At 42.1% G+C, this 62,382-nt stretch overlaps 1 protein-coding gene across 1 annotated transcript; it reads left to right on the forward strand.

Moving 5' to 3' along the window:
* Positions 1-7,295: 7,295 nt before the first annotated feature.
* On the forward strand, positions 7,296-54,645 carry fgd5b (FYVE, RhoGEF and PH domain containing 5b). The gene is made up of 22 exons (XM_085775718.1): positions 7,296-7,527; positions 8,420-10,112; positions 10,914-11,705; positions 20,977-21,121; positions 22,240-22,298; positions 22,386-22,416; positions 24,532-24,683; positions 25,343-25,499; positions 29,729-29,819; positions 29,948-29,998; positions 30,425-30,483; positions 33,413-33,484; positions 34,399-34,467; positions 37,339-37,422; positions 38,351-38,430; positions 40,428-40,524; positions 41,770-41,907; positions 42,064-42,166; positions 43,890-44,026; positions 45,719-45,844; positions 49,730-49,884; positions 54,585-54,645. Exons 1-22 carry the CDS (start codon positions 7,518-7,520, stop codon positions 54,619-54,621), a joined length of 4,338 nt encoding a protein of 1,445 aa, XP_085631844.1. The 5' UTR covers positions 7,296-7,517; the 3' UTR covers positions 54,622-54,645.
* Positions 54,646-62,382: the final 7,737 nt, after the last annotated feature.

Here is a 62,382-nt window from a genome sequence, read left to right on the forward strand (position 1 = left end):
CTCATAAATCCTGCGTCTGAACCTGCAGCTACAACACTGACTTCATCTCAGACTGAAGCTTCACCTCAGTGAATTAAACCTCCTGTACAGGTTTAATCTAACAGTAATAAAATATACATGTAGAATATACATATATATAGTATATAATGTATAAAAGGCTACATGTTTATATAATGTCCTACAGGATGTTGGTGTAGATTAATGGAGTCGTCCTCAGTGATTGAATCATGAATCATGTGTCAGTGGATCCTTCATCATCTGACAGCAAGAGACATGTGACTCAATTTGAAATGTACTATAATGTAATATAGTATCATGTAATGTACTATAATGTAATATAGTATCATGTAATGTAATAGTATCATGTAATGTAATATAATGTAATGTAGCCAATAAATGTAAAGTATCATAGTCGTCCACCGTGTTGAAGTGCTGGTTCCACGGTGCTGAAGTTGATGCCACATGTTTGATTCATCTTCATCTAGTTTTACCATCCAACCTGTTACTCCTCCTTTTCCTCCTCCTCCTCCTCCTCACTGACCTCTCTGCTCTTCCTCCTCTTCCTCCTTCTCCTCTTCTTCCTCCTCCTCTTTGCCTCCTCCTCCTCCTTCTCCTCCTCTTCCTCCTTCTCCTTTTCTTCCTCCTCCTCCTCTTTTCCTCCTCCTCCCCCTCCTCCTCCTCTTCCTCCTTCTCCTTTTCTTCCTCCTCCTCCTCTTTTCCTCCTTCTCCTCCTCTTCTTCCTTCTCCTCCTCCTTCCTGACCTTTCTGCTCCTCCTCCTCTTTTCCTCCTCCTCCTCCTCTTCCCCCTTCTCCTTTTGGCTCCTCATCTTTTCTTCCTCCTCCTCTTTTCCTCCTTCTCCTCCTTCTCCTCCTCTTTTCTTCCTCCTCCTCCTTCTCCTTTTCTTCCTTCTCCTCCTCTTCTCTGCTTCATAAATGTCACCTGCTCCTGTTTCACCTCCTTCCTTTCTTCTTTTCTTCCTCCTTCTGTTCTTCTCCGCCAGTTTCTCCCTCTCTGGACCTGGTTCCCCTTCACAATAAAAGCCCTCAGACTGCACATGAGCAGCTGAATGATGAGAGTTTCTGTCAGTGAGGAAGAGTAGATGTTTGTAGATGTTTGTAAAAGGAGGCGTCCATGTTTGTCTGTGTGTTTGTTTGTGTGTGTGTGTGTGTGTGTGTGTGTGTGTGTGTGTGTTGCTGCAGCAGCGTCACACGGCCTCTGGACCGCGGTCGGTCGGTCGTATTTATTGATCGTTGAACGGCTTCTTGCATCTCAATGCGTCGTCGTCCAGTAGAAGATTAATGAGCCTCTAGGAGAACAGACTCTGTCCCACCTGCTCTCTCTTCATTATTAATGAAACGTTCCCTGAAGTAAAACACGTTTCAGCAAATTATAGGTTTATTCACAGATTTATCAAACTATATTATTATATATACTATATTATTTTCATATTTTTGAATGATCGAATATATAAAATAATCAAAATATATAAGAATATTTCTTCTTATTGACATAATGAGGTTGTAAAATGTGACTGTGTTGAGTTTTCAAAGTCTGTGACAGGATTTCCTTTTGTATTGTTTTGCATTATTGTACATTAAACCCACACACACACACACACACACACACACACACACACACACACACACACACACAGAGGGTCAGTTGAGGTTAATCCGTTGTGGTAACACGGTCATTAGACGTATTGCCTCAGTGACAAGGAGCTGATGGAGGCGTCACTTCAACCAACAGAGATAAATAAATCAATCAATAAATAAATCTCCTTTAATGTGAATCACGTAGGAAATAACACAGAGTGTGTGAGTCAATAAGAGAATATAAAGTTACACTGAACACACACCTGGTTTATTGAGTCGAGGTTTGTTCCTGTGAACAAACTATAATAAAATATAATTATAGGCTAATTATAACGTAACAGTTAAACTAAGTCTGATTTATTGATACGGAACATTTAACAACAACCAGCTGATCAGTTATTGATCAGGTCTGATCAGAGTTCAAACACATTCATGATCCTCACACACATAGAAATGCTCAGATTCCTCCTCTTCATTCTTTTCCTCCTCCTTATTCCTGCTCCTCCTCCTCATCTTCTTTCTCCTCTTCTTCCTCCCTCTCCCCCCTCTTTGTCATCCTCCTCCTCCTTACCTTCCTACTCCTCTTCCTCCTCCTGCTCCTCCTCTTCCTCCCTCTCCCCCTTCTATGGCTTTTTCCCTTCCTCCTCCTCCTCCACCTCCTCCTTTCCCCCTCCTCCTTCTCCTCCTCCTTCTACTTGTTCTCCTCCCCTTCCTCTTCCTTTTTTCCCTCCTCCTCCTTTTTTCCTCCTCCTCTTCCTCATTTTCCCCTCTTCCTCCTCTTCCTCCTTCTACTTGTTCTCCTCCTCTTCCTCCTCCTCCTTTTTTCCTCCTCCTCTTCCCCATCTTCCTCCTTCCCTCCTCCTCCTCCTCCTCCTTTTTTCCCTCTTCCTCCTCCTCCTTTTTTCCTCCTCCTCTTCCCCATCTTCCTCCTTCCCTCCTCCTCCTCTTCCCCATCTTCCTCCTTCCCTCCTCCTCCTCTTCCTCCTCCTCCTTTTTTCCCTCCTCCTCCTCCTTTTTTCCTCCTCCTCTTCCTTCTCCTCCTCTTCTTCCTCTTCCTCCTCCTCCTCTTCCTCCTTTTTTCCTCCTCCTCCTCCTCTGCTGTACAGGTCTGATCAGAAACTGCAGTTAAATCAGAATTAAATACACACACACACACACACACACACACTGTAAATGCTCAGTGCTGCGTCTTTAACAAAAACTTAAATTGTCGGACGTTTTCAGTTTTTACAAACGAAGGAAGTTTGTTCCAGACGCAAACGGCTCCGTTACCTTTTACTTTTACGTCTTTGATCTTTGATTTTCCATAATAATAATAATAATATGAAGAAGAAGAAGAAGAAACTGGTTTTCTGATCTTGTGACTTGAAGGGTTAAAAGGTTAAAGGTCACATAACATAAACATGACGGTGTTCGTCCATTTAAAATCTGTCATTCCTAACAGGGACAGGAAGCCGGCGGAGACCAAACAATAACATCTTCATCATGTGTCAGAATGAAACAGGATTAAGACACATCTGACCAACATGGTGTTTTATTATTGTATTTTATCTCATTTTATTGTATTTTATTCTTGACAGAAACTCTCTCTGCGTCACTGCAGCTCCTCCGAACGACTCCCATTGTGAAGCCGTCGTCACAAAGTTCTCACAGAAGAACAAAAACAAGCGTCCAGCTGTGTTTCCCTCCTCGTCACCACGTGACGCGAAGGAGAAACTAAAATTAGACCGAGCGTCGTCGTCGTCGCGAGTGACACACCACAGTTTGTTCCTATTGGTTCAGAAACTATAGACAGTTTACAGGAAGAGAAACAACAGGTGAACAATACACACGCTCTCCAGGGAAACACTGAGTTTGTGTAATTGAGTGTGGAAAGAGAAGCAGAGAAATAATGTGTCTAATAAAAATTTAACTTTTTAAGAAATTTAATCGAATGTTTTCCATCGATACAATGATAAAAAACACAAATTAGACTTATTATACGTATATAAAAGCTTGACAGGAGTTTTTTCTTGTCATTAAAGACTTAATGTGAGACTTCTAAAGCAGCAGTGAGTTGTTGTGTTCCACTGTGTTGGAAAATTAAAAAGAAAAAAGTGGAATTTTCCTTTAAGCTTCATAGCCGACGCCCTTCGTGCTCCAGTTTTTTTACTGAAAGACTTGAAAACAGTGACAGGAAGGAGTAGATCAAGATGGAGTTCCTTTTTTAAGCCCCAGTCTTATTGTTTCACCTCAGAGCAGGAGAGAGGAGGAGACGCACTCTTTCCTCACACACACAGACACACACACACACACACACACACTGACACACACACACACACACACACTCACACTCAACATTTGTTTTTATAATCTGTGACCAAAAACACTGTGACTGTTCACAGCCGGTTCGTCGAGCTTCATAGATGTAAAAGGGTAAGGGTCACCAATAATAAACACATCAGATAATGTTAATGTTACATCCATATTTTTACTTTTTAGTATAAATCTACGGTGGCTCTGAAGGGTCAAATCACTGCAGCTGTAGAAAACACACAATGACACAAACCTGTAATAAACGCAGAAAACAACTTCAACACTCGAGCTGCAAGAAAGGAGATTAAAGAGACTTTTTTTTCCAGAGTAAAACTACAAAAACAAAGAAAACTGTAAAAACTAAAACTCAACTAGAGATAAAACCAGTGTAATGAACTAAATAATTACTTAATTTACAGTAAATGAGCTGTTAAGTTGTAGAGCTCTTGTTTGTATCCCCTAAGGCAGGGATTCCCAAACTGCATGTGGTGCGTTACATGAAAAGGGTAAAGGCAGTATTTCTATAATTAGAGGGTTTTCTTTTTTCTTTTTTTTAATTGACTTTTAAACATATTAAACACATGCAAACACACAATAACATAACACTGCCCTGACGGGAACGTGCAGTTTTGCATGAATTTGCCTCGAAATCAACTACTGACTTGTACCATCAGAACAGACGTGTCCTGTCATCCCCACCACCAACAGGCCTTTGCCCTTATTGGGGGTGTGTCAGCTCAGTCAGGAATTTGAAGGGAGTGTGCGGCCAAAAAAGTTTGGGAACCGCTGCCCTAAGGTATTTGTGTTAAGTGAAAACTTTGCCGCATTAAGAAAAACCTAAACACACACAAATAAAACAACTTATAATGTTTATATCCACCTGTTCTTTTCAAAATAAAAGCATATTCAAAACCATCGTCAAAGGTAGCTACAACATTGTAACCCCTGGTAACCAAAGCCCGGACATTAAATCAAGAAATAACTGAGTTGATTAGTGCAAAGTGAATTATTTAAATGATGAATAAATACATTTAATTTTAAACTGTATTAATGTGATAACAGCCACCCAGAAGCTGCAGACACATCATGTTAACAACAACTCAGTGTCTCCAGAAAGTGGCTGTTTCTGTACATTTTCCCTGTTTTTTAAGCGTTGAACCTTTTTATTATTAAAGTGTCTCAGTCAGAGCCGACCAGACGTGTGAAATCAAATACCACATGGATTTTGGACCGAGTGTCTGAGATTTTCCGTCGTGTAGCCATGGATTGATTTTTGACCTTCAAGTGTGAAGCAGCAGAATATAAAGATCCTCGTCGGTCAGTCAGTCAGTCAGTCAGTCAGTCAGTCAGTCAGTCTGTCTGTCAGTCAGTCAGTCAGTGTCTGCTGCTGTTTGACCTGGATTAACTCCTAACAACAGGATTTTTTTGTCCCATCACATGTTTTATGGTCCGAACATGGACATTTTTTAGGTGTGAGGTCAGAGCGACACAAATAGAGATGGAACAGCAAATAGAAAATAGACTTGGTGTGTTGCTATGTGTTGGGTGTGGTGTCAAAACAGCCTGGACCGGACCAGACTGGACTGGACTGGACTGGACTGGACTCTCTGCCTGTCTGTCATGCTGCTGTTCTCTGCCATGACATATGACAGATTATTAGTTCAGAGTAATAAATCCTCGATCAGGAGCCTCGCTTCGCTCCACAGTGGATTCAGCGATGGGGGTAAATGTCCATAAAGCTGCTGAGGATGTGAAGTTTGGGCCGAGCAGGAAACAGGGAGAGCAGCTTCCTGTTATGTAGAAAGGAGCTTGTTGTTCACCAATCACACACAGAGAGAGAGACGGAGAGAGACGGAGAGAGACATGGAGGCAAACGAAGCTGGTTCATCAATACACAGAGTCGATGTCAGATAGAAATGTCAACGAGAACTTATTGTTATTAATCCACTCTGATGTGAATGTGATCGCAGACTCTGACTGAAGTGACTGTGCACAGGTTTAATGAGGTCAAACAACATTTATTATTAACATGGGTTCACTTTTTTATTGTATATTATGACTTATTATGATTTATGAATTAGTGTTTATAATAAATTACACTAGAACTTTCTGCTGTGGTCAGTGACAGATGATCAGAATCTGTTAGTCTGAGGTTTATATATATAACACGTGATGAGATAATAACACAACGTTACCAGACAGAGTTGTTTTAGAGGTAAATTCATGCAAAACTACTGATACACGTTCAATCAGTCTCTGCATTTCCCTCTAAAACAACTCTGTCTGGTAATGTTCTGTTATTATCTCATAGCGTGGTGAATGTGCAGCTCACAACTTGTCCACCAGAGCGTTGTGGAGTTGTTGGATTGTGTATTTGATGAGTTTGATGAGGGAAACCAAGAAATCCCATTAGCCTCCGTAGCGTAGCTCTGAGCAGCTCGCCACTCTGCTCCGCCGTTCTAAAAACAGCTTGCACCAACAATTAAAGGTAACGAACCTACTGCTATGACTATAGGGGTTATGGAAATGGGCCAGTTTGCCAAAATGTTGAACCAACCCTTTAACGTTTACTCACCTCAGTATAGACATCGCTCCACGGATCCACTCCCAAACTGCAGGGGGAGCTCCTCCGAGGAAAAAGAAACCAAAACAGAGAAAAAGAGACCAGACCTGTATAGTTACACCTTTAATAACTGTTAATAATGCAGGTGGAGCTTTAATACATCTGAGTGCAATTTAGATGTTGGTTCTCAAACTATAATAAAGCAGAGTATGAAACAGGATTGAATTATAGTGTTTTTGCTGCATTGGTGGTCAATACTCGTGGTTAATAGGGAACATCTGCTGATTGATTTCTTTATGGGTTAATATGTAAATTAATGTATTATATATGCTTTGTGTTTGATATGCTATTTTTGGCAACAATAGAAATTATAAATAGCTTGAAGAAGTAAATTAGTCGGCTTTTATAAGCTTCTAATAGCATCAACCTATAGCCTCTTTTTTTTTATCATTGAAGTAATATAAAATCCTATATTATGTCTATTTCCTATGTGCACATGATCAAATAACCTACACTAAAAACAAACAAACAAATAACAAATAAAGTAAAAAAATAAATAAAATTAATTGTTAATAATTGTTGATAAATGAAGCATTACACCTTTAAAGTGTTTTTTATTTGCATTATTTTACATTTACATGGAGCTTTAACTCACCTCTGCAGCTTTAATTGTTCACAACACTGGAGTCACTGCAGCTGCTGCTACATGTTCACATGCAGCCTGTGGTGTGTGTGTGTTGTAGTGTGTGTGTGTGTGTGTGTGTGTGTGAGACCGGGAGCGGCTCGAGCTTCTTCTTCTCCAATTGGTTTCCAGTCGCGTCCTGCGCGCGGTCGGACGCACAGACGATCAGCTGAGCAGCGGCTCGCGCTCAGAGGAGGAGAGAGAGACAGATAGAGAGACATACAGACTATCTGTGTGTCCACTCTCTCTCCCTCTCTCCCTCTCTCTCTCTCCGTGTGTGTGTGTGTGTGTGTGTTTGGACACTTGAACGGAGTTTGTTGCCGCGCTCCGCTTGTGTTGGAGCAGAAAACAGCAGCAGCTTCAGATGGTGACGGCGCCACGATGAACATAGGTGAGAGGATCAATACTGTTATTATTATTATTATATAAGAGGATTAATATGATTATCATTAGAGGATTAACAATGTCGATCAGAGGATTATTGATTAGATTTGAAGGCTGTGATTGGGTTTCATTCTAATAGATCATTTGGACAAAATGAATCATGGTGGAATCAGAGAGTTTTAGATTTCTTTTCTTTTTTTTATGTTGTGAAAGCATCAGAGAGAACAGGAGTTGGATTAAAGCCTGTCCTTTAACACAGAGTTCAGAGATGAGAGGAAGCAGAACATCAGACTTCCAGGTGGTTTAACATCAAATTAAGTGTTTTAAGTTTTAAGTTTTAAAACTTCGACTCCTCAGTTTCTGCATCATCTTTAATGTCTTTATTAGTTTCGTTGAATCAGAGTTTATTGTCTTGTTTTCAGCCCATGTAGAGAATCAGAGCTCGGCCCTGACAGGGGTTTCTCTCTCTCTCCCTCTCGCTCTCCTGAATGGCAGGAAGTGAGTCAGGGAAATCCCTTAGATTTTTTTTTTTTTGTATTCTTTCTCAAAGGGTGTAAAAGCTTTCATGATTTATTTTAAGGACATTATCCTGTCCTTTAAGGTCCATATTTGAACATTTTGAGCAGGTTTTAGGCTACATGTTAATTTAATTTAAGAGAAAAGCTCCCAGCAGGTTTACATGATGATACATGTATTTGTAATAACTAATAGTCTGTTAGTTGATCGGTTGTAGATATGTAAATGTGACAATAAGAAGCAGAATCGCAGAATCACAGTTCTGTCCGATGTGCGGCCTGTAGCGGTGAGCGGTTGTAGGTCACAGGGACACAATACGAATGACCTGAAAGCTATTTTAAAGCTCATAATCTTACAGTTTCCTCTTCCTGTTGTTCTTTCAGACTGCACCAAGCCTCCGTCTGTTGCTCCCAAGCCAAGGTTTGTTTGTCACGCCAGCCTGAAGAAGCTTCCCCCCCACTCCTCCTCCTCCTCCTCCTCCTCCTCCTCCCCTCTCATGTCTGCAGCCGCCCGAGGGCCCAAACCCTCCATCGCCCCCAAACCCAGAGGAGTCGTCGTCGTCACAACAACAACGGAGCTCAATGGGAACCAGGGAGGAGGAAGCAGCAGCAGCAACGGCAGCTCGACGGTCTCGGGCGACGATGACGAAGACGACCACGAGGACGAGGAGGAACAACTCAACGCCTTCGTCCGAGAGGTGAGCGGAGAGGAGGAAGAAGAGGAAGAGGAGATGATCCAGAAGACGGACGAGGACTGGAGGTTGGTGGAGATGATCGACACGGACGCCGTGACGGAGGACATGATGGACGCCGATGGAGGAGAGGCGCTCGCCGACGCCGATGGCCTCTCGATGGGAAACGTCTCCTTCAACAGCATCGACGAGGAAGGAGCTACGAGGACGAAGAAGCACGAGGAGGAGGAGGAGGAGGAGGAGGAAGAGGAGGAGAAGCTCGACTGTTCAACTGATGATCTGACCGAAGAACCGAAGAGTTTCCACATGAAGACGCAACAAGTTCTTCTGTCATCGAACGGCGAGGAGAAGGAGGAGGAAGAGGAAGAGGCGGTTTCCGACTGCGGCGTCACGTGTAGCATCCTGAAGCTGAGCTGCGGCCACAGAACGACGACGATGAAGGAGGAGGAGAAGGGAGGAGGAAACATCCAGAACGTCGGATTTTACGAAGAGCAGAAGCAGAAACAGAAACAGAAACACGTTGTCGGCGGGTTGGATGAAGAGCCGATCCACCACCACAACGAGCCGTACTACGTCTCCTCAGAGGACGTCGTCATCACTGTCATCGACCGAGAGACGATGCCGAGGAGCGGCAGCGGCAGCGGCAGCAGAGCTCAGGACGCTCCGACGACACCCGAGGATTCCCCGGGAGAACTGAAGAGTCTGTCCGATGTCTCCGAGGATTACGTGAAGATCGGAAACAGCGGCGAGGCGAGAGCGACGTGTGAGAAGAAGCCGTCGTCGTCCTTCCGAGCACGGACGACGACGGCCGAGGCCTTGATGCTGAACCACCTGGACTTCCCTCCGAGGTTTCGGCTCGTTTCCATCTCCGTTCCAACGGACACGGACACGGACACCTCCTCGCTGTCCGAGACGCAGCTGCTGTCGCCCTCGAACGACTCGGACGTGTTTGGCGACTCGGACGACCTTGACTTGGACTTGGACGGACACATCGTTCCCTTCCTGGAGGAATCCACCGACGACATCAGCGACGACCACGTGTACGAGGAGCCGGGTCGACGCAGCAGCGGCTCGGAGGCAAGCAGCGAACGCGTTTTCCCATTCGACAGGAAGTTGTGTCACCGTGGCAACAACAACGGCGTCCACAACCACCACTTCGTCCACCACCAGAGACCGTCGTACCTGAGCGGCTTCGGTTTCGGTGGTGCGCCGGCGCTGAGCAGCAGCCCCGTGCTGAACTCGCCGCCACGGCACAAGAGCCTCGCCAAACCACCGCACTACCTGTCCCTGTATCCGCGCTCGCTGTCCATGGAGGGACACGACCACCACGCCGCCGCATCGCCGTCATCCCAGAGACACCGAGACGCCTCTGGAAGCTTCTCCAGGTAGGGATGTCACGATTACTTATTTTCACAATTAATCATGGTATTATAGGATAATTTCCGTTTTTTACAACCTGGACCTTATTTCTAGCATAAAATACGATCATTTACTCACCCAGATAACTTTGGTGTCATTTGGAGTTGTTTTGACAAAATTAGCCCCAGTGGAGCGGTGCATATATCCGTATAATGCAAGTACTCTGGGCACGCAATGCAGCCTCTAAATAACACATTATCTGCAGAGAAACTCCTTCATTTCACCAATATTTAGTTCTGATAGGCTAGTGCTATTCCCCTCTGAGTCCGGGGTTAGCTGTTATCAACATCCGGGGTCTGTAGGTTGACCTACTGACCTCTGACCTCGATGATGTCATCTCTGAGCGCCGCCCGGCTCATTCTGATAATAATCATTCTGCTTCGGCATTCGGGTCCATTTTTATCTCAACTAGCCGGAGCTTTAGTGAGTCCAGGTTCAGAGATGACGCTCCACTGGGGCTAATTTCGTCAAAACAACTCCAAATGACACCAAAGTTATCTGGGTGAGTAAATGATCGTATTTTATGCTAGAAATAAGGTCCAGGTTGTAAAAAACGGAAATTATCCTTTAAGAGATACAATTTAAAATACAAAGGGGTTTGAGTGTGAATTAGGAAGTGGGAAGTTGGGCATCACAGATGGTTAAGTGTAAAGGAACTTGAATTTACAATTGCAGAAGGAAGTCTGGGAAAGTAGGGTGTAGGAACGTCTCAAGTTATTAAAACAAAGGAATATTAAGATTTACCATTACACATCCCATATCTCCAGGGCGTCTCCGCTGCTGCCGTCCACGCCGACCTCGGTGTCGGACATCCCGCCGCCCTTCCAGCTGGCCTACATCACCAAGCGACCGATCACCAAGAGCTCGCCGTCGCTGCTGCTCATCGACGGCGGCGGCGGAGGAGGAGGAGGAGGAGGAGGAGGAGGAGACTCGTCGGACAAAAACAGGAAGAAGAAATCGTCCATCAAGCGTTTCCTGATGCTCAAGTTCAGAAGGAAAACGGCAGAGAGCAGTAAGAACGTCGCGGTGGACGCCAACCCGTCGTCCATGAAGTCGTCCCCGGAGTGCAGCCATCACGACTTAGACACTCACAGTCTGAACAACTCTCCTCGCCTCGGCGGCTCGCGGTCGCCTCGGCAGCGTTCCTGCGATCCGGCCTCCTCCGGCTTCCTATTCTACAAGGAGAGCAGAAGAAAAGGGAACGCCGTGGCCTTCCTCAACCGCAGCGTCGTCCGGGTGGAGTCGTTCGAGGATCGATCCCGCGTGCCTTTCGTCCCGCTGCCGCTCACCAAGCCTCGCTCCATCTCCTTCCCCAACACGGATAGTACCTCCGACTACGAGAACGTTCCTCCCGTCGTCGTCATCAGCTCCGACTACGAGAACCTGCAGGTCCCGCAGCGCCGGCCCGTTCGCCTCGCGCCCTTCACGGACTTCTTCTCCGACCGGCCCGGCGCCGTGCGAGCGCTGTCGTCGGCCAACGACACGGACGGATACGTGGACATGAGCAGCCTGCCGGGGTTCAGGAGTAAAGCTCAGTCGCCGGAGGAGGAAACAGAAAGGTGAGTGAAGACTGAACTCAGGGACAGATGCTCTGTCTCAGTTCAAATACTTCCATACTAAAGCAGCGTTCACACCGGACCTTTTGTTTTTCGAACGAGCGACGAGTTTACATGTTAAGTCAATGCAAACGAGCAATGGAGCGCTTTATCGCCCAGGCGAAAAACCGCTGGAGCTCGGAGCGACCGCGACGGAGCGTCGGAGCGTTTTTTCGCTCAAGTCGCTCGAGATGAGAAATCCTAAGTCACGGGCCGTCAGTCGCTCGTCGCTGATTGGTTGCCGTAATCCCGGTGATGCCGGTGTAAACAGAGACACATGGCAGTGGGCATGACGTCATCAAAGCGAAAATGCCAGTCTGTGGCTCTGAGCCAAATTGACGAGCGAATGCAGCTGAGCGACGAGGCGATTTTTTTGGAGTGATACGAGCGACAGCGACAAAAATAAAAGGTCCGGTCAAAAAGTTGAGTGTGGAACGATGGACACTTCGAGAACTTGAGAAAACCGAATTATTGCCTTAATCCGACTAGAACTGGACAACTGAGTGCATGTAAACACGTTAGTCCAACTAATATCGGAGTTCTCCAACTCCGATTAAGACACCCAGATAATGCGATTGGAATTCGACTTTCTCCGTCATGTATACGCCGTAATCAGAGATTAACTAGACAACCCATGTGCGCTGCTCCACAACCCCCACACTGGTGTAAGACCCGGGAACAAAAACATCCAAGAAAGCCGGTCACAGAAGCTGTTGTTATAGCGTTACGGCGTTCTTGTCTGCCCCTCGAAATCACCATGACCACGAGGGATAGCGTGCACATTAAATGCACAATAAGTAACGCACACATTACGTACAAGATGAACAAAGCTGTATGGATAACCATCTCGCTGTTGTTCGAAAATGCCGGTCTACCGCCTGGCTAAAAGGTCAACTGGAGAAGGCACCGTATTAACCTGCTGAAACGATGCGTATCGCCACCTGGTGTTGAGGAGGAGGACACGTTCCCGTCAGTTATTAGATTTTCTCAGATGCATGTAAACTGGTAGCCTCGTAAACCAGCCTCTCGCGGAAGTGCATTTCATCTCATTGCGAGGGAGAGTCTGGCCTCATCCCCCCTGTAAGTGTTTGGGGTGGTGATGTTGGCGTTTTGTCCAGAATGAAACTGCGTTTGCGAGGGGAGATAACGGTATTTTTTGGAAACAGGTCTGAAAACGCCACCCCAGTGTTTTCGTGTAGACGCCCAAAATAAATCTTTAGTGAAACGATGGTCTCGCTTGCCAGACCCTCCTCCAGAGAAGAAGTGTCTGGCTGGTCCGCCTATGATTCTGCGATCAGAGAAAAAAACGCTCGGGCGGTTTGGAATTCTTTCAACCAGTCACAATCGTTGTGGTCGGCGCCGTAGCAACGGTGCGCTTGCAAAATATTGCCGGTTGGAAACTGTATTTGGGTCCGCGGTTTAACGACTGTCGGCAACCGTTGACGGATATTTATTCTTCTGTTCAGTTCATGACAGGGATGTATAATAGATCCATGGTTCGGTTCCTGTTGTTGTCTGTTGATGTTTCCCTTTACCGGGCGGATTGGGAAAGCTGCAGCATGGAGGCGGGACTTCCGCCGGGTGGCTCGTTCCGACCAATCAGAGGCTAGACCATAGACTGTATAAAGAATGGACGTAGCACCCGTGACGTCGGCCATTGGTTTGGGGGAGTCTGTTTTGTGCCTCCACTACGGGAATTTGAACTGCGCCATCTTGGATTTTAGGTGGAGTCTACTTGCCATATTTGGAGAGGTGCGGCGGTTGGCCGGCTGAGAACCCGCCCACTGGCCTCGAAGCAACCAATTAACAGCCGGTAAACTCTCTGTGAGCCTGTCACTCAGCGTAATTTATGCATAAATTTGAAGCCTAAACAACACTCAAACGGTTGTGGTACAAACCCCCCCCCACAGTGTTCACGGAGGTGGAAACTATTGGTAGAGACCAAAAATATAAAATGTACCACGCTGTAAATGTATTTTTTTAAGCTGTAAAGTCGGCTATTTTAACATGGGGCTCAATGGAGAGTTGCTCCCTTCTGGTACCAGCCCCCAGAGGAAGCCGAGGGGATTGCAGTTTTTTGAACGCAGAAGTGGTCTTCACTTGGAGAACCCACAACTCCGCCCTTGGGTCAAACTAGTGAAACGATGATGTCATCCCCCCACCGCTCTCACCTGTAACCTGAGCCACACCACTAGACGTTACAGGACGTAACAACAACAACAGTGGACCACTGTCGGTCTGAATCTCTTCCGTTAAATCATCATCATCGTCATATTTGCTCTGACACGACTCCCAGTCAACATTTAATCCACTTCTAATGTTCCCCAGTGGGGAAGCTTTGATGTGTGGCAGTGTTACAGTCGGCACCAAGGGGAAAGTCTGTTTCCAGTGAACTGAACAGGTGTGAATACGCCCTTAAGGTGCAGGCAACTTTGGTTCTCCAGTAACCATTGTTTTAGAAATTTAAAAACAATTAAAAAGGTTTTTTTCTTCTGTGCTGAAGCTGCTGGACTCGACGTCGGTGACTCTGAGCTCTGAGGGGTTTTTATCACAGTGCAGGGAGATTTATAAGTGTTTATCAAACTGATGCTGTGATCACAGTCAGGGTGGATGTGTAGATCAGTAGAGTAGAAAACAGTAGAGTACAGTATGCTGTGTTTGTCATTGCCTCCAGCTGTGTCTGTGTGTGTGTGTGTGTGTGTGTGTGTGTGTGTGTGTGTGTGTGTGTGTGTGTGTGTGTGTGTGTGTGTGTGTGTGTGTGTGTGGTTGAGGAGGAAACACTGTGCTGCTCTCTGCAGATCTACATTAACACAGGTGTGGTTCCATTCATAAATCACCTGAGCAGCAGCAGCAGCAGCAGCAGCAGCAGCAGCAGCAGCAGCAGCTTCCTGTGTGGTGGTGGTGGAGGTTGTAGCTGCTGTGTGTTGGTATGATCGGCCACGCTGTGCTGACATTAAACCCCACCCCCCAACCCCCTCCTCCCCCTCCTCTACATTCCTGTTGGTGCTGCCCAGATCATAGCGGAGCTCAGGATGATTAATAGTCAGAGCATTTTGGAGTCATTGCTCTTCTCCAGCCGCTCAGGCACAACAGGCTGAGATACAATCTCACTGCTCTGTAGTCAGCACTTGTTCACGCTGGTGGTGCCAACCCCCCAACCCCCCAACCCCCGACTCATCCAGCTCCACACCTCAGTGTTTGTGTAAAACTGTACAATAATAAAGGATTAAAAAAGAGAATCTACACACCCTGAGGGTTTATGAAAATGTGAGATAAATAAAACCAAAACATTTAATTTTAGAACTTTTTCCACCGTTTTTTTTTTTAGAGTAGGCTATTTTATGTTCAGCATTTTTCAAGATATGCATGAAAACACAAACACAGAACTCCAAACCCCTCCCCAACCCACCCACCAACAAATTGAGAGAGGAAAAATAAGTAAATAAAAAAGAGAAATAATGACAGAAAAAAAGGAAAAAGTCAAGAGGCAAGGTAGAAAAAAGCTTGTAAATCTACAACCCGTCCATCATAGAGGTTGACAATGTGTCCATACATCCAAATAAGGTGGCCACATCTCTGTAAAAGTATTTTAGTCTTTCCTGAGTGTACGTATAATTTTTTCAAGTGGAACACAGCTATTCATTTCTGAAACCCATCTTCCTATAGAAAGTTGGGAGTCAAACTTCCACTTTTTCCACCTTTAATGTGAAATATAACAAGTGAAAAACGACCAAAATAAAACTAGATGTGTTCATTAAATAGCTGTTTATATACAACCACACACCTTCATCAATTAAAGTGACTGATTGTCCATAAATAAACTGTCCCCGACTTCCTCCTCCTCCTGCTGCTGCTGCTGCTGCTGCTTAAAGAGCATGAACACTTCTCTCTGTGCAACACGACTCCATTAATAAAGAGGAACAAAGGAATTTCTCTGCCGTTAGAAATTTCACGGAGACAGTCGTCAACAAGTGGAACAAAAAAACAAAAAAAAACTAAACTATGGCAGCACAGCACAGTGACATTATACCAAGAAACAGGGCGTCGCTCCAAAACTGATCAAAAGACGAAGACGAGGTTTCGGGCTGAGCGCCAAGAGGCCGACGGCGACCTTTAAAAGGAGCCGCGCGAGTTTCTGGCGAATTCTGTTTTCTCCCTGCACACGACAACAATCTGCTCTGTTCTTCATCTGTGTGGGACAGAGGCCTGTTGTCAGGAGAGAGACGAGCTGCTTTCAATAGTTTCAATGGTTTATTTTGCACAAGAAGAATGAAATAAGGTAGGAACAAATCACAGAGATAGATCATGTAGAGTGCAGAAAGAGACAAAAAACTCAGCCTCAACCCATAGCAAACTTTAGAACATCACAAAATGTAAAGAAATGCTCAACCAGCTCAATATGAACATAATAAGACATCACATGTTTCAGAACTGCTGCTTTTCTGCTTTAGTTAGAGAGGAGGGAGTTATGATCAGATTATTTTGATGAGCTCCAAACCTGCAGGTAGAAAGATGATTAAGACAAAGAGGAATTTGACCTTTGAATGTTTTTATTTTTTATCTTTCTAAAGTCCAGACAGTCATCCAGTTTAAACATGCACCATACAACACAAAACACAACAAAACCGATGAAAAATGTTGAGCTGAGTTAAGATAAATGAACTCATATCACATTCTGCAGCTTCGGTTTGTGTTTTGTAGTTTTTAAAGTGATACGCCAACATTCTTTTTCATGTCTTGCCTCACTTCCGAGTCCATGACCAGCAGATAGACACCATCCTTTCGACTGTGCGTGCAGTAACAAGGGAGATAGAGCCGTATCGCCCGTAATTAGCTTAGCTCAAAGGCTGGAAGTGTATAGGTAGTGTTAGCCTGCCTCCACCTAAAGTCGCTAATTAGCTTAGCTCAAACACTGAGCCGAAATCAGCAGTCAGAAGCTGATTTCATTTTAGCTCTAAACTCTGTAAATATATCACTTTATCAACATTTCAAACATTTTTAGGCGAGAAAGTAGCCGTTTAGATCAGCAGTGTGTCGTTAATTTGTCTAAATACCAGCTGTTTACTATTTTGTTCGGACGAATTTGGCGCTACTCAAGCTAGCCGTTGTGACAAAGGCACTTCCGGTTACTTTCACAAAATAAAACACCCGTTGCCCTTTACATACAGAAAACCATGACGATAGAATTTGTGCTTTTACTTTGAAACAGGAAGCTAACCTACCCTGAATGTAGCTAGCTTGAACCAAAATAAAGCGTCTTTGCTTGAACCCTCCGTTTTGACCGATCTGGTCCCGTTAGCGGCATTTGACCGCTCAAGATGCCTTACCGGAGAGTTTTGTCAGCTCTGAGACGAAGATCGGCCCGCCGGTTTCCCTTTAGAGTTGCTGAAGAGTTTCTCTGATGACTTTAGGTGGAGGCAGGCTAACACTACCTATACACTTCCAGTGTTTGAGCTAAGCTAATTAGCGACTTTAGGTGGAGGCAGGCTAACACTACCCATACACTTCCAGCATTTGAGCTAAGCTAATTAGCGGTACACCAGCTCTGCCCGTATCTCCCTTGTTACTGCACAGTTGAAAGGATGGTGTCTATCTGCTGGTCATGGACTCGGGAGTGAGGCAAGAACATTTTTTTGGCGTATCCCTTTAAGGCGCATTAAGGTGGAAAAACTTCATCAATGAACAGACAGGGTTTCATATAGCCACTTAAAGATCCCGATGTTGTTGAGATGGATGATAAAATTCAAAAAACATAGTGTTTGTGTTTCCACGCCCTGTGAACACACACACACACATCGATGTAGAGATGTAAAGCTCATGTACAGACGCCGGTTCATCTACAATCTTCACTTTATCTGCTGCAGCCTGAGCCTCCGTCCTGCAGGTTCAGTCATAACAGCTCAGTGACTAAGTTCCTTTGATCGTCTGTTGTTATCACAGAGTCACTGAGTTTCAACATGTCGTCGTCCACTTTTGGCCCAGAAACATCAGTTCAACTCTCAGGCTGCTGAACTGTGCAGGTTTATTCAGATTTTCAGTTTTGACATTTATAGTTTGTAGAAGGTTTATTTTATTGTGGCTCCATCTTCAGTGCATTATCATGGTGTAATAGTGAGTTTAGGTTGGTGAGTTCACTGCTTCTCTGTGTCTCTGCTGAATTATTATTTCCTCCTGCTAAAAAATAATTTCAGTGCCACTGGATGAGCTAATCAGTTGCTTTCTTCCAATTAGACGCCATTATTTAATCATTATGGTGTTTTGTGTTTCACAGTGTGCAGTTTTAAATGAGTAAAAATCTGATTGTGAGTGTGTCTCCTCGGTTAATACAGTTTAATTTAATTAGATCTGAAGGTTTTTATCATTTTTATGTCACTAAATACACATTTTCAGACATTAAATATCTGTGTGTGAACAAACCAGTGAGTGTAATCAACATCCTCATCGTGGGCCGTGGTGTCAGTGTCTGAGGGTTTTTATTCTCCGCAGCCTGGAGGTGTAATATTAGCAGCTATAGTTTGGAGATCGTTGGCATCTTGGCCTCGTCACTGTCGACACACTGGAACAAATAGTTTCACAGAGGAACCTGAGGCAAAAGAGAGAAAATGAATTTTTCTTTATTTCCTTCTGTAATTTATCTGGACAGATTTCGCCCCTGAGCGCTGAAGCAACACGGCACGACTGAGAGAGGTGACAGGGACGGTTTCTGTGGGAGTGATATAAAAACCTAATATAGAAAGTGTGCATGTAGTTTGTGGCTGAAACAGCCTCTGGTACTGTATCTCCTCCAGAGTTTGATCCTGTGAGCTGTAATGGGCCGTGCAGCTTTAATGTGATCTGAGCCACTCACATATGTCGTTCATATGCAGCTAATTTCCATCTCAGTGGGGTTAAAGGCGCCGGCGCTGTAGAGAGAGAGTGAGCGAGGCGGGAACATTGGTCACAGAGCCGACGACTGAAACCTCCACCGTAACTTATAGATGTGTTTTTATTTGCATGTTTCACGCTCCCGCTGAGCTGCAGACATTAACATATTCAGCTGCTGCAGAACAGACTCGCAGCATAAAATACAAGACATGCATCCCTGGTCGGGGACCGGGGTCGACACCGCCGGCTCTGCAGGACCCGTTTATTGGTTTCTGCAACAAAAAAACCCCACAATGTTTCATCTGTTCTCTACTCTGAATACAGGAAGGGTGTTTATTATGGTGATATCTCAGTGTAGAGGACAATAAAGAGGCCGGACAGTCTGTTGGAGTGTTAAAAATCTCATTGATTTATTTTTTACAGGAATGAAGCCAGTTCATATCATAGAATCAGGGAATCAAACCTGAAACTTTACGTGGAGGTTGAGACCCCTGAAGTGGCCACGAGATAAATCTGAATAAGACAGAGGAACAGATTAAAAAAAAACACACAACTCTTTATGTGGTTGATTTTTTATTTACAAAGTGTTTTCTACTGAGTTTTGACCAACCATGTGTGCGTTTGTGTGTGTGTGGTTGAGTTAGCCTTGATATAAATGTATGGGAGACAGGGGTCAGTAGTAGTAGATTAAAGGTGCGTTCACACTAGGCCTTTTATTTTTGTCGCTGCCGACAAGTTTACATATTAAGTCAATGCAAACGAGTGACTGAGCAATTAAAAATCGCTGGGGCTCCAAGCGACAGCGACAGAGCGACAGAATGAAAAATCGCTCGAGATGAGAAATCCCAAGTCTCTGGTCGTCAGTCACTTGTCGCTCAGCGCTGATTGGCTGCTGTAATCTCGGTGGTGCCAGTGTATACAGAGAGACATGGCAGTGGGCATGGCGCCATCAAAGCGAAAAGGCGAGTCTGTGCCAAATTGACGAGCGAATGCAGCAGAGCGGAAGAGCGATTTTTTTGGAGCGACAAAAGGTCCGGTGTGAACGCACCTTAAAACTGTGGCTCTGAGGCTCAGAGGTTACCACGGCAACTTGAGGTGGTTGCCACGAGGCAGACAGAAACGTGAAGAAAAAGTCTTATTTTCTGCCTCGGCTCTGGTCTCACATTTGGGCTTATTCTGACAAAACGGTAACTCCTATCAGAAAAAGAAGCAGACCGTGGTCGTTGTAAGGACTTCCTGAATGATTTGGTGTGATTTTGGTGTTTCTACAGTAAATATTTTGGAAATCCTTGCGAGTTATAAACAGGGGTCCCTTCTGCTTCTCTCAGAAAATCTTTGTATTGGAGTCAATGAGGAGCAGGGAGGGGTCTGGTCACACTCAGAGGCTCACAGTTTAAATTCTGTAAGTCTCTCTGCTTTGTTGAGCACATTCTTAGAGAAAGAACAAGTTTGTCTACAACTGTGGAAAAAATCATGTGTGTAGAGTGTAATTTGTGGCTGTGAGCAGCGAGCAAAGAGAAAAGTTTCAGACAATTTCAGACAACTTCTCCCACTCTAGCTGTGTCATGGCCCTTGGTCTTCCGCCTTTAGTGGCTCGGTTTTCTGTTCTGTTTTCTGTTATTGGACTCTTCGTTTCTGTGTTCCCGTTTAGTTTAGTTCCTGTTTTATTTTGAAGTTCGGTGTTGTGTCATGGTCTGTGTCTTGTCCTAGTTTCCTGTTTTATTTTGAAGTCCTTGTCTTGTCTTCCTGTGTTTTCCCTCCTCAATCTCCTTGCACACCTGTCCTGTGTTTCACATCGTCAGCCCTGCCCTGTTGCTTGTTGGTTTGATTAGTTCTGTTGTATTTAGTCTCGTGTTTCTTTCAGTTCCGTGTTGGATTATTGTTTGTCATCATGGTGTTCTGTTCTCCTGGCTGTTGTAGCAATTAAAACCTCAATTTGCAAGAAATCTGCCTGTACGCTCCTGCATTTGGGTCCTTCCTCCTACAACCTTGACAAGCTGATGATGTCACCCACTGAACATTCCACGCCATACACACCCATTATAATCTCAGTATTTCTCCAAATATGGTCATGGTTATTGAACAGTGATTGATCAAAAACTATAAAACCTATAGAAACGTGGAATTATACATTAACAGATGAGACTTGTATCTACATTTTAAAGTTTAAATGGAGTCTCTAGGTGAAAGTATGCCGGAGCAGCAGACGTTTGAAATTCATGCCTCTGTGCATTAGCATTGTCTTGTGTCAAACCAACAAACAAACAAACAAACACACACCCTTTACATATCAATCGCTCTGCATCTTGAGAATATGATTTGTTGTCCAGATGTTGACTCTGTTGTATTGCCCCCCCCCCCCTCCGACCAGTGCCTACACTGAAGCCTACAACGTGTGCTCTGTGGCCGTCGCTCCACCGTCTGCAGCCGCTGTGGGACAAACAGCAGCAGAGGACGACCAGGGACGGACGTCTGAGGAGGAGGACGGAGCTGCAGACAACAACTACGACAGACAGGTCAGTGGTCACGTTTAACAAGAAAAAGGTCTTATCATGTTAAATCAACACTGTGACAAATAAAATAAGTGTTTTAATACTGAAGCTGGTGCTGCTTTTGAGACAACTCACAACTCAGATTTCAAAAAATCTCCCCGAATCAGTCTGACGTCACATAACAACCTGCACACTGCCGAACCACACCGTCAATGGTAAAACATTGATTAAAATGCTTTTTAAAATGCCAAAATACATTCAAACGTTATGAAATATACAATATTTACCTACGGTTACAGATTGACCTACTGATGTTGTGGAACATTTTCTCCTCAATATTAAATGATCTTTTTCATTATTTTAAAATGCTTCTTTTTTTATTGTTTTTGTGTCCTTTGTAATGTTTTAATGCCCCCACATGAGGCACTTGCAATACAAAGTTTGTCCCAGTCCTGGTTATTCTGGTGTGGTGCGTCTCGAACACTTTGAAGTCGGAAATTGGAGTTTTTAACTGGGAGATTTGAAGATCCGAGTTGTCTCGAATGCAGCATTGGAATACATTTGTTTATGTGTGTTTTAAATGTTCCTTTAACTTTATTTGTGTGATTTTTATACACCTTTTGGAAAATTATTTGAGAGACAATACATGGTAACTTCATTGATCTTGGTTTACAGTGAAAAAAAATAGAAAAGAAATGAAAAAAAACTCTTCTAATATCCGACAATAATGATCCACAGTTGAAATTTTGAAATACCAAGTATCGTATTCAAACATGGGTTAAGTCTGTTTTCTGTAAAATGGTTTAGTTTGTTTTGTTTTGGACCTTTATTTTGAAAGGGAAGGATTCACCTTTTCTAAATGATACAAATGAAAAACAACTAAATAAACAGGGAACATATTTTTCACTTTCCCTCACAAGCTGAGATCTTAATGTGGGTTAATGGAGGTTAATGGAGGTTAATGGAGGTTAATGGGCGACATCGTTGTCGTCTTCATTACTTAGAGTCTGATCGCTGCTCAGAGACGACGATGTGCAGAGGAGAGGCGGCCATATTTGTTGAACCAGTGCCAACATGCTTGAACGTTTCCATCCCTGATCTTTTTACTAACACCTGGTTATTGATCTGATGCCTGTTGGCAGCCGGACGGTCGATCCAGAGCCTTCTACATCGCCAAGGAGCTGGTGGATTCAGAGAGACTGTAAGTGACATGTAAACTCATTTATCCTCCTCTCTCTCAGCTCTTTATTACATTTCATCTTTTATTTCTCTGTCTCTTCCTCCACAGACACGTCAAAGCTCTGAAGCTTCTTCAGGAAGTGAGTGTGTGTTTTATTACATTTACCTATGCAGCGTAGGTGTCCAGTTATTCTCTATGGAGAGAAATCAGACTCCACTAACTCTGCAGGAGGAAAAGGCAGCTCATGTTTCTTTAGGTTTTATATTTCTATCTTCCTACCTTCTGATATTATAATCCAGTCCTGGATGTGTGAACTTCCACTCCTGTAGTTTGGGAAGTCTCTCCTCTGTGGTGAACTAGACTCTGCAGAGATGATGATGATGAAGATGAAGATGCTCATCCTGTCATGTTGCTGCACAGGGAAGAAAATCAGTGAAAGTTAAAGGAGCGATACGTAAAGGCTCATGAGTTTTTTAAATCCGTCACCCGACAGAAATCTTTATGCACAGACGCCTTACACACCTAGTACGATGCAGTTTATTAACATGCACTTTTGACTTTTGTCTCCCTTTCCGAAGTTTGGAACAGAATATAAACTGTTCCAAACTTCAGAAAGGGAGTTAAAAGTCGTCGAAATAAAAAGAGAAAAAGAAAATACTGTGTCCATCCAATCGAGAGAGGAGGTCAGGAGCAAAGAGAGCTGCTGGTTAATGAGCTGTTTAGTTATCATGATCACTTCAATTGTTTATTTCAGGATGTCAGTAGTTCAGTTTGATTATTAGCTCTACTGGAGCCACACATTGAAGAAGACGACCAATTTGAAACGGACTCAGTGTGCGAAGGCCTTAAGACTGATGCCAGAACTGTTGCTGCAGTCAAATTCAAAATACTACAGTGCAGCAGGTTCTCCCCCCCAGAACCGAGGTTGCCAGATATTAACCACATGCTAACCTCTGCCCTGCTCCAGCTTTGTGGCTCTGGTACTCTGAGACTTCACTCACACAGTCTCTACGCCACTGGAGCTGTGTGACGATGTAGTGACAGAAGGAACAGAAGCAGATAAAATTGTGAACATGCACTGGGAAAACAGAACAGATTGTTGTTGCTAAAAGCTCAAAGGTGTGTGACCTGCAGAAAACGAGCTTCTCCACTTTCAGCCGTCTCCATTTTTACAACTCAAGATGTGTTGAGGTGTTTCAGTGTTAGTAACGTCACATGATTCGCAATGACTGTTGTATACAGAGAAACATGGCAATGACGCCATTAAAGCAAAAGCGCGAGTCTGTGCCAAATAGACGAGCGAATGCAGACAGAGTGATTTTTTTGCAACAGCGACAAAAATAAAAGGTCTGGTGTGAACGCACCTTAAAACTGTGGCTCTGGCCTGAGGCTCAGAGGTTACCACGGCAACTTGAGGTGGTTGCCACGAGGATAGAGGCCCCTCAGGCTGAGGCAGACAGAAACGTTGAGAAAAAGGGTGATTTTCTGCCTCTGCGCTGGTCTCACATTTGGGCGTATTCTGACACAACGGTAGCTCCTGTCAGAAAAAGAAGCAGACCGCAGTCATCGTAAGGACTTCCTGAACGATTCGGTGTGACTTTGGTGTTTCTACAGTAAATATTTTGGAAATCCTTGCGAGTTATAAACAGGGGTCCCTTCTGCTTCTCTCAGAAAATCTTTGTATTGGAGTCAATAAGGAGCAGGGAGGGATCTGGTTGCACTCGGAGGCTCACAGTTTAAATTCTGTAAGTCTCTCTGCTTTGTTGAGCACATTGTTAGAGAAAGGACAAGTTTGTCTACAACTGTGGAAAGAATCAGGTGTGTAGAGTGTAAATTGTGGCCTGGAGCAGCGTGGAAAGAGAAAAGTTTCAGACAATTTCAGACAACTTCTCCCACTCTAGCCAATGATGTCACCCACTCTGACACAAACATTCTGCGCAATACACACCCATTATAATCTCAACACTTCTCCAAATATGGTCATGATCATTGAACAGTGATTGATATAGCAGCAGCTCAGTGGGAACTGGAAACCTGGATGATGCTGAAATGATTCTGACTTGGTGATTGGGAGATTGAGCAGTGGCCAAGACACAAAATCCAAACATAAACAAGTTTTAAATTGTTGTCAGGAAATCTGTGCTTCAAATGAACATAATATCTTAGTCTCTGGTGACATAATGGGTGATTTTATGATTAATTACTACACATTTCTTACGTATAGCTCCTTTAATCTTGATGGTCTTGTCCTCAGGACTTCCGTGAGGCCGTGGGCTCGGCGGTCGGGGACGAGGGCGAGCCAGTGCTGGAGGACGAGAGGCTGAGAGAGATTCTCAACGAGCTGCCGGACGTTTACAGTCTACACCGCAGAGTCTGCACCGAGCTGGAGAACCGAATCCGAAACTGGTGAGACACACACACACACACACACACACACACACACACACACACACTGCCCTACAACAGGAGAAAGGGGTAACTCCTCAGAGTGCAGTTCTGAGAAAAATGAGTTTAAAGTATTTTTGTTGTCCAAAGTCCTTGCTTTGGCAAGTAGTAGTCTAGCTGTGTAAAAATATTTAACTCAAACTTAACATTTTACCCTTACACAGACAGACAGTTACCTCTGTCTGTTTGTGCATTGAGGCAAAATATAAGCTGGCCATATAACACAAGAAAGGGGAAACTCCCATTGGTTCTAAAATGTTAGCAGTCTGTTGTACAGTAGAGCGTGTTGTGCGTTCTATACACAGAGAGAAAAAGGTACTGTAACTCAAGTTACTGTGTTCTCTTGTTGTTTCACCGCAGTTTTTGGGAGTTGCTGTGAAAACCACCCACAAATACACCAAATAAGATAACGTTGAGTCAAGATATTTATCCACATGATGTAGCAGACCTTTACTGTCCCAAAAATGACAAAAAATGAGTTACCCCCTTCTTGCGTTGTAGGGCAGCACACACCTGGACACACTCACACACACACACTGAGAGCAGCTCACACACCTGGACACACACCTGCGTCTCCTCCCCTCACACTGAGATTTAATGACACCCCTCGTTGCCCTCAGGGAGGAGAGTCAGAGGATCGCTGACGTCTTCCTGTCCAGGAGAGCAGAGTTCCTGGTTTTCACCACCTACATCGGCCACTATGACAGAAGCATGAGTCTCCTTGACGACAGCGTCAGGGCGTCGCCCGCCTTCGCCGCCATCGTTCACCAGTTTGAGGTCAGACACACGGAGCTGCTTTAAAAACACTAAACACCTTCTCCACATTAAAGAGTAAAACTCATGAACAACATGAACAGACCTTCATCAGGGTGAACTGTCCTCCTCCTTTTCCTCTGCACTGTTGGAGGTTATATTTTGTAGTTTATAAGAACATATAATTTGGAGTCAAAGATTAAAAAAAAGACTTTTGTCACCAAATTAATAAACAAAAGAAAAAGAAAAACATAACCAACGGGTTTGTTTCAATATTAAAAAAAAGAAATTAATAGAAAATCTGTCAACAAAATGAGAAACTGTTGTTTCTTTGATTAACAATAAATAACAGGGAAACTTGAACCAACTCTTTTTATATTTGATCTTTATCAGTAGTTGTGTTATCGCTGCACATTATTGTTATCTACAGGGTGGAGAGAGTGACAGAGATGAAGTGCAGTGTGTGTGTTGTGTGTGTGTGCTGTAATCTTCATGTGTTATAGATCAAGAAGCTTCCACAGCTTCTTTAGTGGAGTTAGTATCAGTTAAATGAACAGAAGAATCAGACTCAGGATATGAAGTCGACAGATTTTGCCATACATTTTTTTATTTTTATTAAACAAATGAATTCAAACGGAGGAATTTTATTTCAGGGGAAACAATATCACTGGAAAAGATTCTCACAGCAAACACACCAACAGTGGGCCAAGACATAAGAACGTGTCATGGGATTGAACCATATGTTATGATAATAAAAACAAGTAAAGTTAGATTAATTACAAAAAAAAGGATGACAGTTACAGTAAGAACGTAGATGATCTGAATAAAAATGAATAAATAAAATAAAATAATAATAAAATTGAATAACAAAAATAAAGTGCGTACATAACCTACAAAAACACACAGATGCACACACACACACAAACATAGACATCTAAAGGCACTAAGGTGAGAGAGCTGGTGGCAAAATGTTGATCAAATCGACAGATTTTAATTGTAAAACATATATAAAAACAGTATGTCATGATGATGTCATAATGATGTGATGCTTCATGGACAGTTACTTCTTTACAGTAACCAAAACAGTTACTGTTTCCCTCATTATAACGCTGTTACCGTCCGTTACTGACAATAAAATGTGCCGTTTCTTGACTCAAGAAGTCTCGTCACAAAATAATACTACACCTGTTTAAGTGTTGTACGTTATATACACTTTATTTTTCAGTCCATCCACGTACTCGGTATTCCTCCACACAGGCGGAGGAATACTGAGTGAGTTGGTTAGTTCCAGATAAACAGGAGTTTGGGGGGGCAAGTCCAAGTAGTCTGACATATTTTTGAGCATTTTATAAAAAAGTAAAACAGTTACTTTTCCTGGTAATTGGTTTCTTTTATAATGCAGTAATTCAGTTACTAACTCAAGTTGCGTGCCCAACACTGTTCATAGAGGAACAGGGAGTTTGCAGCGTGTTTTCTGCTCAGTGTTGTTAACGGTCAGTATCTGGTCCAGCTCAGATCAGAGTTGTTCTCTCTGTGATAAAGCAGCTGATTGTAGGAGCAGAGCCAGTGGAGCTGTGAACTGTTCCAGGCTCTCGTTTATGGACGAATCCGTTTCCAGTGTTTTCCCTCCGTTTTATAGACGACAAGGGGGAAGAGGAGGAGGAGGAGGAGTTGGCAGCTTCCTCTGTCTGATTTAACATTGTTGGCTGCTCCTGAGCTCCGACTGTGTGAACGTGGCTGCAGCTGCATCGTGACGATCCTCCTGAGGTCGGAGGCAGTCGGTCGGTCCAAACTGAAGTTTATGGGCTGTGATGAGACTCAGTGTCTCCAGAGGAAGAACCACTGGGACTGTGATGAGTTCTGGGTGGATGATTAGATCCAAAGACGGTTTAGAAACCAAGACGCTCCACTACGAGTCAGTTTTCTGTCTCTGTGTCCCGTGGGTTTCTCCATGACTCCGCCCCCTTTAGGAGATGAACATACCATGACTCCGCCCCCTTTAGGAGACCAGTAGACCGTGACTCCGCCCCCTTTAGGAGATGAACATATCATGACTCCGCCCCCTTTAGGAGACCAGCGGACCATGACTCCGCCCCCTTAAGGAGACCATCAGACCGTGACCCCGCCCCCTTTAGGGGACCAGCAGACCGTGACTCCGCCCCCTTTAGGGGACCAGCAGACCATGACTCCGCCCCCTTTAGGAGACCAGCAGACTATGACTCCGCCCCCTTTAGGGGACCAGCAGACCATGACTCCGCCCCCTTTAGATTATTTTCAGTATAGATTAATCTGTTGATTATTTACAGGGACAACGAGGAGTTTTGGAAAAGCGAAGTGTTTTCTCACTACATTTATGAGCCTCCGCGCACCGTGAAATTCTTTGACCGGCACAAGACAGACTCATGTTTTCATTCATCAAGAATTATAGTGAGAGGTTCAAAGAGGTTCACATACCGTCGTAGTTCCGACCATAAACGGCGATTTGGCGGCGTTATTCTCATGACTCGCCACAAAGGAAACGCTGGTCGGCTGTATGTAAAACCGACATCGTCCTCAAATGTCTTGTTTTGTCCACAAACCAAAGAGAGACTCAGTTTATTGTCATAAAGGAACAAAGAAACCAGAAATATTCACATTTAAGAAGCTGGCCAGAGAATTTTTTCCTTAAGAAAACTACTCAAACCGATTATTAGATTATCAAAATAGTTGATGATTAATTTAATAATCGATTGTTGTTTGATTAACCGATTAATTGTTGCAGCGCCAACATCAACTAACTAATTTTCATAATGTTAAATAGGACTTTTAGCTTTGTACATATGTTATAAGAAAATATAAATAACTTTTATAAATCCACACAACAGGAGGTGGGGGGACGGGTCCCCCTTTAGGAGACAGGAAGTGTAGCTGCACCACTTCATATAATTGGATTGGATTGTCATAGTAGAGGATCTTTGATGGAGACGATCACCTTCCTCTGAGGACGAAGTGTAAACGCTCTAATTCTGATCTAATGCCACCGGCAGCTGGAAATGTGACTGTGTCAACACTTTTATATTCCCACAACGAGAGCAATTCAAACACACACACACACACACACACACACACACACACACACACACAGAGACTGAGCAGCTCTGTGTGTTATTGGTCCTTGGTCACAGCTAAAATATTAATTCGTCCTCTGTTTGTGCCCAGAGGTCCAGTGTTGCTGTTTTTAATCTGCTTCTCATCACAACTTCCATTTTATTTGCACAACTTTCTTCACACTCAGTGAAAATGTTGCATGGCGACTTGTTTCAGACCCAGAAATTCACTAGGATGATGAGTAGAAGGCTGGTCTTCAGCCATTACTTAAAGGGATAGTTCAACATTTTGGCAAATTGGCCCATTGCCATAATCCCTATAGTCATAGCAGTAGGTTCGTTACCTTTAATTGTCGGTGCAAGCTGTTTTTAGAATGGCGGAGCAGAGCCGTGAGCTGCTCAGAGCTACGCTACGGAGGCTCATTATGGGATTTCTTGGTTTCCCTCATCAAACTCATCAAATAGAGGGAAATACAGAGACTGCTTGATGAAAAACTGTCCCTGAAGGCAACGTGCATCAGTGGTTTTGCATGAATTTCCCTCTAAAACAACTCTGTGTGGTAACGTTGTGTTATTATCTCATAGCGTGGTGAATGTGCAGGTCACAACTTGTCCACCAGAGCGTTGTGGAGTTGTTGGATTGTGTATTTGATGAGTTTGATGAGGGAAACCAAGAAATCCCATAATGAGCCTCCGTAGCGTAGCTCTGAGCAGCTCACGGCTCTGCTCCGCCGTTCTAAAAATAGCTTGCACCGACAATTAAAGGTAACGAACCTACTGCTATGACTATAGCGATTATGGCAATGGGCCAATTTGACAAAATGTTGAACTATCCCTTTAAACTTATTTTATGACAAATGTTTTTGTTGTTCTTATGTTCTTATCATTTTTCCTCTTTGCTTGGATACATATATTATCTAATTTCTTGAAAAAAGTGTTAGACAACATAGGTTAGCTTCTTTCAGGAGTTGCATTATTATGTTTTTGAGTTGTTTTATTTTCTTTTTTCAATGAATGAAACAAGTAAATAAACTAAATTCATTCATTCATTAAAGTGTGTGTGTGTGTGTGTGTGTGTGTGTGTGTGTGTGTGTGTGTGTGTGTGTGTGTGTGTGTGTGTGTGTGTGTGTGTGTGTGTGTGTGTGTGTGTGTGTGAACTTGTCTCAGCAGCAGAGTCCGGCCGGAGAGAAGGTTTCTCTCAAACACCAGCTGCTGCAGGTCATCGTGCGTGTTGCTCAGTACCGCATGCTCCTCACCGGTGAGTCCAGTCCAGATGAGTTGAGATTATTATGGTCTGTCTGTTCTATGCACTATAAACATCCTTCACCCCACACACCCACACTTGGAGGAGGAAGGAGGAGTTAATGTGTGTCTCTGCTCCTGTAGATTACCTGAACAACCTCTCGCCAGATTCCAAGGAGTACGAGGAAACCCAAGGTACCGAGTCGTGAGTGTGTGTGTGTGTGTGTGTGTGTGTGTGTGTTCACGGGGAATTTATTTGTGCTCATTTGGGCCACAGGAGAGCTCATTTAGTTTGTTAGTGTGTGTGTGTGTGTGTGTGTGTGTGTGTGTGTGTGTGTGTGTGTGTGTGTGTGTGTGGTGGCAGCAGTTTGAGCAGCTTCATGTGTAATTCATGAGGAGGCGAGTTGCAGCAGCTTCATCTCCCTGAGGGTCAGAGGAGCTGCTCAGGCCAGACACACTGTCACAGCCAGACCACTGACTCACTTTTATTACACACACACACACACACACACACACACACACACACTGCAGGAATTAAAACACATTTAATCAAACAGGAACATTCAGTCAGTGTGTGTTTAATGGCCTTTAATGGTGTGTGTGTGTGTGTGTTTTCTTCAGCTGCCGTGGTGATCGTGTCCGACATCGCAGATCAAGTCAACGACAGTTTGAAACACGGGGTGAGTTTCATCTGCAACAACCACAACTACATACATACATACACATCAGGGGTGGAGCGGTTCATAAAATCCACGGTTCGGTTCGTATCACGTGTTTTTGGTTTGGTTTTATTTTTATTTATTTATTTAGCCTTTATTTAACCAGGTAAAAAGACCCGTTGAGATCAAGATCTCATTTTCAAGGGCGACCTGGCCAAGAGGGCAGCAGCACACGTCGTCGGGGTCATTCCTATGTTCCCACAGCCCTATGTTCCCTCAGCCCTATGTTCCCTCATTTCTAACTTTTGTTGTCACTGAAAATTAGGCCCTATGTTCCTCAGCCCTTTGGTCCCACCATTGGTTGGGTTTAGGCAATGAAGAAAGGAGTTGGTTAAGTTTAGTAAAAAGACCCGGTAGAGGCTAGACAGGCCAGATAGACAGAGTCCAGATAGGTAGAGAGAGTCCAGAGGGAACATAGGGCTGAGGGAACATAGGGCTGTGGGAACATAGGCACGCTCCCGTCGTCAACATTACCATAAAATACAAAATACATTACAATATTACATTATAATAAATAAATAGGGTCATAGTACAATAGAGGTTAAAACAAAAGTGCAAGGAGCATCATGGGGGTCATGGTGACAAGGTTGGTCAGCAAAGGCACCGCTCAATTGATTTTTGTTGTCGGACCTTTAGGAAGTGACGAAAAACATTAAAAGTTAAGAGTTCAGACATTTTCAGTTCAGCCTGGAGGTTGTTCCATGTTGATGGGGCGGCGTAACTAAACGCTTTTTTCCCTAATTCAGTCTGCACTCGTGGAGTGTTCAATATGGTATTTTGTTACCATAATAAACGTATAAACATCAGATGTATGTGGAGGTTCTCCTTCAGGGTGTCGAAGCCACATGAGAGGCAGGAAAGGCTGGTGTTCTTACAGGAATGAAAAAAAGAGATGCATCCGTTTCAAAAATAAAGTTTACTAAAAGAAAATTCAACTACATCACATCATTCTGTAGAAAAACTCCAGTTAAAGGAACAAACAACATTTAAACATATAATGCATTGACTAAAAATACAAACTATGAAATTCAAAAACGTATGAAACTGTTTAACTTAAGCAATATTACCCTCGAGGGTGTGCTTTAACATCATTTGAGCACGACAGTGACGCTCTGATGGACAAGTTGTGACCTGCACATTCACCACGCTATGAGATAATAACACAACGTTACCACACAGAGTTGTTTTAGAGGGAAATTCATGCAAAACCGCTGATGCGCGTTGCCTTCAGGGACAGTTTTTCATCATCAGTCTCTGTATTTCCCTCTAAAACAACTCTGTGTGGTAACATTGTGTTATTATCTCATAGCGTGGTGAATGTGCAGCTCACAACTTGTCCACCAGAGCGTTGTGGAGTTGTTGGATTGTGTATTTGATGAGTTTGATGAGGGAAAACAAGAAATCCCATAATGAGCCTCCGTAGTGTAGCTCTGAGCAGCTCGCAGCTCTGCTCCGCCGTTTTTCTGCTCCGCCGTTTTGCACCGACAATTAAAGGTAATGAACCTACTGCTATGACTATAGGGATTATGGCAATGGGCCAATTTGCTATAATATTGAACTATCCCTTTAAAAACTGCATGTAGATTCATCATCATCATCTTAAAACTCATATTTTCATTTACATAATTCAATTTCCTAGCCATATTATAGAATAAGGACATATCCTTTCTTCTATATATTCTATACATTCTATGTTGTGTATATATCTTCTGTAATGTGATGTATTTTCCCTCTGGGGATCCATAAGTTATCATGATCCTCTGAGGATGAATCCAACAATGTGACTCTTTTATGTTTTTCTTGTCATAGTTTGTGGAGTTATTTTCCCAGAATGATGTCGTTTGTGAATCATCCACAGAGAAACAATAGTTGACGTGTTGATCCAGGTGATAAGAGTAAGACAGACGAGACAAAGGGAGTGAGATCAGAACAGAACAGGAAGAAGTTCAATCACTGCAAATTACTCTTTCATCATTTCTCTGATTTTGGCCTCTCTCCTTCTTTTTCTCTCCTCTTCTCTCCTCTTCTCTTCTCTTCTCTTCTCTTCTCTTTTCTTCTCTTCTCTTCTCTTCTCTTCTCTTCTCTTCTCTTCTCTTCTCTTCTCTTCTCTTCTCTTCTCATCTTCTCTTTCTCTTTTCCTCTCTCCTCTTTCTCTTCTCCTCTCTCCTCTTCTATTCTTCTCTTCTCTCCTCTTTTCTTCTCTTCTCTTCTTTTCTCTTCTATTCTCTTCTTTCTCTTCTCCTCTCCTCTTCTCTTTTCTCTCTTCTCTTCTCTTCTCTTCTCTTCTCATCTTCTCTTTCTCTTTTCCTCTCTCCTCTTTCTCTTCTCCTCTCTCCTCTTCTATTCTTCTCTTTTCTTCTCTTCTCTTCTCCTCTCTCCTCTTCTATTCTTCTCTTCTCTCCTATTTTCTTCTCTTCTTTTCTCTTCTATTCTCTTCTCTCCTCTTCTCCTCTCCTCTTTCTCTTCTCTTCTTTCTCTCCTCTTCTCCTCTTTCTCTTCTCTTCCCTTCTTTCTCTTCTCTTCTCTCCTCTCCTCTTCTTTCTCTCGTCCTTCTCTCATCTCTTTTCTCCTCTCCTCTCCTCTCCTCTCCTCTTCTTTCTCTCGTCCTTCTCTCATCTCTTCTCTCCTCTCCTCTCCTCTCCTCTCCTCTCCTCTCCTCTCCTCTCCTCTCCTCTCCTCTTCTCTTCTTCAGGAAAATTCACTGGTTCTGAAGTTTTGATTGTTCTGTGTCATCTTCCTTTTACTCTGATCAGGGTCTTGTGCGCTTTGTTGTAATTTGTGATTAGTAACAAAAGAGAATTGTGGTAAAGGACGAACCGGTAATAAAGGTTTACTTAAAAAAATATCTTCTCTTCTCTTCTCTTCTCTTCTCTTCTTCCCTCTGTTTCAGGAGAACTTGCTGCGTCTGGTGAACATCGAGTACAGTGTTCACGGCCAGCGGGAGCTGCTGCAGCCGGGCAGGGTACGGCGCTGATAACACCATTGTTTCTACCCCCCTCCACTACCCCCCCACCCTGTCTGCCCTGCACCACCCCTGTTGCCCTTTAACACACTGGGAATCCCCCGGCTACTGAAACAACATTACTGTAATTAGTGCAGACGTCCTGATGCATGTGTCATTAAAAGGATAGTTCACCCAAAATTCAAATTTCACTCATTATCTCCTCCCCCTCATGTGGACTAAGGGCTGGGAGAAGTTTCAGAGTCCTCTGTGGCTTCTCTGAGTTACAGGGGGTCTCGGCGTAGCAGTGCATGTCCATATAACGGTTGCAAATGGATACCAACTGTCTTCGTAACAAAAAGACACACCAAATAACATCCAAATACCTCCATGCCGAAGCCCCGAAATGCGAAATTGTCCCGAAAAAAAATTAAATAACTCTATTTTTCAAGCTTGTTTGTAGCGGAAGCTCCTCTTCCCGGTTCGTCAAATTTGGACAAACTGGGAAGAGAAGCTTCCGCTACAAACAAGCTTGAAAAATAGAGTTATTTAATTTTTTTTCGGGACAATTTCGCATTTCGGGGCTTCGGCATGGAGGTATTTGGATGTTTTTTGGTGTGTCTTTTTGTCACGAAGACAGTTGGTATCCATTTGCAACCGTTATATGGACATGCACTGCTACGCCGAGAACCCCTGTAACTCAGAGAAGCCACGGAGGACTCTGAAACTTCTCCCAGCCCTTAGTCCACATGAGGGGGAGGAGATCATGAGGGAAATTTCAATTTTGGATGAGCTATCCCTTTAATTAGCGCAGACGTCCTGATGCATGTGTCATTAAACCAGAGAGACGATGAAAAGTTGAGTCTGTTGTAACTCTGAACGTGTGTGTGTGTGTGTGTGTGTGTGTGTGTGTGTGTTTTCTCTGTCTCATGTAGGTGTTTGTTAAAGAGGGCACTCTGATGAAGGTCAGCAGGAAGAGTCGACAGCCCCGGCATCTGTTTTTGGTAAAAACGTCGTTTCCTGCATGTCGTATATGAGTTAATAGACACTTGTAGGTTTTTTTTGTGTGTGTGTGTGTGTGTAAAGCTCCAGAGTCCAGACTCAGACTGAGCTGCTAAGAGCAGAGCTTCCTGACAGGATGTTTCTGAATACAGACTTCCTGAGCCAGTTCTTTACTGACAGCACGAGGAAGGTCAACGCAGCTCCACGTACACCTGCAGCACTCTGCAACCGTAACTCACATCACATCAGGATCATGTGTCTTCAGCATGTTCGATAAATTCTTTCAGTTTTTATCTCACAAACTATTTATAGAATGCAAAATAAGGGCAAAACAGATTGTAAATAATGAAGCAGGATACCACTACCATCACACCAATTAACTATTTCTTAAAACTAAGTGCACTAAAATTCACGGTAACACTTTATAATAAGTACACTATTAAGCATTAGTTAAAGGGACATCGAGGAGTTTCTATTTGGTTATAAAAAAGTCTGATATTAATGTGGATGAATCTACGTTACCACTTGTTAATGGTCCATTTTAGATAAATCTATGGTTTTGTCTCTATGGTTATTTTGTTATTATTAGTGGTGGTGGAAATGCTGGGCGAGCCGACCAGCATTTCTTTACTTTCGGTTTCGTGGCGAGTCATGAGAATAACGCCGCCGAATCTCCGTTTATGGTGGGAACTACGACGGTATGTGATCGTCTTCCAACCTCTGACTTTAATTCTTGATGAATGAAAACATGAGTCTGTCTTGCGCCGGTCAAAGAATTTCACGGTGCGGAGGCTCATAAATGTAGTGTGGAAACACATCACTTTTACAAAACTCCTTGTTGTCCCTTTAAGCATTAAATCAGTGTTTTTCAACCTTGGGGTTGGGACCCCACATGAGGTCGCCTGGAATTGAAATGCGGTCGCCAGAAATGTCTAGTAATTGATAAAAAATGTTACTGATAAAAATATATATTTTAAACTAATTATTATTCTTTCAAGTTCAAATAAAATGGAGCATGTATAAATATCTGAGCTGACGCATCTTGATTGACGGGGTCGCCAGAAATTTGGGATGTCAAAATTTGGTCACGAGCCCAAAAATGGTTGGGAACCACTGCATTAAATACTGAATTCATTATAACACATGAATACTCATTAGTAGGTTAAAAATGGTATACTTATCATTGATCAGCACTAACTGTATTTATAAACTACATACTAATGAGTATTCATGCGTTATAAATGAAGAATTCAGTGTTTATTAATGTTTAACTAATGCGTAATAGTGTGGACTGATCATAAAATGTTACCAAACTTACCGACCTAGTAGAAATGGGTTAAAACTGCACAGATAATCTACAGTACAAAGCAAAAAATAACTTCCTCCCTAGCAGTAAACAAAAACTGTTAAAGTGGAGATATGAACGAAGTAGGTTACGTATGTTTCTGTTGCTGGGAAGAAGTTGTGGAGCAGCTTCCTGGAAGATATCAAACAAAGCAAAACATAAAAAAAGGTAACACTTTATAATAATTACAAACTATTAAGCATTAGTTAAGCATTAAACACTGAATTCTTCATGTATAACACATGAATACTCATTAGTATGTCGTTTATAAACACAGTTAAAATGTTTTACTCATCATTGATCAGCACTACAGTAACTGTATTTATAAACTACATACTAATGAGTATTCATGTGTTATACATGAAGAATCCAGTATTTATTAATGCTTAATAGTGTGTACTTATTATAAAGTGTTACCAAAAACATTATGCAATTTAATCTGTTGAGTTTTTCTATTCATTTAGTTTATTCCTGGACAGTAATGTTTTGAATAGGCCTATGCCATTTTTTAAGTTTTTATTTTCAAAAAAAGGTTGATGGATTATGGTTTTATTATTATATCTATGTTTCAACCTATACTGTATAAGCAGTTTGGTATCTTTACTGCTTTTTTGGCACAATTGAAATTTAAATAGTTAAAGCTTAATACATTAGTAGGATTAATAGGCAGGTACAGGCTTAATAGCTTCAGCCTGCCACAATTATGGACTAATAAGTTTGATTGAATATAGTCTGGAAGGAAGATTAATGATGATTGTTGATTGTTACTAAATGTGCATATGACCATAATAAACTAGGCCTATTACTACTCCACTAATGTGAATGTAAACCACCTTTAACAGGAGGTAGACATCACATCACCTCAGCTCAGACTGAACTGAACTTCTCGTTTGTAAAAATCAACAACACAGAGACAGAGAAATATTCTTCTCACCAGGAGAGATTAGAAAATTAAATCACCTGTGGAGCTTCTCCTTCTCCCTCCTGTGGCATCATTTGTCTCTTCTGGAGAAACGTTGGTCATCATCATCATCATCATGGTTGTGTAACTTCCCGTTTATCCACACGGACACAAACACACCGGGACAGAGAGGAAACGATCCGCTGTGAAAATAATTCAGGAGTTAATGATGCAGTTTGTTGTCTGTTAAGAGTCTGTTTGATCTGTGCTCACATAACAACTACAGGTGGTGTTTTACCTGCGTGCGTCCAAAACCAACACACACACACACACACACACACATCAGTAATAATAATATAAAAAGTTTAACCACTGAAAACAAAGTGAAGCGGCTTTAAATGATGATGAATTATTATTAATTTATGACAAAGAACACAGTGAATGTGTAGTGTTGTTGCGCCCTCATGTTTAAACTGATGGCGCCACCTGCTGGACGACTGCTGCACACACATGAATAAACTTGACTTGTTTTTGACCTTAAACTGTTTCCAAACACGTCTGCATTCACAAGAAAACATCAGTTCTCCCCAGACAAACAGAGAATCATTAATATTAATCTGTTTCCAGATGAACGACGTGCTGCTGTACACCTACCCACAGCAGGACGGGAAGTACAGGCTGAAGAACACGCTGCCGCTCACCGGCCTAAAGGTCAGAATCAACACTTCTACACATACAGTGAAGTATAGACATATATGCAAGAATAAAATGTAATACCAAACCTTATTAAACAACAAAATAATACATATCCTTTTCAAAAAAAAGCACTAAATGAACATTATTTAAAAAGGAACTTCATTCATTAATATGTATTCCTTGATACATAAGAGGTACAGTATATGGTTATGCTCTACAGTATGTTCAATATATTAATATTTTGAATATTATATTTCAATTTAAATCTGTCTCGTCTTGTCAGTTTCAATATTTGTTATAGTTATATAGTTATCTTGTCAGTTATTTTACTTTTAAAACATGCACATATTGTTGTGTCTGTGTTCTCTAGTTGCCTATTTGGATCTTAATAAATAAACGAGCAAACAAAACACAGTTTGGTTGCAATTTACTCCACAGTCTGTATTTTAGATTTTTTTTATTTATTTTTTTTTTTTTTATGTGGGATCTACAGTGACGTTTGTGATGTTTGGAATAAGATAAGATGAGATAAAATGAGATATATATTTATACTTCTCAGACTGAGAAATGGCTGTGTCACAACAGCAGCAGGATATAACACAACACCAGTGTGAAAATAGGATTATAAAATCTAAAAATAGCAACGATTTTGGAAAAGAAATATGTACAAAACATAAAAAATAGTAGGTTAGGAATAGATAATAGTGAAGTGAAGAGTAAACACTAGATATTACAGTCAATGGACCCTAATCTTACTGTGTAATTACAATATTCAACATAATAATTGTTCTATTATCCATCCCTGATGCACCTACACATATATATTAATGTTATATCATCACTTTATTGCTATATATTATACAACAGTGACATTTATAAAACCTTAATCAGCTTCCTCTCTGTGTAATGTCTGCCCCGTCTCATTACCCTGCCGGCTCCTCAGGTCAGTAAGCCGCTGGTGGAGAAGGTGCAGAACGCCCTGAGGATCGAGGGAACAGACATCTCCATCACGCTGTCGGCCAGGTGAGTCTCTCTCTGTGTTAATGAAGGATCACCATCGTTTATTATGGACTAGATGAAACATGTTCACGTCACCGCAGCAGGTTTTTAACCCTCACACATCAACAGAGTCGTTCACTGATGTTTTACACGTTTGGTGTTGTTGTTGTAGCCAGGGCCGTTGTATAGGGGAGAAAGGTGATGATAACTCTAGGGGCCCAGCGCCCAGTGGGGCACATAAAAAACCCCAGTAGTCTAATCTTTGTACGACTGAATTATTCTGCATAAGACCCTGACTGAAAACTCAACATCTTTCCAAGAATATTTGTCTTATTTCTTGTCCAAATGTCTCATTTCTAGTCAAAACTAATCTCTTTCCACTTAAAATAAGACTCATAACCTAAAAATTAACTTTTTTTTTTTAGATCATTTTCACTTGTTTCAAACAAATTTTCACTTGAAATAAGTAGAAAAATCTGCCAGTGAAAGCAAGTTTTTTGTGCTTGTAATAAGAAAGAAAAACTTGTTCCACTATCAGATTTTTTGTACTTATTTCAAGTGAAAATCTGCTTGAAAGGAATAAAAAAGTGTCTAAAAACAAGCTACTTTTAATATGATGTGTCTTATTTTAAGTATAATGAGATTTGTTTTGACTAGAAATGACATTTTGACTAGAAATAAGACAAATATTCTTGGTAAGATACTTGAGTTTTTGCAGTGTAATGCTGCATTAGCATCAAAACAAAGTAGGCTAAATAATACATGATAATACATACATAGTCTAAAAAATAAAAAAAATAGGGGGAGGGGCCCACTTTAGTATTCTTTAAGGGGGCCCAGAATTCCTAGCAACGGCCCTGGTTGTAGCTAATTGGTTTGCTTAAAACATCATTCTTCAGTCATGGTTACATAATGTTGACTTCTTGGAAATTCATTCTTTGAGTAAGTAATAGTAAAAGCTGCAATTTATAATTTATTACGTCATTGTAGCATCACGTGATTTGAAGGTTGGTCGTCAGTCTGAACAATGTCGGACATGTGGAGGCCGTGGTCGGAAAAAATAGTTTTAGTAGTATTTTCGTTATTTTTTGGAATATATTATTAGCAATCACTGATTCCATCTGCAATCACAGCCCTCAACAGTAGATAAAGATTTGCTGCTGGTCCTTTTCTTATAACTATTAAAGGGATAGTTCAACATTTTGGCAAATTGGCCCATTGCCATAATCCCTATAGTCATAGCAGTAGGTTCGTTACCTTTAATTGTCGGTGCAAGCTATTTTTAGAACGGCGGAGCAGAGCCGTGAGCTGCTCAGAGCTACACTTCAGAGGTAAATTCATTCAAAACCGCTGATGCACGTTGCCTTCAGGGACAGTTTTTCATCATCAGTCTCTGTATTTCCCTCTACAACAACTCTGTGTGGTAACGTTGTGTTATTATCTCATAGCGTGGTGAATGTGCAGGTCACAACTTGTCCACCAGAGCGTTGTGGAGTTGTTGGATTGTGTATTTGATGAGTTTGATGAGGGAAACCAAGAAATCCCATAATGAGCCTCCGTAGCGTAGCTCTGAGCAGCTCACGGCTCTGCTCCGCCGTTCTAAAAACAGCTTGCACAGACAATTAAAGGTAACGAACCTACTGCTACGACTATAGGGATTATGGCAATGGGCCAGTTTGCCAAAATGTTGAACTATCCCTTTAATGTGTGTGTTTTTATTTTGTTCTCATTTGGTGTACTTCTTTTTCTTGTGTATTTTTGTTTAGGTCTTTTTTAATGTCTTGTGTGTGCATGTTGCGCCTTGTCAAAGACAAAGTTCTGTTACCTTTTGGTGTCAGACAAATGAAGTTTCTATTCTAACATTGAACTAAGTTTTGTCATCGTTTTTCGCCGCCTTTTTGTCTTGGAGGAGCGTTCAAACGCCGCAGGCTGCTCATCGTCCACGTCGGCACAGTCAGGCGTGTTGTTATAACGACTGTAGCTATAAATCGGTTGTTCACAGTTGATCTGTGTGTTTTCAGCTCGTTCCTGGAGAGAGAGGACTGGTTCTACACACTGAGCCGCACGGTGACCGAACACACACGAGGCTCTGCAGCCTTCAGCAGCTGCTCCGGAGACGTGAGTCCTGTCATCATCACATCCATTACATGTTTTACAGCTTCTAGCACCACATCATGTAATAAAATTCTTGAACAATATGTAATAAACTTTGCCATAATTAAACTTTCAACTTTATTTTATTTATATATCACCTTTCACGCTCGGAGCAACACAAAGTGCTTCACAGGCAGTGGTGGACTGCATATCCAGAGGATTTGTACTTTACTTGAGTATTAGATTTCTTTGGTACTTATTACTCTTACTTGAATACATTTCCAAGACAAATATTTTTACTTTTACTGGAGTTAATTTCTAGGAAGGCTGAAAAGTACTTTCTTTTTTTTCTAAAATCCTATTGGACACAAGCTGTGTTTGTCTGTGAAGGAAACCCTAACCCCTAAAAGCAGCACATCAGTGCATCTGCTTTCAAAGAGTTAATTCTCACTAACAAGAGTTAAAAGCTCCTTACATTCATTTACAAACAATTAGAGTCATTCATTGATGTGAACAATAAGACATTTACTCTGACTCTTACTTTGACTTAAAGTTAATTTAATAGCATGTAGCCTACTTTTGGATACTTAAGTACCTTTAAAAGCAAGTACTTTTTTACTCTTACTCAAGTAACATGTCGACTGAGCTACTTTTACTTGTAACGGAGTACATTTTGACCAGTAGTATTTGTACTCTTACTCAAGTACTGGGGTGGAGTACTCTGTTCTCTCATCTCTGTTCACAGGGTTAAAAACGTTGCAAGAAAATAACAAAAAAAAAAAAAGAAAATGCACCAAATTATTCAGTTTTCTCCATAAAATAAATATCCAACTTCTGCATTTTGTAACAACTAATGCATTATGTAACAACATATTACAAAATGTGTGAGTTTATTACATGTTGCGTTCAAGATTGATAGTAACATGTTATGTCAAAATGTCATAAGTAAAGAAAATGTTATGTCAAAATGTAAAAAGCAAAAGAAAAGAAAAGATTAGAATAAAGATTTTATTCTGTGGGTAATGGGGGCGGGACTAGATCAGCTTTAGCTTCTCCCAATTTCCCTTTCGGCCATGTGTATTGTATTATTTGAACTAAGATGAAGTGTGATGATGATGATTTAATTGACATGCCCGAAATAAACAAATAAATACGATTTCTATTACAAAATGCGGTGTTATTGCATAATAGTGGTGCTATAATGTAGCTTCTACCATATAACTAATGTGTGTGTGTGTGTGTGTGTGTGTGTGTGTGTGTGTGTTTTAGGTGAGAGATCGTCTTCATCTGTCTCTAGGAGACAAAGCTCCGACTCTGGTCCCGGTGTCGGAGGTGATGATGTGTATGAACTGCACCTCCGACTTCAGCCTCACGCTGCGGCGACACCACTGTCACGGCTGTGGGAGAGTGAGTCACAGAAAACAACACAGATGTTTCCAGATGAGACCGGACAGTCTGACTGAAACGACTGGTTTCATTTTGTCTGTGTGTGTGTGCGTGTGTGTGTGTGTGTGTGTGTGTGTGTGTGTGTGTGTGTGTGTGTGTGTGTGTTGTTGAGTACAGATCGTGTGTCGGAGCTGCTCCAGGAACAGATATCCTCTCAAGTACATGAAGGACCGAATGGCCAAAGTGTGTGATCACTGTTACAACGAGCTGAAGAAGAGAGGTGAAGGAAATAAAACACACACTCTGCTTCCTACGGTGGCTCTGGAGGGTCAGATCACTGCAGCTGAACAAAACCATGGATGTATTATTCTTATTCTTATTCTTATAATAGATTCATGAAGAAAACACACAAAGACACAAACATTCAGGTTCAAGTTCAAGTTCAATCAGTCTTTATTATCCCCAAAGGGGCATTTATCTGTGCAGCAGTGGTCAACACATACACGACACCCAACGCACATACAGAAAAAGAATAAAATAGAATAAAAATAAACAACCCATTACAAAAGAATACATGTCACACAGTAGATAAATAAGACACAAACATGCTACAAGTTCAGGAAACAACTTATTTTCTCTTTTTTTATGTACGTTTATTAAAAATATGATTCATATTTATTGCGAGTAAAACAAACATTGACTTGGATGTTTGGACGTTGAATGATAATGATTTTTAACGTAGAGCGGTTACGTGACAAAGGACGGCGCCATTGTTTTACCTTGAGCAGTGCTAGACAAGTTTGTTTTTTTTCTCAAAACTTTATTGTACAAATCAAAATACTTTACAGATTCTCTCAAAAGACACACATATTGCGTTATTTTTTTTTAACAATACATTTTCATCTCAATTACCATAACTAAAATCTACAAGGCTTCAAAAAAAATGTTTTATATGTATATATCATGTCCCTAGAAACACTTCTGTTGTGTTGTTGAGGTTTTGCAGCTCATGTGTTAAAGGAATAGTTCACCAAAAAATGAAATTCAGTCATTGTTGCCTCCCCCTCATGCTGATGAATACTCCAGAGTAGTTTTTTATTCCTCAAAGGTCATCTGGAGACCCGGGAGGCCGGTTCCTAGTCCAACCAAAACTTTATATGAGAGTAATAGGGCCCGACACAAAAACGTCCATAAAACTACACAACAACCATTTAATATTCCTCCACACTGCTCGTTCACTGCAATCCAAGTGTCCTGAAGGGAGATAGTCCAGAGTTTACTGGAAACTACCTCATTTAGGACATTTTTCAAATTCACTACAGGACTGTTCAGGCTGTAAAAATGTCCTAAATGAGGTAGTTTCCAGTAAACTCTGGACTATCTCCCTTCAGGACACTTGGATTGCAGTGGACGAGCAGTGTGGAGGAATATTAAATGGTTGTTGTGTAGTTTTATGGACGTTTTTGTGTCCCGGGTCTCCAGATGACCTTTGAGGAATAAAAAACTACTCCAGAGTATTCACCAGCATGAGGGTGAATTTCATTTTTTGGTGAACTATTCCTTTAAAACTGATGAAGTTGTTTCCTGAGTTTGTAGCACGTTTGTGTCTTTGTTTGTTTGTGTGTTGTGGATCTTGAGCCCTCTGGGCCACCGTATCTTATCTCTGTGAACAAATATGGTTTTGTTCTTCAACCGAGGCAACGTGACGACTCTTCACTCGTTATCTACTGTAGTCATTAACTAAAAATAATGTTTACACACAAATATACAAACTATATATAACCTGATTCCACTGAGTTACATCGGTGGTCAGAGGGAGAAGATTATCTCTTTATAAATCAGTTTGTTTTCACCACAGTGAGAGTGTGATGCTCCAGTTTGTCTAAAATTAAACATGTGGTTTAGAAAAACATCAAAGTCATAACCGATTCTGATTCTGTCCATGTTTGTCCACATGGTTGTGTATTAATGTGTAGTTTCCACCCTGTTGTGTGTCTGTGCAGGCGGAGACGTGTCTCCTCTGACGGGGAAGAACAGTCCTCGTCCACACCGCTCCAGTCGTCCTCTGTCTGCCGTGTTTCAGAACATCCACCCGCCCAACATCTGGAGACACCGCAAAGGCACCATGTCCTTCAACCAGGTAGCTGCTGCAGTGGAGCCTCTGTACTACTGTAGGGGCGGGAGAAACAATCCATTCACATAAGTATCGCGATTTTGGTAACACTTTACAATAAGGGTCCCTTAAATAAAGTTAGTTAGTACATTAGGGACAACAAGGAGTTTTGGAAAAGCGAAGTGTTTCCACACTACATTTATGAGCCTCCGCACCGTGAAATTCTTTGACCGGCGCAAGACAGACTCATGTTTTCATTCATCAAGAATTAAAGTCAGAGGTTGGAAGACGATCACATACCGTCGTAGTTCCCACCATAAACGGAGATTCGGCGGCGTTATTCTCATGACTCGCCACGAAACCGAAAGTAAAGAAACGCTGGTCGGCTCGCCCAGCATTTCCACCACCACTAATAATAACAAAATAACCATAGAGACAAAACCATAGATTTATCTAAAATGGAGCCATTAACAAGTGGTAACGGAGATTCATCCACATTAATATCAGACTTTTTTATTGTCACAGAATTTTTCGTTCTGCCAATGGAGAAACTCCTCGTTGTCCCTTTAAGCATTAATTAACTGTTAACAGATATATTAACAATCATTATTATGTATTACTTAGGATTACGAAATACATTAATTAATGTAGCCTAGTAGTAAGCAGTTAATTAATGTTTACTACTCAAAGTTAGTTAATAAATTATTAAGTAATAATAAAAGTTGAATAATCTGATTGAATGATCTAATTAGAAATCATTATGTATGCATTACTCAGCATTAATTAATACATTAGTCTATATATTAATGCTTAATAATGTACTAACTAACGTTAATTAAGGGACCCTTTTTGTAAAGAGTTACCGTGATTTTTTTCAAAAATCGATTTTTTTTTTTGTTTTTATATTGTGCAATGTGCATTTGTTCGCCATTTTTACATCCAGAGAGTCCAGGTTTTGAAAAGGGTTTAAGTTCACTTTATATTGGAGTATGTTAATTTATAGGCTCCTACAGTATTTGTGTGCAGATAAATGTTAAAGGGATAGTTCAACATTTTGGCAAATTGGCCCATTGTTCTGTTATTATCTCATAGCGTGGTGAATGTGCAGGTCACAACTTGTCCACCAGAGCGTTGTGGAGTTGTTGGATTGTGTATTTGATGAGTTTGATGAGGGAAACCAAGAAATCCCATAATGAGCCTCCGTAGCGTAGCTCTGAGCAGCTCACGGCTCTGCTCTGCCGTTCTAAAAACAGCTTGCATCGACAATTAAAGGTAACAAACCTACTGCTATGACTATAGGGATTATGGCAATGGGCCAATTTGCCAAGATGTTGAACTATCCCTTTAAAATGTAGCAGTTTACCTCTGTCTATATCTCATTTTGTCAGAAAGGTTTCAGAAGCCTGTTTTTTCTAGACTCTTTTATTTTTGCCTTTTTTATGCAGTCCAGGCTGTTGAAAAGAGACTAAACATATACTGTATATTGCTGCTGAATACATCTTAAAAACTGACTTACATGTGACGTGTATGTGTGTAGACAATCATAATCATTCAACTGTTTCACTGGTGTTAAAAATGCAGACTGAAAATCGAGAAAATCGGCAATATCGTCGTAGAATCGCAATTTAAATCGAATCAGCATCCAAAAAAATATCGTAGAAGAATCGAATACTGTGTGTGTGATAATAACGGCGGCTGTGTGTCCTGCTCTCTGTGCAGGTGACAGAGTCAGACGAAGGCTCCCTCAGCGGCGCTCTGCAGAGAACCAAGAAGAGCAGGAGGAACTGGAAGAGACTGTGGTTCCTGCTCAAAGACAAGGTGCTTTACACCTACCGAGCTCAAGAGGTGAGGGGACACACACTCCCCTTCAACCTGACACACACACACACACTCACACACTCCCCTTCAACCTGACACACACACACACACACACACACACACTCCCCTTCAACCTGAACCACACACTCCGCTGGAGGTTCAGTCCATTAAACAATCCACTTATAATATAGAAACGATTGGTTTTCCGTTACGTTTTTTATTCAATTAAAGCAGAAGTAAGCAGAATGTTTGTGTTACAGTTTTTCTCAATTGCTAAAACACTAAACCCTGTTGTCTGAACCAAATTCTCAGTTGCCTGAACCCACTGATTGAATCAGTCACTCTTTTGGCAAAACCATCAGCACTTTTCACCTGTTTAGACACATCTTACCAACACATTTTCATTGTGATGCACCTGTGTTGCATAATGCTGAGCACAGGTGGCAAAAGTCAAACACACGTAAAGCACAAGTTTCACCGGTTGAACACAACAACTCAAAATTGATAACACTTATGTCCAATGATGTGAGGGCACATATACTGTAAGCCAGTTCAGGATGAAGTCCTGTGGCCTGATCCAGTACAGAGAAATGATGCTGTGGCTGAGTTGTGCACTTCTCAATTCTATATTTTTGTACTTTATTTTTACGTAGGCTTACTGTATACAAGTGCTAAATGCACAAGATTTCTGTTTGTTTTTGTACTGTAGAAGTGCTACGTGTAAATGCACAAGATTTCTGTTTTTTGTACTCCTTTTTTTTTTTACTATGTACAAGTGCTAAATGCACAGGTTTTTTGTTTTGCAAGAGGAGAAGATGAGAGGCGACATGGTGAAGAAAGAAAGGATGAGGGAGGGAGGGAGGGAGGGAGGGATGAACTGGGCAGAAAAAAAGAAGGAAGGAAAAGGGGATGAAATGGATGTGGAGAGGTAAGGAGGAGGGTGAAAGAAAGGGAAGGAGAGAAGTGCTACAGTGTAAATGCACAGGTTTTTTGTTTTGCAACATGCATTTAGCTACAGTGAACGATAAACATTTATTTCTACAGCTTCATGTCCTGAGCGTTGTGTTTTCTATTTTTCTATGTAGTGTTTAGTGACTGCTCAGTAGTGTTTTTAATTTTGATTGACTCGGGGCACGATTTGACAACAGAGTTCAGTTTTGAGAACAGATTGAACTGTTTTGAGGTGAAAGTTTGGTTTTGCAAGAAGAGTCTGAGGTTTTGTGAATGTAGCTTGAAAATTGGGGGTTTGTGTTCACAGTTTAGAGAAAATGAGAGAAGCTTTCGAGAAATGTGTCTTAGCAATCGAGAAAAACTGTAATATAAGTCTTAAATAGTTGTATCTTCCGACAGCAATCACTTCTATAGAGTGTTTGGTCTGAAACACGGGTCTGTCAGTCACTCTGCTCTGCTCTGAGCCCAGGAGAAAACTTTCCTTGTATCCTACAACCTTTATCCAATGAGGAGAGAGAACGGCATAAAGGGGCAGTCCTCTCTGTGTGTGCAGCCAAGGGATGCGCCTGAATGTGTTGACGTAGGGACGAGGGCGGGGACTGCTAACTCCATCTGCTGACAGGAAGTTAGCCAAAACCACTGGATCGCTTACTTCTGCTTTAAAGCAGAAGTAAGTGATCCGGTGGTTTTGGATAAAGGTTGTAGGATACAAGGAAAGTTTTCTCCTGGGCTCAGAGCAGAGCAGAGTGACTGACAGACCCGTGTTTCAGACCAAACACTCTATAGAAGTGATTGCTGTGGGAAGATACAACTATTTAAGACTTAGATTAACACAAATATTACGCTTACTTCTGCTTTAATACGTTCTTTGTTCCAACTCACCATAATATGATAATAATATTATTTAACCAGTCATCTGGAGATGATGGTCCAGTCTCCTCTGTCGTCTGGTTTTGCTGCCGTCGCTGCAGGAAACTCTGCTTCACAAACATAACAGGATGTTCTGCTTTAGGGAGATTTGTTTTCTGTTGAGTGGTTGTTTTCTGTGAAGTGAAATGGTTTAGAGCCGTCACCACATTTACTACACACAGTGGAGCTTGGAGCATGTGAATCACCTGCTGCAGTGAACCTGTAATTTAAATAGCTAGGACTCTTGGTTTTTCTTTAAAATGCAGCTTTCTTCCTGTTGACAGTCGTCGGGTCTTCTGCCGTCTCATTATTGAATTTTTCCCGACAACGTGTGTTTTTTACTCTTTTACACTCGTGGACCTGCCTGTTAGCTGAGCAGAGCTGGGAAGAGGCCCAGACAGAAGTGGCAAAACTTCCAAAATAAAATGACAAGAAGTGTAAATTAGAAATTCTCTGCGGTCCGGTACCGGTCCCTGGCCCGGTGGTTGGGAACCCCTGCATTAAAAGACAATTCCAGGCAAATGCAACCTGGGGTTCTAGTTTTCTAATATTTCAGCTCTAACAGAATTAATCTGCAGATTTTCTTTTTAATGTCTCCTGCTCTGCAGTAGTTTCAGCTAAATCTATCTAGTTCTGTCTGTCCCTGCATCGTGAAGTCTCGCGCGAGAGTCAAGCTGAGGTTCAGTATGTTGACAGCTCTGAAGCTCCTGTTTGTTTTAGCAACAAAGGAAAATCAACTCAGAGGCTCCAGGTTTTCGTAGTAAATCTGTAAATCTGAATATTATTTATTCGGACGAAAACAAACGGGAGCTTCAGACCTGTAAACACAGTGAGACTTTGTATTCCAGCTTTGTTTCCGAACATGTCGTCTTTCTTGAAGTGAACAAACCCCTCGGTGTCTGTTTGAAGACATCTGACGTTGTCTGTGAAACAAACTGTGGTTTTGTGGGATGTAAACAGCCTAAGATCTGTCCACTCCCATTATACGAGAACAATAAGGATAACGATCTCAGGTGTTACAAAAGCAGATCATAAAAGCGAGAAAAGCATATAATCAAATAGTATAAATAGTTATATACAAATGTTAAAAGCACCATGGTTGTAAAAAAAAGTGTTGATAGCTGCTGTGGCGATGTAGGGACAGACAGAGACATTTTACTTTGCAATTTTTACTTTTAGACTTGAAATATTAGAAACTAGATTCCCAGGTTGAATTTGCCTGGAATTCAAGTTCAAGTTTATTTGTCATATACATTAAAAAGTACAATGTACAGTCAATGCATTGAAATGTAGTCTGCCCTGGCTCACTCTCAACCCTTAAAAAGTAAACAATAAAGGAAATACAAACTAATGATAACAGTAGCATCATATAAACAATGATAGTAAAAAACAAAAACAAGCATGTAGCATAAGAAGCATCAATAAATAAGTCAAACAATCAATGGTCTGCGACCTACACGTTCATTCATTCCTGCATTCACAATCATTCACACTCATTTAAAGCAGACATTATACAATATCAAGCCTCAATAAATACATCAATCAATTAATCGATAATCAATAATTCACACGGCCTTCACAGTCATTTAAAGCTACTATTCAGTAGTCTGACCGCCTGAGGATAAGAACTGTCTCTGAGGCGCGAGGTCCGAGCTCTGATGCTCTGTAGACGTTTCCCTGATGGTGGTGCTGGGTGACTAGTGTCCTTCATACAGTCATGCTAAGTGCTTTCTTCCTGCAGCGAGTAGTGTAGATGTCTTGTAGCTGGGCTAGTTGAGATCCTATTATTTTTGACGCAGTTTTTACTATCCTTGTTAGATGTTTATAATCTTGTGCTGTAATATTGCCGAACCATACTATGATGCATCCGGTCAAGATGCTTTCTACTGTGGACCGGTAAAAGTTAATAAGAGTTTTTGTGGACATGCCGTACCTCTTCAGACACCTAAGAAAATAAAGCCTCTGTTGTGCCTTTTTTGCCTTTAAATTGTCCTTTAAACATGATTAAACCACCTCTCATGCTGCTGTGTCCGTGTGTCCGTCTGTCTGCAGGAGAAGGTGGCGTCTGAGTCGTTGCCTCTGCTGGGCTTCACCGTGAAGCTGCCTGAGACGCCGGAGGGAGAGGACGAGGACAACGTCTTCCAGCTTTACCACAAAAACACTCTGTTCTACAGCTTCAAGGCCGAGGACAACTACACCGCCCAGAGGTGAGAAACACACTGACGGGTTCGATCCCTCTAACACACTGAGCCACTGTGACGTCCCGACCGGAGACGCCTCTATAAACCTTCAGCTGCTGTGACTCACTCAGACTCAGCAGAGAGTTCCTATTGAGCTGCTGTTGTGAGAAGTGAAGAGAAACCAGAGTTATAAGTTTGACATGAGTCACTGAGACAGAGAGCCAAGTTCAGACTGAAGGAAAAAACATCTGCATCATCGCTAGAGTCGGTTTCTACTTCGTCTCTGAACGTCTGACTGAGTTCACACAGACGAAGACGCTGGAGAAACTTTCTATTTGTTCATTTTAATAATGAAGAGTGAGTTTTAAAATGAGCTCAGTTTGTTACGAGGGGTTGTCTTCACCACCTCGTCTACAGTTTATATTTACATAGAGAAATATTCCTGCAAACAGTATTTTTGGTGCCTTGTATACAGTATATGTAAATAACATTTCAATCAGGACAGACCATTTACGACAAGAGAGCCAGGTTTGAAGATGAAGATGAAATTACATTTATTGTGCACAAAATAAACTTTGGCGCTTAGACCACGGGGTGTAGACTAGCTGAGTAAGAGAAAGAGAAAGAGAAAGAGGATGGCAGACTGTGATTGGTTGAATTATGAGAATAAGGGTGGAGCGAGAGGATAGCGGGAAAACAGGGAAAGGGCTTTGAGGCGTCTTCCTGTCTGAACTTTCGCTTAGCTTCATTTCTGCGTCTCCTCTGCCTTTATTCTGATGCTAAATGTTGCACTTTGATACCAAAGCTGATTCTTTCTGTGTAAACACACTCAGTAATAAACATGTTTCTGATTTCTGTATTTCATGCTCATAGGAGCAGAATTAGATTAGATTGAACTTTCTTATTGTCAATACACGTCACAAGTACGAGACAACGAAGTGCAGACTGCATCTAACCACCCTTAGAGAAAAACCACATGAACTTCACATGTGATTCACATGTGATTTTTCACATGTGAAAAATTTTGCACATGGGAATCATGTTATTTGCACATGGAAAAATGTGGTTTTGGCCCAATTTTATGTGAATCACATGAGAATAGCCGTATGAACCAATTTTCCACATAACATGTGATCACAATTTTCCCATGTGCAAATAACATGATTAAAAACATGAAAAAAAGTTCATGTGGTTTTTCTGAAAGGGCAGAAGAGCAGAATCAGAATGACACACCTATATTTATTCTTAAAAAGGCAGTTGAGTTGACATGTCAGCATGGGGACAGGGCGTGCATGCAATACAAGTGCAAATTGTCAAGAATAATAAATAAGGAGATAAGATGACATGATATAAATATGCAGAAGTGCAGGGGATGGACTGATATATACAGTGTTATCATGCAAAAGTCTGTCCCACCCTGATCCAAATGTCTGTTAAAGGGATAGTTCAACATTTTGGCAAATTGGCCCATTTCCATAATCCCTGTAGTCATAGCAGTAGGTTCGTTACCTTTAATTGTCAGTGCAAGCTGTTTTTAGAACGGCGGAGCAGAGCCGTGAGCTGCTCAGAGCTACGCTACGGAGGCTCATTATGGGATTTCTTGGTTTCCCTCATCAAACTCATCAAGTTGTGACCTGCACATTCACCACGCTATGAGATAATAACACAACGTTACCAGACAGAGTTGTTTTAGAGGGAAATTCAGTTTTTCATCAACAGTCTCTGAATTTACCTCAAACAATTAGATTGTCTTACATCAGATTAACCTTAAGCCAATCCTGAGTCATTTCCAACCCATTTCCTTGCAGGAATTAGTCAAAATCGTCTCCTCCACCAAGCCCTCTTCCTGTCAACTAGATATTCTTCCTTCTTCCATGTTGAAAGCTGTTATCACCACAATTGGCCCCTGTCTTCTTTCAATTATCAACTTGTCCTTGGAAACTGGCCTTGTTCCCGCCTATTTCAAACAAGCTATTGTTCAGCCTCTTCTCAAAAAACCCAACCTTGATCCGTCGATCCCTAATAATTACAGGCCAATCTCCAAAGTGTCCTTTTCTTCAAAGCTGCTGGAAAAAGTAGTTGCCAGTCAGCTTAATACTGTCCTAAACAACCACACCATACTTGATAAATTCCAGTCTGGCTTTCGCAAGGGGCACTCCACTGAAACCGCTCTCCTCAGAGTCACTAATGATATTATGATGTCCTCCGATGCTGGCAGGTGCTCTGTCCTTCTGCTACTAGACCTCACTGCAGCGTTCGATACTGTCGACCACAGCATCCTCATCAGTAGACTAAGAGACTGTGTGGGTATTTCGGGGCGTGCCCTTGATTGGTTTGTTTCTTATTTATCAGGAAGAAGCCTCACTGTGTCTGTAGGTCCTTTCACCTCTGAATCCGCCCCCTTATCCTGTGGGGTGCCTCAGGGATCGGTCCTGGGCCCAATCCTTTTTGCCCTCTACCTGCTCCCACTAGGCAAGATCATTAGTAATTACAAGGGTATATCCTATCACTGTTATGCTGATGATATTCAGTTATATCTGTCCCTCGACCCCAACTCCAATTGTAATGTTAGTAATTTATGTGATTGTTTGGCCGAAGTTCAGAATTGGATGGCCAGCAATTTCCTGCAGCTTAACACTGATAAATCAGAACTTCTTATCATTGGTACTGATGACGCTGTCTCTGAGATGAGAAATTGTATGGGTTCCTTAAAATCATTAATACGTCCAAATCTCAAGAATTTAGGTGTCACCTTTGATCAACACATGAATTTTGACAAACATATCAATCAGTTATCCCGGATCTGCTTTTTTCATCTCCGAAACATTGCTAAGCTCAGAACCATGGTCTCCACACCCGAACTAGAAATGATCATCCACGCTTTTGTTTCATCCCGTCTGGACTACTCCAATTCACTGTTCTCCTGCCTCAGCAAATCATCCACTGACCGTCTTCAATTAATACAGAATGCCGCTGCCAGGCTCCTTACCAGGTCTCATAAATCACATCACATCACCCCCATTCTGTTCTCTCTTCACTGGCTTCCGGTACATTTCAGGATTCACTTCAAAATATTGGTTATTACCTATCAGGCCATTCACGGTCAAGCTCCCACCTACATCTCTGAACTCATAAAACCCTACACCACTTCCAGACCGTTACGTTCATCACACCAAGGCCTCCTCCATGTCCCCCGCACTAGGCTCATTACTAAAGGTGACAGGGCTTTTGAATCCATTGCACCAAGGCTTTGGAATGCCCTGCCTCCAGAATTGAGAGCTGCTTCCTCAGTCATATCATTTAAAAAGCAGCTAAAAACCCACTTATTTTCTCTTGCCTTTTATTAACTCTTTTACACTGTAGCCAATGTATTGCGATTGTTCTCTGCATTGTTGTTGTTGTTGTTGTTGTTGTTGTTGTTGTTGTTGTTGTTGTTGTTGTTGTTGTTGTTGTTGTTGTTGTTATTGATTGTCTCCCTGTCGGTCAAATGTTGACTGATTGTGTTCAGCACCTTGTGACTGCTGTCTGTGAAAGGTGCTATATAAATAAATTTTCCTTCCTTCCTTCCTTCCTTTATTATTGTCATTGCACATGTCACAAGTACAAGGCAGCAAAATGCAGATTGCATCTAAACAGAAGTGCAGAATCAGAATCAGAATCAGAAAACTTTATTTATCCGTAAAAAGGCAATGCAGTTTCACAGTCCACCGAGTGCATGTACGTATATAAAAACAAAACAATAACAGACAACGTCCATCCATTTAGTTCACATCTGGGGTCAGAATGTGGACACGACGTGCATGCAATTATTCTTGACGATTTGCTACAAGTGCAAATTGTCAAGAATAATAAATAAGGAGAAAAGATAACATGATATAATAAATATGCCGAAGTGCAGGGTATGGAATGATATACGGTATAAATATAAGTAACAGGATTGCAAGAAAAATCTTTGAGTGGGACACTCTGACCAATGGGGAATGGGACATATATGACATCTTGCTGAGAGCTGGATATGAAGACCGTTATTATAACAAAGAGAAAGTTGATATTAATGTATTAAAAGAAATTATTTTTCAACAAAGTAAAGATAGATGGGCATTAGATATTTGGGGTAAACCAAAACTGCGTACGTACTGTGAAATAAAACAGGTATTTGGCCCAGAAAACTATGTTTTGTATAATTTGTCTAAAAAGAAAAGATCCCTGTGTGCTCTATGCGAGCTGGTATTCTTGGTCTTCATATGGAGACAGGCAGATATGTCGGCACGGCAGAAGACGATAGGATTTGTAACTTATGTGACATCCAAGAGGTGGAGAATGAAATTCATTTTGTGTTCTACTGTCCTTTCTATGACTCTATAAGACTGTTTAGTAAAGTAGATCCAAATAACGAATTTGTGTGGTTGGACGATGCTGAGAAGCTAAAACATCTTTTTCATTTGAATATTTTTGCATTTTCTTTATTTCTTGAAAAGGCTTGGGCAATGAGACGAAGAGCGATATATAGTTGAGTACTGAAAGTGTTTATTTATGTCACACCTGTGTGGCAGCAGGTAACACCAACAGGAAGGACTGTCTAGTCTTTTTTCTTGTATTTGTCATTAACTGTGTCTTGTAATCTCATATGGGATGGACCACAGTGGTGGCATGACACCAAAATAAAAAAAATCATTCATTCATTCATTCATATAAACAGATAGTTGATGCTGTTCCTCCTCTTGCAGGTGGGCCAACGCCATGGAGGAGGCCACCGTGCTATAGGACCCGGTCCCTCAACACAAAGAACTGACCAACTGTGAAACCAAACAGCCAAGACTTTACTGTAAAGGGAGTAAAAAAAGAAAAGAAAAGCAAACTGCTGGTGTGATGGGAGCAGTGGAGAAGTGTCTGTGACTGAGGAGGAGGAGGAGAAGACGTCTTGTTCTTGGAGAGGGAACACGATCACCTAGTTTGCGGCGCCGCCCGCTGCTGCAGCAGGTGTGACCATGACGACGCTGAGAGCGAGAGAGCGGCCGTGGCCCAGATAGCGATCGATGTGACCTGTATTCCTCCTGAGCTGCAGCACCAGTCCTGCAAACCACCGGGAAGAAAAAGAGACTTCTATATATTCTCTATGAGTTCAGGATAATATAAAACAAATCTTTTTTTTTTTTTTTACGGTTGTTTTCAGGGAGGCAGAAATAAAACCAACACATTCGACCTCACTGAGACGTTTCTGTTCAGGTGCTTTTTTTAAAGTCCCTTCCTTCATTTGGACATTTTGTTCTTCCACTGGATTAGATGCATCTCTTCAGCACAGAGTCAAAGGATGAGTGGGTTTATATGTAAAGAAGACGTGTCCTGTACTGTAACATTGACAGTGAATTAAAGGGATAGTTCAACATTTTGGCAAATTGGCCCATTGCCATAATCCCTATAGTCATAGCAGTAGGTTCATTACCTTTAATTGTCGGTGCAAGCTGTTTTTAGAACGGCGGAGCAGAGCCGTGAGCTGCTCAGAGCTACGCTACGGAGGCTCATTATGGGATTTCTTGGTTTCAAACTCATCAAATACACAATCCAACAACTCCACAACGCTCTGGTGGACAAGTTGTGAGCTGCACATTCACCACGCTATGAGATAATAACACAACGTTACCACACAGAGTTGTTTTAGAGGGAAATTCATGCAAAACCACTGATGCGCGTTGCCTTCAGGGACAGTTTTTCATCAACAGTCTCTGTATTTCCCTCTGAAACAACTCTGTGTGGTAACGTTGTGTTATTATCTCATAGCGTGGTGAATGTGCAGCTCACAACTTGTCCACCAGAGCGTTGTGGAGTTGTTGGATTGTGTATTTGATGAGTTTGATGAGGGAAACCAAGAAATTCCTTCTTTCTAAAAACAGCTTGCACCGACAATTAAAGGTAACGAACCTACTGCTATGACTGTAGGGGTTATGGCAATGGGCCAATTTGCCAAAATGTTGAACTATCCCCTTGACAGCTTTTTTTTGCACTGATAGAAAGAGATAAGGAGTGTATCTTCATCATAGAGGACTTATTATTATATTATATTATATTATATTATATTATATGACACTCTTCTGTTGGGAAAACGTGCACATGAATGTTTTTGATGTTTTAAATATCTATAACAAGTATAATGTAAATTCATATTTGTATAAAAAAGGGACTGAACCATGAATCTGCACTGATCTGTAACCAGTGTCCTGGACTCTGTACTGTACTTGATGAGAATGATTATGTGTTTTTTTTGTTTTTTTAAAGTTTATTTCTAACATTATGATTTGGAGACTCAGTAAATGAGGCAGTAACGATGCAGCAGCCTGTGTGTGTGTCTGTTTTGTGTGTGTGTGTGTGTGTGTGTGTGTTTGGTCTTTATCCTCCTGGTGTCCTCTAGATGGCAGGTGGACTGAACGCTGCAGCAGAGCTTGAGGTCGTGATGACTTCCTGTCACCGTGTCCTTGGTGACGGAGCTCAGTCAGTGCATGTACAGTAAAAAAAAAAAAATAGAAACACATCCCACTCACACACACTCGAGCGTCTGTGCTGGCATGTGGTGGCATCACACCGGGGACCAGAGTGTCGAGGCCGGAGCTGCTCTGCTTCCCGTCCCCCCCCGAGGCTGACTGACCCAGAATCAGATCAGGCAGAAAAAAAAAAAGTTTGTGAGTTTTTTTTCTGGGGCTCCTGAAAAGTTGCAGACACCTCGTCCTCGTCCTCGTCCTACATAGAGGACGAGTCGTTCATCACCACCACCAGGCTGCAGCCCCAGTTCTGTTCTGTTCCTCCTCCTCCTCTTCCTCCGCTGCTGCTTCATCAAACATCTGAGTCGGGGGTTTTCTTTTGCCTTTTGCTGCTGCTGGTTAAAGAGGAACTCAACTCAGCTCCATGTGTCCCTTGTCTCCAGCTCCAGAGTCCCAGTTCTGGTTAAATCAATGAGTTGTAACTAGTTCCAGGGAGAATGGAGGCTCTCTGCCTTCCACCTAGCGTCTCTTGGCTGAAAACCAACCTTGTAATACGCATAGATTACAGCAGCCAATCAGCGCTGAGCGACAAGCGACTGACAGCCAGAGACTTGGGATTTCTCTAGTCTGGGGCCATTGACTCGCTGTTTTGGTAGGAAACAGAACCAGGGCGAGAGACACAGGCCTTTCCGTCAAAATAAAAGCATCAAGCTAATAAAATGCGGTAAAACTCTTTAATTTAAAGCAGAAGTAAGCGGAATATTTGTGTTAATATAAGTCTTAAATATTTCTATCTTCCGACAGCAATCACTTCTATAGAGTGTTTGGTCTGAAACACGGGTCTGTCAGTCACTCTGCTCTGCTCTGAGCCCAGGAGAAAACTTTCCTTGTATCCTACAACCTTTATCCAATGAGGAGAGAGAACGGCATAAAGGGGCAGTCCTCTCTGTGTGTGCAGCCAAGGGATGCGCCTGAATGTGGTGACGTAGGGACGAGGGCGGGGACTGCTAACTCCATCGGCTGACAGGAAGTTAGACAAAACCACCGGATCGCTTACCTCTGCTTTAACATTTTGTTTTGTCAAAAGCAGACCATCCATCCAGCAGCCTCAGCAGAGACGTCCAGACTTCCTTCTCCCCTGACGCCTCCTCCAGCTCTTTGCTCTTCCGGGTCCCAAGGCGTTCCCAGGCTAGCTGAGTGACATCGTCCCTCCAGTGAGTCCTGGGTCTTCCCTGGGGTCTCCTCCCGGTGGGACAGGACCAGAGCACCTCCCTATAGTCTGATACAGCTGGCTCCTCTCCATGTGGAGGAGCAGCGGCTCTACTGACAGAGCTCCTCGCCATCTTTTCTTTCTTTCACCTTTATTAACTCAGGGAAGGTCAACTGAGGGCAAGCTGTCATTTCCAATTTTCCAATCCAGAAGAAACAGCATCACATTTCAAGTAACTAGCACCAGATTAAGATAGATACTGTATGAAAACATTTTAATTTAACGTTTTGAAGTCATCAACACTGTCTTTATTTAGTCCACAAGCTCAAATGTGGCTTCAATAGTGCACCTGATGGCAAGGCAAGGCAATTTTATTTGTATAGCCCGTTTTTACAAATAATTTGTCTCAAAGGGCTTCACATGGCATCGTAACAACATCCTCAGTCTGTCCTTAGACCCTCACATCCACTGAGGAAAAACTCCATGGAAAACCCTTTTAACAGGGAAAAATTGGAGAAACTGAAGACTCCACAGTGCCTGTAGGGGGCGTAGCCCTGCAGTAACGCAGTGTGCAGATTATGGAGGAAAAGGCAATTTTTACAAACAGTCAAGGGCTTTACATACAGTAGCACCACAACAACATCCTGTGACCTTAGATCCTCACATCCACAGAGGAAAACCAGGAGAAACCTCAGGGTGAGAGACAGAGGAGGGATCCCTCACCCAGACGTGCAATAAATGTTGTAAACAGACAAGAAAACAGTTTATGGAAAAACATGCAGAGGGTTGATGAGAGCTGATGAAGGTGGAGATATTCCAGTGTGTTTGTATTAAAGGGCTCAAAGGGACAGAGTTGTTTTCGAGGCAAATGCAGCGACTGCTTACTGAACTACCGCTCCCGACGGGAACACCATCTTTAGCGGTTTTGCATGAATTTCCCTCTAAAACAACTCTGTCTCATTATTATTTCATAGCATGGTGAGCATTGAGTTGTTGGATTGTGTATTTGATGAGTTTGATGAGGGAAACCAAGAAATCCCATGAGCCTCCGTAGCGTAGCTCTGAGCAGCTCACGGCTCTGCTCCGCCGTTCTAAAAACAGCTTGCACCGACAATTAAAGGTAACGAACCTACTGCTATGACTATAGGGATTATGGCAATGGGACAATTTGCCAAAACTATCCCTTTAAATGTGGTTGTTTTAGCCAAGAGATTATGCTACAAAATATTCCCCCCAACTACGTATATTTAAGTTGTGAAATTCTGGTCGCATTTATTCCCATAAATTCCGGGTAATTCCCATGGAAAGTTTCCAACTTTTGGAAATTCCCGGAATTTTTACAACCCTAGTTACAGTAAGACACAATGTCACAATGTGCACACACACACACACACATAGAGCAGTGTACTGTATGAGTGACAGGATTTATCACCTCTCACTTCCTGGACCTGCTGGTCGATTGCTTCACTTTGTCTCTGTGTAAAAAAACCAAACAAAACGTAAAGTACCTGCTTCATATGAAGAACAGGTGGAGTCAGTTACAGTTGAATGATTGAAGACAGAGCGCCGTGATTTTTTGTAGTTTCTAGTTTCTAGTTTCGCCAAATCAGCAGAAATCGATCCACCTATTGACTTTGAAGATTAAACGGGACGATAACAGAGAAGAGAAAAGCTGCTGTCTGTCTGTCTGTGAGACTAATGCTGCTTTTATTTAGACAGCGGTGGTGTTGGAGCAGCAGCAACAGTGTCATAATCTGAGCTCAGGTCCGTGTTGTTGCCGTAGGCAGCAGAGAGAAGCAAATAATCGATGAGCGCACGCAGCCTACTCAATAAGGTCAGATTCAACATCCAGCTCTGCCTCACAATCATTAAAGGGATACTGTAGTTCAACATTTTTGTCAAATTGGCCCATTGCCATAATAATCCCTATAGTCATAGCAGTAGGTTTGTTACCTTTAATTGTCGGTGCAAGCTGTTTTTAGAACGGCGGAGCAGAGCCGTGAGCTGCTCAGAGCTACGCTACGGAGGCTCATTATGGGATTTCTTGGTTTCCCTCATCAAACTCGGTAGAAGGTAAATTCATGCAAAACCACTGATGCGTGTTGCATTCAGGGACAGTTTTTCATCAACAGTCTCTGTATTTCCCTCTAAAACAACTCTGTGTGGTAACGTTGTGTTATTATCTCATAGCGTGGTGAATGTGCAGCTCACAACTTGTCCACCAGAGCGTTGTGGAGTTGTTGGATTGTGTATTTGATGAGTTTGATGAGGGAAAGCAAGAAATCCCATAATGAGCCTCCGTAGCGTAGCTCTGAGCAGCTCACGGCTCTGCTCCGCCGTTCTAAAAACAGCTTGCACCGACAATTAAAGGTAACGACGAACCTACTGCTATGACTATAGGGATTATGGCAATGGGCCAATTTGCCAAAATGTTGAAGTATCCCTTTAACAAGTGAAACCAGGAAAAAAAAAAAAAAGTTCCTGCTCAGTTTTTCACATCTTTTTTTTTTTTTTTTTTACCCATGATGCTCTGTGGTTTTTAATGACGAACTCACGCTGACACTTCTCAGTTTCAGCAGCAGAAGCCACCAGTGTAATGTTTGTGTTGACGCTGTGAGGCTCGTGTGTGGGCAGACGATCCTCGGAGGGAAAGGGACAGATTTTATTACATAACAGCTCGAGATTTAAATTAAAAAGACTGAGAAGAGGGAAAAAAAGAAAAAAAAGAAAGAAAGAGAAAAAGAAAGAAAGAGAGAGAGGGAGGGGGGAGTGAGTAAATGTGTGTCCACCACCTGACATTGGCTCCTCGACAGTTCTGGGTTTGCACCTCCTCAGAGAGAGAGAGAAAAATGATGTGGAGAGGCTGCAAGGAAGGGAAGAAAGAAAGAAAGAAAGAAAAAGAGGAAGAGACGCATGCACTCTTCTGTCCCACTTCGCAAACTCTTTGCAGCCCACACTGCAAAGAAGTCAATGTTACACCTTTTCCACCTCCCCGGAAGCTTTAAATAGCCCAAACTCTCCCTCATCATCAGGACAAACAGAGAGAAACACACACACACACACACACACACACACACACAACAGACGCTCTGCACCTCGACTCTGTTGCCCAAACACGGAGCTTCGTCACGTTCTCCTCTCCGTCCAGCGAGGTCTGACCTGCTGTCGGCAGCTGGACTCACTGACACTGACACTGGCCTCATTTAGTTTCCTTTTTTTTGTTTTTTTTTAGGAATATGCACATTTGCCGTCCGGCCAAACAGAGGAAGATGAGATTTATGCGAGTGAAGCTGCAGCGGCTCAGTAACTCAGACTCTGTTACTGTAAAACAAACCAACTGTCCCTGACATCACTCATCAATCGTCTGTGGCATCCAAACAAAAGATAAAAGATGAAACCAACATCCACACACACAGTCTCATGCTCATTATCAAAACGCTGGTTACTGAGCAAGCTTGCACACATTGTTGAGTTACATGTGAGTGTAGTATGTACATATGTAGAAAAAGGAAAAATCCACACACCAGCAAAAAGCTCCAGAGCAATAAATAATTTATTATCACCCAAAGGGTTCAAAGACCCTTCCTTAGACTAACACAGGTGAAAGCAGTGAGCCTCTAATATACTCTTAGGTCACATGATCAAACAGGTGACACATCTTAAGTGCACTATATTCCAAAAAACATTACATAATAAAACACTTAACAAGAAAAGGAAAAAATAGAAAAAAATATGTGCACAAGCATGCTATGGCAACAATAACATGACACTATCATCAGGTATACAAAGCACCATCATACAGTCATGTGATCAGTACCAGAGGCATCTTGATTCGTTCATATCAGGTGACAGACAAGAAAAATAGAAATATAGAGAGTTAGAAAAAATCCATCCGATGTCACCAAAGTAACAGGAAACAGAGATCTCAAAGCAATGGTACTTGTGTTATTAAACCATAGACTTGGAGAAAAATATTACCATGTACCACTAATACATCCCATTACAGTCACATATAGGCTACATACAGTATATAACAATGAATATAAAAAACATATGAGGGTAGTATCGCCCCACATACGCATCCACATACCTAAGGACATCAGATGAATTACAGTAACTGTATATAAAATTTGGTATTGACAAAACTCTGATGACCCTTTTTTACAAGTCCTATATTGAGTCAGTTTTGATATTTTCTTGTATATGTTGGTTTGGAGGTCTGAATGTCACCCACAAGAATGCCTTAAATAGAATTGTGAACATAGGCAGCAAAATTATTGGTGCGCAGCAGAACAATCTCTCTGTCCTTTACAACAGGCAGGTGGTGAAGAAGGCAAATTCGATCTTGTCTGATCATTCTCACCCCCTTCATCAACACTTTAAGCTCCTCCCCTCTGGCACCCGCTTTAGTTTCCCCCTAGTCAGAACCAACAGATACAAATACTCATTCACCCCCACAGCTATCACCCTCCTAAATGCAGGGAAAAGGAGGTAGTCACGCAGTCACTTTGTTTTGCACTTTTATTTATTTATTCATTATGGTTATGTCCATATATTTTTAGATTTTGATCGATTGTTGTTTTATGTATTTCTTCTGGATTTTTATAGTGGCTTGTTGCTCTTCACCTGCCATCATTGTTGTAGTGCTGTGTTCCTTGTCTCTTTGTCTTTCCATGTCCTTGTTGCCTGTCATGTATTTTAAATGTTTGAAGCAGCTGCTGCAAAACACTTGCCCGTTTCGGGACAATAAAGGAATTTACTTACTTACTTATATACACACACACTCTCATATTATGTCAGATCTAGGCAACCATTACCACATTTGAAAAATCACAGGTGTGT

This window comes from Trachurus japonicus, chromosome 5 (assembly GCF_045865225.1).
Source record: "Trachurus japonicus isolate A0001 chromosome 5, Traja_1.0".
Classification (NCBI taxonomy): domain Eukaryota; kingdom Metazoa; phylum Chordata; class Actinopteri; order Carangiformes; family Carangidae; genus Trachurus; species Trachurus japonicus.

Excerpts from the sequence above, each read along its gene's own strand:
- fgd5b (XM_085775718.1), top strand. Across the intron at positions 25,500-29,728 it reads CCATCGTTCACCAGTTTGAG|CAGCAGAGTCCGGCCGGAGA; the intron begins GTCAGACACACG and ends AACTTGTCTCAG. Across the intron at positions 41,908-42,063 it reads ACTGTCACGGCTGTGGGAGA|ATCGTGTGTCGGAGCTGCTC; the intron begins GTGAGTCACAGA and ends TGTTGAGTACAG.